Raw genomic sequence first — 64400 nt, 5'->3', positions numbered from 1 at the left:
TGGTTTAAACCAGTACATACCTTGGTTTAAATGCGGTTCCAGGTTGTCTTTAAGTACTGCAATTTTCGGCAAACACTTAAAGGGTAGAATAGCTTTCTGGATTGTTCCCAAAGCCACAGTGAGATAAAAGGCAGTTTTATTCACCTTGATAGGCGGTCAGGCGTACCTGTCACTGAAGCAGGTTAAACCAGTTCCGGCAGCCGGGGATCAGCCCAGAGATGCTTACACAACATTCTGGAAAGGGGCGGCCACCTGATTTTTATGGTTTCTAAAGCCTTGCCTGTCAGGTGGGAATCCTGTAACCAGAGCTTAGGAGCGGCCAGGCTTCAGGAGTCAAAGGAAAAATAAACATGGTGCTGTTTACAGAGGGATTGGCTGCCCTTGTTTTGGTTTTTTGGTATCACATGCTTTCCATTTCCAGGTCTAAAAACCCGCCAGGCGGAGGCACCGTCACCAACAGCCATGTTAGCATTCCACAGGCTGGACCCAGGTGCCAGGATTCAGAACAAAAGAGAAACCTTTTGAAATGTCACTTCGTTTCTCAGGGAGTCTCTTACTGTTACCCGGTCACCTAAGGTGCCTTCCCCTCTCAACCACAAGTCAGCCCGTGTCATACATCAGAACACTTTAAAATAGCCCTTTGATTCCAAATCTGTCACCAAGCTCCAGGAAAGACGATATCAAATCTAGAAATTCGCGTGTGCAATAATCTCCTTTATGCAATAATCCAAACTCAGAAACACAGACATATGCTTTATCTCATCATCTAAAACCAAAACTCCAAGCGTGCCATTAATACACACAGGCAGCTTCTCGGGTGGAAACCGAATCTATAACTAACAGAATTTGTGCCGCCCTCTTCACAAAATATACCTTATTTCGTCCTGGGTACACATCTCTGAAGTTACCATTAGCTCATGTATTTTACATGTGGGAGACTGCAAGATCTGACCAAGGACACGGAACTAGTAAGGGGCAGGACCAGGATTTACAAGCAGGTCTATTCCAATCTCAGACTCTTAGTCGAAAGAGAATTGTGGCACATCTTCCATTATTTGTTTGTTTGTTTGTTAATCCTCACCCAAGGATATTTTTTCCCTCGATTTTTAGAGAGAGTGGAAGGGGAGAGGCAGAGAGAGAAACATTGATGAGAGAGACACACATCGATTGGTTGCCTTCCACACCGGGGATTGAGCTTGTAACCAATGTATGTGGCCTTGATGGGAATTGAACCCAGAATCCTTCAGTCCGCAGGCTGATGCTCTATCCCCTGAGCCAAACAAGCTAGGGTTCCATTTATTAAAGATAGGAATATTAGAACATAAGCAAGTTTACAGCATTTTGAAATGACAAAAGTTAAATCTATTGCATTACATGGTGGTAGAATAAAACCTTTTAAGCTTAAGGATTTTTCTCAAAGAATTCTTTATATGGATTCTGAAGCAGGCAAAAACTTATTGAATAAAATGATGCTGATTAATAATGCAGTTTTCTGGGATGATGGGCACATGATGCAGTCTGCAGATAATGTTTTATTGAGTTGTACACATGAAACCTATATGGTTTGGCCAGCCAATGTAAACCCAATAAATTCAATGAAAAAATAATGCAATTTGCTTAGATAAATGCATTTTTGTCATATACATATTTGATCCATGGGCCAAGAGGCTGAATGAGTCATACCCTCCACAATCCAAGAGAAATCTAGACATTAAAAATATGCTTCTATAATAAATAAGAAAAATGTTGAGAGCTCAAGTCAAAGGCAGTCAAGCATTTAGTTTACAAAGCACTTACTTTCCTTCCCTTGTATGCAAAGAATTTACAATCTAAGAGGCAAAGGTAGAAATGTGCAGAAGTAGGACATATGATCAAAGATCAGGAAGGACCTTATTCCTTAGAAAATATATTTTTAAAAATACAATTTTTATTGATTTTAGAGAGAAAGGGCAGGGAATAGATAGAAGTATCAATGATGGGAATCATTCATCACCTGCCTCCTGCACACCCCCAACTGGGGATTGAGCTCACAACCCAGGTATGTGCCCTGACCAGGAATTGAACCCTGACCTCTTGGTTCATAGGTCGATGCTCAACCACCAAGCCACACCGGCTGGACAGAAAATATTTGATACCATTTTCAGATTTTCTGATACCTTTTGGAGAATCTGGCATACAGTGAGTACCTAATAAATGTGTTGAATTCAATCAGGGATTTATAACCATCACACCAACTATTATCTATTCAGGAGTTGGGATTTTATAAAGGAAATGAAAACTAGCTAAAGCAAATTCATATATCTGCCATGAGTGAGAAATGAGAGGCTATGGTTTACAATTACGTAGAACAGAACCAAGAGCCCAGCAGTAAGCAAGACATTTATCTCTGTAGACAAAATAATTATTACAAATCCAGGTTGAAAAGTTCCTGCACAATATTAGGAAGAAAGACTCTCAGGCTTCACTTTAGAAAATATTTACAGGTGGGTGTTATTATGATCTCAGTCTTCCATTAGGAATATGACTCAGAAGGTGGCTGGACTGCAGTATTGGCTAAGGCAGAGGCTGACCTTGGCTATGTTAGAGACATTGAATGCGTATGTAGCTGCTTACGTTTTTTACTTTGGGTGGTGTTATGGACTGAAATGTGTCCTCCTCAAAATTCATGCTGGCCCTAACCAGTTTGGCTCAGTGAATAGAGCATCGGCCTGCGGACTCAAGGGTCCCAGGTTCGATTCTGGTCAAGGGCATGTACCTTGGTTGCGGGCATATCCCCAGTAGAGTGTGTGCAGGAGGCGGCTGAAGGATGTTTCTCTTGCATCGATGTTTTGAACTCTCTATCCCTCTCCCTTCCTCTCTGTACAAATTCAATAAAATATATTTTAAAAAAAAATTCATGTTGAAGGCCTAACTGCCAATGTGACTATTTTTGGAGATAGGGCCCTTAAAGAAGTAATTAAGGTTAAATGAGGTTATATTGGTGGGTCCTAATTCTTTAGGGCTGGAGACACCGGGGATGTGTGCGCGCAAAGAAAAGGCCATATGAGGACACAATGAGGAGCTTTCTGTAGTCCAAGGAGGCAGGTCAAACAACCTTGCTGGCACTTTGACCTTGGACTCCAAGTCTTCAGATGCAGAAAACGAATTTCTGTTGGTTAAGCCACTCAGTCTGTGGTACTTTGTTATGGCAGCCCCAGCAAACTAATAAAGCTGGCAAACAAAACATTCATGTAAATGTGTTCTCATATAAAGGCTTATTCTTTTTTAAAAAATTTATTTATACTGATTTCAGAGAGGAAGGGAGAGGGAGAGAGAGAAACATCAATGAGAGAGAATCATTGATGAGCTGCCTCCTGCATTCCTCCCTCCCACCCCCCCAATTGGGGAATGAACCCACAACTTGGGCATGTGGCCTCGACCAGTATGGAACCTGGGACCCTTCAGTCCAGGCTGACGCTCAATCCACTGAGCCAAACTGGCTAGGGCAAGGCTTATCTTATATAATAAAAGCCTAATATGCAAATTGTCCCCTCAGGAGGTCGTTGGACCAGGAGTTCAACCAAGAGACTGGAAATTTGACTGCTCGCTATGTGTGCTGACCACCAGGTGGCAGTGACCAGTGGTGGGTGGGGGGCTGCAACCTCTTGCCGGCTACATGGGGGCAGGAGTGATGGGGACAGAGGTGCGGTGAGAATGCGGGGTGTCTGCCAAACTCGCTCTCATTCCCCTTGTTACCTCCCCCAGGATACCAAGGTTTATGCGCTGGGGTATCTGCCAAACTCGCTCATTCCCCTTGTTACCTCCCCCAGGATACCAAGGCTTATGCGCTGGGGAAGCCCCACGTTCAGGTGCTGGACGCCCGCGAGGAACCCACCCCACACCCGCACAGCATCTTTTGTCTTCCAAGTGAGCCAGGCTGCAGCCACTGGGACTGCAGGGGCAGGTCAGGCTCCCTTTGGGTTTGCTCAGTAGCCAGTCTGCGAGGCCAGCTGGGAGACAGCACACTACCTGCCTGGCTTCCATGTGGTGCTACTGGGCAGCCCAGAGGCCCATGCTGCACCCAGGCCTATGGTGTCCAGCTGCACTCACTGCATCTCTGCATGGGGACTCGGGTGCCACGATTCAGGGGGAGGGGGGCGTGTGGGGGCTTGGGGGTCCAAGTGCTGCCCAAGGCCCAGAGGTCAGCTGGGATCTGCCTTCCCATGCCTGACGCTTGTGCTTTGATTGACAGCCAGGCCTAGGGACCACACTCGTGCACGAAATTCGTGCACTGGGCCTCTAGTTCTTTTAATGATTGAAACATGGAAAATGACAGAGTTTGAAAAACACCGACCACTGTGGGCATCTCATCCGTATTTACTGCAATTTTCTCAATACTCATAGTTTGGTGTAAGAATCTTGCATATCTTTGATTGAATCTGATGTTTTATTGCTGCTATAAATGGTATCTTTAAAAATTTTTTTTCTAACCAATGTTGCTGGTATATAAGCTTTACAAAATTCACTTATTAATTCTAAGAGTTATCAGATTATTTTGAACTTTCTACATGTGTAATTATGTCATCTGTAAATAATGACATTTTTTATTTCTTACTTTCTGACCCTCATACCTTTTACCTCTTCCCTGCCCTTACTGCACTGGGTGGCTCTACAGAATACTGAACAGGAGCAATGAAAGCAGGCCTCCTTGTCATGTTACTGCTAGTTTATTTCTGAAACATATTTTTAACTCTAAAATTTCCTGAGCTTTAGCTCTTGTTTTATTTCTCCCTGTTGCTTGCCTATCTCATTTTTGAACTTTCCCAATTTTGATGTCATGTTGTTCTTAGGTTCTATCATTTCTGAATATCCTTTAGCATTTTAAAAAACATTATTTTCCTCTGCTTTGTAAATGTTTCTGGGCTATCTTCATTTTCTGTGGGTGTGTTAAACAGATTATCCTGTGTGTGTTTTTTAAGAGCGTATTAGTCATGTTTAAGTGACATGGTTTTATCTATATTTTTCAAAGATTCCTGTGTAGGAGGTAAGGTGAGCCAGGCATTTCCGTTCTGTGGTTCTAGGGTTCTCTCTCCTGTAAGTTACTTAACAGTATTATATAATACGGTTTTCTGTGTTCTCTTTGGTATTTTCTGACTTGTTTTATTTGGTCCTGTTCTATTCAGTGTCTGAACCTTCTCACCTTTACCCCCAGCGTCCTTCCCTTGTCAATGTGTATGCTATAGCCACGTTTCCCCTGGTGTAGGCCTATGTGCACTCACAGCGCTACTTCCTGAGAACCCTGAAGACCCAGGTTGCCCTAGCACCCTCATACCTTTCTGCAGCTCCTTTTACTAGGATATAGTAATTTATTGCTGGACAGCCTTTCCCAATTGTGATTGTGATTTTTGGATCTACAGGCTGAGCTTGCCACCACTACTGTGGATTCCTCCTTTGGGGCTGAGTACATGTTGCCAAATTCTGGGTCCTTTGGCTCTTACAAACATCACAAGTTCTCCCTTACTTTTTCTCTGCTTGCTCCTCAAAGCTCTTGTTCCCACATGATCCTGTTGCTATTGATGGTTTTAGTCAGGTTCTAGGATTCACAGGGACAGTCCAGCACCTAATTTTAGTGAAGATGGGGCCACGGAGTTGTTTTTTCTTTTGCTATAGGATAGCTGCATGGGGATTTGGGAGATTAAAAGAAGACCCACTGCTGCTGTCATCATGCCTCCTATAACTGATTTTTTATTTTTAAATGATTTATATTTTTCTATTTACCTTATAATGCCCAGGACAGGACAGACAATTATGCTTTAGTAATGACTAAATTCAAGTTTTGTGACTAAATAATACATTTATTTCTTGTTCATGTCAGTCCAATGAAGTCAGCAGGCTCTCCTCTCTAAGCAGTGCCTCATGAGGTCCCCGCTGTTTCCATTTTGCAAACTGTGTGTTTACAGCCAAGCAGGAAGCTGGGAGACTGTTCAGTCATGACCACTGATTGATGGCAGTGAGTTTTACTGCCGCATCTAAAGTCACACATCACTTGTCCCCAAAGCTCTGTGACTGGTCAGAACACAGTCACATGGCCCCAAACTAACTGCATCGTAGGCTTGAAAACAGAGGACACTGAGAGTCTTCGCCACCACTCTGCACAGGCGCCCCAGCACCTCTGGGAGAGAAGGTAGACTGTAAAACAAGATGCTGCCTGTCCCTTCACATATCGTAAAGGACTTGCAACGTAATCTGATCAAGTAGCATGTCACCAGCATTTTAAAATGAAGTTTTAATTCCACTAGTATAGTTTTTTAAATGTTTAAAAATAAATTGTGAATCAAATTGTTTTCAAGTCTGTAAAACACCATGTTTCCACAGTCTTCAATTGCTGACAAATTTGGGGGAGAATAAGGCAGCATATAATTTAATAAAAATTAAAATGTCTCCAATTATAAAGGTTCCAGTTAAATATACCTTTTAGAATTACAAAGAATTAACTATACCACTATGATCTAAAGCAAGAAAATGGTGGTTTGTCATCATTTACAAACATAAATGTGTTCACAAACTTTCTAAATATTCAATATATACACCCGGAGAAATCTCGCCTTAAGACAATGATGGTTTTTATTCCCTTTAGTCTACCATTTGACACTATAACATACTCACTGAAAAAATTAACACAACATTTAAATAACAATTAAGTTCATGAAAATTTACAAAATATAACCAATGTACTCTGACTTATAATCACATCTTAAATATTTCAACTTAACTTTTCTGGCCTGATCAGACCTTTAAAAAATATTTACACACTGTTTTAATTTTAGGATATAAAACTGTAGCAATTTACTAAAGTTTTCATTATAAAAATTAATATCGCAATTCTCAAAATACTGAAAACAACCATGTTATGAAAGCAGTACCTACATCATAACAACTTAGTTCTTTTAGAACACATCTTCAAAGGCACATTTCAATGAGTAGTATTTATCTAAAGATAGTAGCTTGGGCTTTAAGCTTCCAGTTTTCCATCACCTCAACCTTTCGATGATGAAGGGTGGGTGGAGGTAGGAGAACATTTCTACTTGGACAGCAGTACTCTCAACTCATCATGGCCACGACCACAAACCACCCAGTTTAGTCCAAGAGGTGGTGTTATTTGTTTGGAGCCTGAAGAAGAGAATGAAACTTCTGCTTCTTTGGAACTACATCTTCACATTGGGTTCATCTTAATTTAAATCACTTGGTGAGTTATAAGTGCTACAAATTCCCATGATGTCAGACATATTGATATGTAAAATCAAATATAAATGATTTTGTGATTACCTCTGTTATGGTCCACTTTAATTAGGGCTGATATTCTAAATTTGACTGTAATTATGACATTGAGATTGTCAAGTCCCTTAAAACACTACTGTTATTTTAAAATATATATTTTTTATTGATTTCAGAGAGGCAGGGAGAGTAAGAAAAAGACAGAAACATCAATGGTGAAAGAGAATCACTGATTGGCTGCCTCCTGCATGCTGCCCACTGGGGATCAAGACTGTAATCCGGGGCATGTGCCCTGACAGGGAATCGAACCTTGTCCGCCTGGTTCATAGGTCAATGTTCAATTACTAAGCCACACACACTGGGCATGCTACTATTATTTTTTAATAGTTTATGTCCTAGGTCCCTAAAATACAATCTGACATGCAATTTGAGGTATGGTTTAATTTTCAGTGAAGTTTAATACTAACCAAAGTACTAAATTAAAAGAGACTAGTATTTTGGGGTAGCACTAATTTATTATGTAATTGATCTGATGCAAAGAACAAAAACGAATTTTTAATGCTACTTTGGAATTTCAAAAACATTATGAATCTACTATAATTTTATATAACTTCCCTCAAGTCTCAGTTGAGTGTTTCCATTTTTTAAAGGTGATATCTTTAGATCTTTTTCTCACTATAGTTATATAATTGAGCAAAAATATTCTTAAGTACAAAAAAGAAAATGGTCATCTATTACTTAACCAAGATATACTTTTCTGGTCCCTCACATTGGTCACTTTAGGGGCACTTATTCAAATTCTAAAATAGCAGCTTTTTAATTAAGGCAGCATTGCTTTATTCTTACCTGTTTTTCTATTAATGAATCGATTAGAGTTCAGAAGACCAGTTTTACACTCAGAAGGCCTTTATAATGTAAGAAGAGTTAACACGAACATTCTTCTCCATGTTTAAAAAGTATATAAAAAGTTATTTTATTCAAAGTCAACAAGTACCTTATTTTTCTATTTGGAATTCTAAAGTAATTAGTCATTTCAGAATGTGTAAACCATGAAATTACCTTTTAAACTAACATCAACAACCAAGTACAAGTTTTCCTACAAAAATACTACATAGAAGATATGGCACTTTTTCCCTGAAATAAGAATTTAATATTTGGACAAAAAACTGTAAACTTTTGATTACATTCAAAACATAACCTTTTAAAGACTTGTATTACTTGAGGCTTTGGCAAATGAAGCATTTTAACAACACAATGATGCCAACAGTTTGTTCTCTTATATGTGCTACCAGGAGGTAAAAAAAGGCTTCCTGCAGTGGAAGCTCTGGGTGAAGGAACTGTTGAGCTGGGAAACCCGACCCTTCGTTCTCCCTGGACTGTGTTCCACAAGCACACAAGGCATCTGTACCAGCTGGACAGGACTCTTCCCTTCCCTCAAAGCCTGGGCCAGGTTTAAGATCTGTGAAAAGGAGACATTTTCACCAGTTCAAAAAAGATAAAAACCCTTCAGTTCACTGACATTAGTTTAACCATTTATTCATAATTATAATTTTTATTTCATCTGTTTACGCTCAATAGATTATGATGAGGATAACTGCCTTAAATATATATTGTATGGACGTATATACATACACACATATATAAATATACACAAGTGCACAAATTTAAAATTAAATAACTTTTGCCAACTGGTACCTTTAAAATATTCTAGAATGTCCAAGAAAAATGAAATCAGAGACTGAATAAACATATTCTTGGCATAGAACCTAAACAAATACTGGTCTAAATAGTCTGGTTTTAAAACTAAATACTTGCCTTATCCATTCATTCAACAAATACATTTACTGTAAGCAAACTACATGGTAGACTCTGTTCTAGTATTGGGATACAACACTAAAAAAGCAAACCAAATCCCTGCCTTCATGGAGCTCTATTTTAGCAGAAGGAATCGATAAACATTATTAATAAGTAAATTACACCATGTACTAGAAGACAAAAGCACCATGAAAAAGCAAGATGCATGGCCAGTGGGCAAGTGGGTTACAGAATTGGAGAAGGCAGCCATTTAAAATAAAGATTTAAGAGCTAACTCTTAAGTAGGAAACATAAACTAGGAAAAAGAAGAAGTTTATACATGTTTTCAAGCAAAAATAGAAGCATGGAAAAAGGAGCGCTTTTTTATTTTTAATTGTTTTTTTCGTTAATCCTCACCCAAGGATATTCTTCCATTGATTTTTAGGGAGAGTGGAAGTGAGAGGGAAAGGTAGAGAGATTGAGACCAGGGCCCAGGCCAGGGAGGAGCCTGAAACCAAGGTATGTACCCTTGACTAGAATCGAACTCTGGACCCTTTGGTCCACCGGCCAACGCTCTATCCACTGAGCCAAACCGGCTAGGGCGAGGGCTTTCTCTTGGAAAGCTCACGTTTTATGGAAAGTACACTAGCACTGGAAGTAGGGTTGAAATAAATAAATACCTTTTCAAGTTAGTGATTGACGAGAGAAACATTATTTTGTTGTTCCACTTTTTTTTTTCTCTTATATTTTCTGAGGTCTAGTGTTCCATATTGGCACAGGGAAAAAATAAACATTTTGCCCTACTGCTATTTAATGTAAAATTCAAAACACAGTTTATCTTTAACTTTCCTAAACATTACTAGCCCAGATTTTAAAAGAAATTTCTTCATTCTAGTTTTGAGTTCCATTCCACATCTTTTTTTAAAAAAATATATTTTATTGATTTTTTAGAGAGAGGAAGGGAGAGAGATAGAGAGTTAGAAACATCAATGAGAGAGAAACATTGATCAGCTGCCTCCTGCACACCCCCTACTGGGGATGTGCCTGCAACCAAGGTACATGCCCTTGGCCGGAGTTGAACCTGGGACCCTTCAGTCCGCAGGCCGACGCTCTATCCACTGAGCCATACCGGTCAGGGCCCATTCCACATCTTTATGTGAAGAATTAGAGCATGTCACTGATTATGTGTATAAAACTAAAGAGTTAGTATATAACGAGGGCAAAAGACTTGGTTGTACAAAGCACAAATCATAAAGTTAATTGGCAAAACTGAAAAGAGGGATTTAAGGGATAATTACAAGTGATAGAAATAACACAAGTAATTTGACTCAATTAAGGAAATAGCTAAATGATGATTCTGTTGTTTGGAACATAGGTTAGTGTTATTTGTTTTTGTTAAGTCTCTGTTTCATTAAGCACTGATTTACTTTAGAATATAAAAATACTACCTGATTTTTCACACCAGATTTAAAAAAATACAGTTAAAACTAGAGAGCTACATAATGATGTACACGGTCAGGTGCCCTGCTCTTTCTGGTTTCAAAGAAGTCAAAATCAAATCAAAAAAATTAAATTAAATTAAAACATATAAAGGCATTATTTTATTTTTTATTTCCCCATATCTCTTTTTTTAATATATATATATTTTTTTATTTCAGAGAGGAAGGGAAAGGGAGAGATAGAAACACCAATGATGAGAGAGAATCATTGATCAGCTGCCTCCTGCACGCTCCCCACTGGGGAATCAAGCCCACAACCCAGCATGTGCCCTGGCCGGGAAATAAACCTTGACCTCTTGGTTCATAGGTCAACTGAAGCTCAATCACTGAACCACACCAGCCAGGCTCTTGCCCCCTATCTTGATCCTGTGATTTTTCTATTTTATTATACACATCTGTATAATACTAGAACTCCTTTGTGAATGAGATAGGATATTAATAAATAAAAATCAGATAGAGACTGGTATATCTTTTAATAGACCACATTCAGTAATGGAATATCTCTATATCTTTTCAGATAAGTATTTTAAAATTTAAATTCCTCATGTACCAACTTTAATCAACACTTAAAAAGCTTACAAAATTAATTACAGCTTTTATTTTTTAAAATTATTCCTACGATAAAGATATATATATTTAAGGATATAACAATGCCAGAAGATGGAGCATACCGATAAATTAATTTGTTTCCAGCAAAAAAGGTCAAATTCAGGCATAATTATTAATGCTTGAAAATTTAGCTCAAAAATAGTTGGGATGGTAACACTGCAATATAATTACAGCCACTGATCATCTAAGCCCTTCATTCATGCCTGAATTACGGGAAACATCCCTGTGAGGCTCCAGACCAGGGGTGGGCAAACTTTTTGACTTGAGGGCCACAATGGGTTCTTAAACTGGACCGGAGGGCCGGAACAAAAACATGGATGGAGTGTTTGTGTGAACTAATATAAATTCAAAGTAAACATCATTACCTAAAAGGGTACGGTCTTTTTTTTTTTTTAGTTTTACTCATTTCAAATGGGCCGGATCCGGCCCGCGGGCCGTAGTTTGTCCACGGCTGCTCCAGACTCTTCATCCACTGAGTAAACCGCACCCCACTGTCCAGCCTAACTTACAGCAGTTCTTTCTTTTAAATGTTATTACTGATTTTACAGAGAGGGAGATGGAGAGGGAGGAAGAGGGGGAGGGGGAGGGGAAGGGAGGAGGGAGGAGGGGGGAAAGGGGGAGGGAGGAGGGGGAGAGGGGAGGGGGAGGGAGGAGGGGGAGAGGGGAGGGGGAGGGAAGAGGGGGAGGGGGAGGGGGAGGGAGGAGGGGGGAAAGGGGAGGGGGAGGGAGGAGGGGGAGAGGGAGAGGGAGGAAGAGGGGGAGGGAGGAGGAGAGGGAGACATCGATGTGAGAGTGATACATAAATCAGTTGCCTCTGGTAAGCATGCTGCCTTGGGCCCGAAACCTGGCATGAACCCTGACCAGGAATCAAACCAGCTCAACCAACTGGTGAGTAAATGATTATCTAATTTAATTATATTGATTCCTTTAATTTTACTTTTTAAAATATATTTGTATTGATTTCAGAGAGGAAGGGAGAGGGAGAGATGGAAACATTAATGATGAGAGAGACTCTTCATCAGCTGTCTCCTGCACGCCCCCTACTGGGGATTGAGCCTGGAACCTGGCATGTGCCCTTGACCAGAATCAAACCTGGGACCCTTCAATACACGGCCAATGCTCTAACCACTGGGATAACCCAGCTAGGGCTAATTATATTTATTTGTTAAAGTTATATAACAGTCAGTGCAAAATCTAGACTCGTCTTTTTGCCCCAGGGGTGCAGCAAACAGCCACCTTAAATGTATATTTTAGGAAGAAAAAGTTAATTTAACAAGTCACCAAAAGACTGTTTACAGTGTAATTTATTTTCATTTCTTACAGTGTAATTTATTTTCATTTCAAGTCTTCCTTTTGGAATCTAAATACTACTAACAGAGTAGAAGACCCGTTGTAATCTGTCGGTCAGCCCAGCCTGCAGGTCCACAGCAGCCGACCTAATATCTTGTATTTCTTCTTAGAGGAGGTGAGGCGGGGTGAGAGGACTGAGTTACAATTAGTACTTTTATGCCCCAATCAGTGCTCAACCTTGGTGACATGATTATTTACTGACTGCTCTTGCAAAGGCCAAACAGACAAATAATCAAATAATCAAAAGGCACGAGTGCTCTAAGAAGGTGGAATTGGGAGGGAAAGATAACAATCAGAAAAAAAAAAAAAGATAACTATCAGGAAAATACTGATAGTTACCAAAATAAAGACAAAGAATTCACAGTAGGGTTCTGGGTAACTAAACAAAATACAATAAAGTCAGTGATATCTAATTTACAAGACAATAGAGGAAAGATACTATTGAAATCAACTTCATTTCTAATCATCTGAGCTATTTTGGTTCAGCAAAAACAGTATCTGGGTCACAATGGAGAAAAAAGTTGATTAGTATTTCAAAGAGGAATTTTTTTCTTAGCAAGCTTGTGAAAAAGTGACCTACCTGGCCCCTCATCACAGACATCTGACTTTCAAAAGTGGCTTTGTTAAATCTTTTGTCAGTCTATCACAGAAAAGAAAAAAAAATCATTATAATTACAAAATTCAAGATCTTTGAATCAAATATTTGAAAACAAATGAACTCTTTCAACTTGGCTCCTAAGGTCATTAGAAAGTTTTTACCTGAGGTATTTTTGTATACCCCTAGAATGATAAGAATAGTTTATTTATACTCTAACTTGTTCCAGGAAGGATTTAAAATGACACGCTAGCCCAGCAGTTCTCAACCTGTGGGTCGTGACCCCTTTGGAACACACATATATAATTACATATTGTTTTTATGATTAATCACTATGCTTTAATTATGTTCAATTTGTAACAATGAAATTGGGGGTCACCACAACATGAGGAACTATATTAAAGGGTCGCGGCATTAGGAAGGTTGAGAACCACTGCCAATGAGTTTAGGTTTTTTTGAAAGAAGTAGATTATTACAGGTCACCAAACATTTGTTATAATTTTTAGAGTCATTACTTAAATATTCAACTTTTGAAGAAAATAACTTCTCAAGTTTTAAGTTTCACTTCAAAGAATACTCACAGTTAAGTGTAACTTCACAAATTTATGCTCCTGTAGAGTAAGAGTAAAACTGCTAATTTCTTTCTGTTATGTCAAGTTCTACTGCAAGAAGTGATACCAAAAACAGTAAACTGCAAATTAACTCTACCGAGAAAACCTCTTCTATTTTAAGATTTCATTTTCTGTAATAATTAAAACTAAAAATTTATTTACCTTAAAAAGTTCATAGAGATCTTCACATAAATCTTGCACAAAATTCATGTCAGAAATATTTGGTAGAATCAAGTTTCTTGTTTCTTCAGAAAAAGGAACTTTTGCTTGAGGAAGCCAAGCCCAGTGAAATGGATCTAACAGAAAAAAAGGTTTCTAATCAGAGGGGGAAAGGGTGTATTTTGACCCACATTTATCCTAGTTCTTTTGTTTTGTTTTTTTATTTTGTATATCCTGGTTCTTTTCCTACAATTCCCAGGTTCTCAAAAAACAAACAAAACAAAAAACAGACTGGAGAGAGAAGTTGTCAGAGAACAATTATCCTTTGCTATCTGGATTACTCAGATTCCAAGTTTGGATTTTCAATTCAGACAACAAAACACAAGGTTTTACCTGAAGTAGTTAGGTTCTGGGTTTTAAAGAGTAAGAGTTTTGATATGAGTCTATTTCAAACAGCCCTATTTAAATACATATATTTGAATCTCTGGTTCCTAAGTTTGGAAATTAAGAGATAGCTATAATCTGTTTAGAGCTCTAGATCAAAAACTTGTTGGCTGAGGTCTCCCTGCCCTTCCAGCCACAAATCATCAGGAATTGGCCACACACACACACACACACACCCACCACCACCAAAACACACGATCTTCTAAAATTTTAAATCATCAGTAGGTAAATAGGTGAGTAGCTTTAAGGGATAAAAGACCCACCATTCCCAGATAACTGTAGTTCTCTTCCAAGAGGATCATTATCTCCACAGCCAGGACTAAAAGATTTGTAAAGCAGTAAGAGTGCATATTCAGTTTCCTGCGTATCTCCCTGAAGTTATATCCAATTTCCTTTTTATCATTCCCTAATAAATTACATCAAAAGAAAAGCCTTTATTCTAACTCCTGACTCTACTTCCAACCCGTACCCCACAATTTTACTATCACTCTCTCCCAGCAGTGATCACATGGGAGCCTCTCCAAAGGTCCATTTGCAGTCCTCATCTACTTAGTGTCTCTATCACATAGCACTGTTTTCGATCATCTCCTGATCTCCTAATGTGCCTTTGGAGATACCACTCTCAAAGTTTACCTTCTGTCTTTTAAGTCACTTCTCTCCTAGGATGGCTTTTCTTCTTCAATGTCACCACTCCCTCAGATTCTATCCTTACTCCTTTTTTCTCGTTCATTTACAGAACATTCATGAAACACTGAGTACTTACGTACTTTGAATTATCCTAGTGATGGTTTGTTCACCATGATTTCCCTGGGTAATAGCAAACAACACCATGGCTCCCACTACCAAGGTGACAGTTTAAAAACTATATCCTCAATACTATTTCTTCTTTCAAGTTCAAAGCCCCTCAATCCCCAACTGTGTGTGTTTGATAAAATTTCCCACATGTATTGTAGGTAACTTTAACTTAACACTTTTAAAGTGCAGTATGCATACAAATTCCAAATCATTAGAGAAAAATAAATGAAACGAAGACATATCAGGTCAGTTCAATAAAAATAGGAAAAAAAATAATTGGAATTTAAGATAAAAAAAATAAGATGGCAGTAAAAGTTCAAAGTATCAATAGTTTATTGAGATAAGCTACAGAATTAAGTGTACCTATTACAAGAATCTCACGCTAGGTTAAAAAATATCTGGCTAAGTGATGTTTATGAGTCATATACTTAAAACAAAATGATGAAAGTTAAAAATAGAAGTATAGAATAATACCAGGTAAATGCTAATAAAAAGAAATAAAGTATACCAGTGTTATAACAGACAAAAAATCCTTAAGAGGAATAAAGCAGGATATATTTCACACTGATAAAAGAACAAACCACAGGCAAAATAAAGTGCTGGGCCATTAGGAATGTGAAATACAAAGCAAAACCTGTATAGAAATGTAAGAAATTGACAAAATCACAATCACAATGAACTTTAACTTTCTCTCCAAAATTAACATATCAAATAGTCAAAAAATAAGTCAAGAATATGATTTAACTAACAACTAAAAAGCTTTAATTGTGCCCAAACACATTCTTTTCAAATACAGTCCTTCAAATTGGCCATATATTAGATTACATAGAAATTATTAACAAGTTTCAAAAAGTAGATTTCACACAGACACATTCACAGATCAAAAAGTAAGAAAACTTGAAAATAACAATGGACAGTTTTTTTAAAAAATCAACTGATCTAGAAAGTTTACAACGAAACAAAATACTTCTAAATTACTCCCGTCAAAAAGAAAATCTGGCCCTAGCCGGTTTGGCTCAGTGGATAAACCATAGGCCTGAGGAATGAAGGGTCCTGGGTTTGATTTCAGTCAAGGGCACATGCCTGGGTTGTGGGCTCCATCCCCAGTGTGGAGAGTGAAGAAGGCAGCCAATCAATGATTCTCTCTCATCATTGATGTTTCTCTCTCTCTCTCGCCCCCTTCCTCTCTTAAAAAAAAAAAAAAAAGTGTAAAAAAATGTAAAGAAAATCTGAAAGTATGAATCTATAAAGCAGAATAATAGAGCATGCCCAATCTATGGCTTAGTCAAAATGATACCTAAAGAAAAACATATAGGAAAACAATATAGGATAAATACAGAAGAAAATAATAATGGAAAACAAATTATCAACAAAAAAGCAAAAGCAAATAAACTGAAAATTTGATCAATATTTTATAATAGACAAATCTTTGGTAACTCTAATGAAGAAAAAAAGGCTACTAATGAACAGTAGAAATTTAAGAGAGGCATAGTCATAGATACAGAGATTACTTTTAAAATTTATTACACATATTTTAAACATATACAAAGATAGAAAAAAACTAGTACTATGAGCTCCCATATTCTGAATAATCTAATTCAATTATTCCCAAATTTTTATAAAATTGGTTTCATCTATCCTCAAGTATTTTAAGGCAAATTCCAGACAACAATTCACCGCTAAATACTTAGTAAAACAGAGAAATTTTCTTATTTATAAAAAAATTATATAAAAAACCTTATACCCATAAATCTCAACTCAAGATATGTACAATTTTAAGCAAAATAAAAATGTCCAAAACTGGCTTAAGAAGACACAGAAACCGGACTTTTGAGACATAGAAACCAAACCAGTAGAGACTGGTAAGACAGTTAAAGCACCAGTCACTAAAAAAAGGGGGAGGGAGCTAAGACTTAAATTGTTTTATCAGTGAATGTTCCCCAAAACATTAAAATAAAGCTCTACCAAAGTATTAAACAGATAATTACCATGTTATTTATATACTAGAGGCCCGGTGCATGGATTCGTGCACTGGTAGGGCCCCTCGGCTTGGCCTGCAGGGATCGGGCCGAAACCGGCTCTCCGACATCCCCGAGGGGTCCTGGATTGCAAGAAGGCAGTTCTCTGGTGACGCACCCCAGAATCGGGCTCCCTCCTCTCTGGTTCTGGGTACATCACCAGAGAGCCGCAGGTGCCAAGTCACCTGGTGGTCAGTGCGTGTCATAGCTACCAGTCGGATGGTCAGACAGTCGCTTAGGCTTTTATACATATAGATAATATATATATTTATCATATATATATTTAAATTTGGAAAACTATCAAAGTTACTTTACAATGCTAACACAAGCCAAAAAATCAAAACCAGACACAGTTAACTAAAGATAAGCAAATATGCATGGTAAGTCCCATGTAGCACACATCTCTGCATCTAGTGCCTAAAATAGAGTCCTAATGAATGATACGTCACCTGGTTTTTATTCTGCCAGTTTAATGATCATAAATTTTGTTCCCTTCCTTTTCTGGAAAAAGGGTAATTAGAGAACCTACAGAAGGTTCTAAATACTCACATGCTCTCCACTCATCAGGATGTTTAAAAGGAAATGCTAGACCATTATCAATTGCAGCTACTTTAATAAGCGATTCTTTCTCATCAACCCATTCTGCTTCCTAAAATGAAGAAAAATGGTCTGTTGATAAAAAAATGTATATAAACATTTTCAACAGATAAAGTATTTATAGTAATTATTGAGGTTTAAATACACTTTATCTGAAGAGTCTATATAAAAAATAAGTCCCCAGAAAGTTCAAATTCACCATTAAAAGGCAGAGGCTGTCTTAAAAATCAGTAAGAATTTCAAATCACTAGTAAAAAGAAATTTTATATTACAAATTTAGGTAGTAATGGTCTGTTTTTCCCCCCTCTTTAGGGAAGAGGGCTTGGAATTATTAAGACATAAAGTATTACTCTGGCCCTAGCTGGTTTGGCTCAGTGGATAGAGCATCGGCCTGTGAAATCAAAGGTCCCGGGTTTGATTCTGGTCAAGGGCACTAGCCCAAGTTGCAGGCTCCATCCCCAGTAGGGGGCGCGTGCAGGAGGCAGCTGATCAATGATTCTCTTTCATCATTGATGTTTCTATCTTTCGCTCCCTCTACCTTCCTCTCTGAAATCAGTAAAAATATATATTTTTAAAAAAGATGTATTTTTCTGGATAATTATTGCTCAATACATTGCTTAAATGTATGAAAGTTACAAAATATGGACATTTTAAACAACTCAACAAGTTACCTTATTAAAATCTAGTCTTTTGTAGGGGTCCATAGAAATAATTCATTTAAAATACAAAACACTTCTAAACAGAACTGCCCAAAGACTATAGCTAAGTATAATAAGGTCTATTAGAAGGAACCTCAAGAAACTCTTGATTACAGAACCTAGACCATTCCTAACTTCTATATTCCTCTATAGCAGAAACAAAGGCCTCAGGAGCAAGAAGGTTTATGTGTTAAAGAGTACTTCCTATTATTTAAAGATAGACAGTTGCCATTATCAAGTGGCCTAGGTAAAATAATAAACGGCAAATCTGATAATTTTAAAATTAAAAGTAGATGAGTGAGAAAAATGCCGTGGTACATTAACACAATGGAATACTACCTGGCTGTGAAAAAGGAAGGACATCTTACCTTTTGCAAGAGCAGGGATGGACCTGGAGACTATTATGCTAAGTGAAATACGCCAGTCATCATATGATTTTACTTATATGTAGAATATGAACAAAATAAACTAACAAACAAAAAGAAATGAACTTACTAGGAATATATCCCAAGAAAACAGAAACACCTATCAGAAAGGATATATGCACCCCTATGTTCATAGCAGCACAATTTACCATAGCTAAGATCTGGAAACAGCCTAAGTGCCCATCAATAGATGAATGGATTAGAAAACTGTGGTACATCTACACAGTGGAATACTATGCTGCTGTAAAAAAGAAGGAATTCTTACCATTTGCAACAGCATGGATGGAACTGGAGAGCATTATGCGAAGTGAAATAAGCCAGTCAATGAAAGAAAAATACCACATGATCTCATTGATTTATGGATAATTAAGACCATTATAAACTGATGAACAAAAATAGATACAGAGGCAGAGCAACATCGAATAGACTGTCAAACTACAGCGGGAAGTCTGGGGAGGGCTGGCGGTGGCGGGGAAGGAGGGGGCGGTGTAACAGATCAACTGAAGGACTTGTATGCATGCATATAAGCATAACCAATGGACACAAGACACTGGGGAGTAGGGGAGGCCAGGGGAAGGTCAAGGGGAGAAAAAAAAAAGGAGACATATGTAATACTCTTTGTAATACTTTAAGCAATAAAAAAAATAAATTAAAAAAAAAACGCGAACTTATAGCTAGAGGACAAACTGACAGCTATCAAGAGGGAGGAGGGGTTGGGAGGCTGGGTATAAAAGGTGAAGGGATTAAGCAAAAAAAACAAACAAAAACAAAAAACCAACCAACCAAACAAACAAACAAAATAACCTCATAGACACAGACACCAGTATGATGATTACCAGAGGGAAAGGGAGTTAGCAGTAGGTGAAGAGGGTAAAGGGAGAATAAATGGTGATGAAGGATTCTTGAAGTGGGGTGTTAAACACACAATACAATATACAGATGATTTATTATAGAATTGCACACCTGAAACCTATATAATTATATTAAGCAATGTCACCCCAATAAATTAAATAAATATTTTTTTAAATTTAAAAGTATTAGAGTAAAGGTTTGTGTGATACATGTCAGGTTTATTTCCTTTAGTTTATATCAAATATCTCACTGAAAATGCACAAAATACTTAAAAGCAAAATAATGAAGTCTTCAGTAAAATCTAATTGCTCAAGATATACCAATATAAATATGTATATTTAAGTCTGTATTTTAAACCCATTTCTGCTATAACTGGCATTTATTTTTATTTCTATCATTTTTTCTGCTTACAACTCTATTGAGGTATAATTCACACAGAATATAAACTTCACATATTAAGTGTACAATTTGATAAGCACTGATAGATGTTACACCTTCACCCAAAAGTTTCTTGTGTCCCTTTGCAGTCCCTCCCTCCCTCTACCCACCCCCAGGCAATCACAGTCTGCTTTCTGCCATAGGAATTTAGTTTGCTCTCTTTGGAGTTTTACATACATCAGACAGTATGTTCCCTTTGTGTGCAGCTTCTTTCTTTTTTTTAAAATTTATTTTAAATTCTTCACTGTTTTTTAATTTTTTTTGTTATTTTTATTGATTTCAGAGAGGAAGGAATGGAGAGGGAGAGAGAAATAGAAACAGAGAGAATCATTGATCGGCTGCCTCCTGCACGTCCCCTACCGGGGATCGAGCCCGCAACCCAAGCATGTACCCTTGACTGGAGTCGAACCCGGGACCTTTCAGTCTGCAGGCTGACACTCTATCCACTGAACCAAACCGGCTAGGGCTGTGTGCAGCTTCTTTCACTGCTTTTTTCACTCAGCAGGATTTTGAGATTCATCCACATTACTGCCTATATTGAGTTTGTTCTTTTTATTGCTAAGTACTATGACTATGAAGTTTTAAATTTCTTTGATAAACACTAAAAAAAATAGAAACTTTCTAGAGTGATGCCATGGCTTTAAGTGATGAGAACACAGATTATAAGTATTAGAGGAATTATTATTATTATTATTTTTTTAAATATATTTTATTGATTTTCCACAGAGAGGAAGGGAGAGAGAGACAGAGAGCTAGAAACATCGATGAGAGAGAAACATCGACCAGCTGCCCCCTGCACACCTCCCACTGGGGATGTGCCCACAACCCAGGTACATGCCCTTGACCGGAACCGAACCCGGGACCCCTCAGTCCGCAAGCCGACGCTCTATCCACTGAGCCAAACCGGCCTCGGCAGGAATTATTTTTTTAACTAGTTGGAATTTTCTCAAATGTATAGACTGCTTTAAACCAGTAAAACTATTCTGAAAATATCTCTTATCCAAATATTTAAAATTATATAAATATTTAAAACTTTTGTCAAAGTCGACAAAAATTTATCTAAATTCTATTCTTCTGATGGTGTTATGGATCTATGCAGTCCATTATGTGTACACTAAACCTAGATTCTTATATAAGTAGTATATTTTTTTAAGTTCAATGTATATGATGCACAGGTAAAGCACACATATTCCATAGTACTATATGTCCTAATACCGATTCATAAGACTCAGAGAAAGAAGTGAATTAGTAATATATAAACATGACCCAAAATACCAGAAGCCTTTATTACATAAAAGCAAAATAAAACTGGTCCTACAAAAAATTCTCAAGCTCTATAATAAGTATGGTACCAATCTGGTATCATTCTATTCTAATGCAGCATAAAAAAATAAAGTTGCATGGAGATATTTAAAAAGAATAGAATTTAAAAAATACAAGTGTAAACAAGGGAAAAAAAGAAAAAAGGCCCTAACCAGTTAGGCTCAGCGGATAGAGCGTCGGCCTACGGACTCAAGGGTCCTGGGTTCGATTCCAGTCAAGGGCATGTACCTTGGTTTCGGGCACATACCCAGTGGGGAGTGTGCAGGAGGCAGCTGATCGATGGTTTTCTTTCATCGATGTTTCTAACTCTCTATCCCTCTCCCTTCTTCTCTGTAAAAAATCAATAAAATATATTAAAAAATACATTTTTTAAAAAAAGAAAAAAGATGAAGAAAAATAAAACACAGAAAAAGGAGATAAAAAACAAGGATCTGAGTGAAGGAAATGAGAAAATTATGAAGAATAACTTCAAGGAATCTTTTACAGAAATTGATTGTGTGTGTGTGTGTACACATATATAGGTATGTATTCTTTTTAAGTTTCCTTACCTTAATTTCCTTTCCATTTTTCTTCTTTTCATATTTGATTAACCAATTATCATTTCCCCTGTCTTTCAAAACAGCAAAAATAAAACAAAACAAAACAAATATCTGTTACTTTTTTTTTAATGGGTATCAAAGCTTAACATCAAGGGGAAAAATATAGTCAGTCACTTCTTGATTTCAACTGTCATTAGTTATCTGTGACATATATTTATATATTAAAACTCTAATTTAACACAACAAAAATGTTACAAATTAAAAAATGTTAGCTAACATTTATGTGCATTTACTCTGTGCCAGATATTTTGCTAGTGCTTAACATGCATATATATTTTATTGACTTCAGAGAGGAAGGGAGCGGGAGAGAGAGATAGAAACATCAATGATGATAGAGAATCGACTGGCTGCCTCCTGCACACCCCCTACTGGGGATTAAGCCTGAAATGCAGGCTTGTGCCCTGACAAGGAATTGAACTATGACCTCTTGGTTCATACGCTCAACCACTGAGCCACACAGGTTGGGCAACATATATTAATTCATTTAATTCTCATAACGACTCTATGAGGTAGATACAATGATGGTCAAAGCTATTAAGTCAAGGTTATTAAAATCAGGGATAATTTTTCTCTGCCTTAGAAAGAAAAAGCATCTAACCCCATTACCAGGAGTATGGTAATACTCTCACCTAATGTTTATACACGCGTATTCTAGACTCTACACTAATTTTAACTTTAACCTAAAACCATATTAATTAAGATTTTAAATCTAGAAAAGTACATATTATTTTTTGAGAAATCAATATAAATGAGTGACTATTTGAACCTGTGGTTCTCAAACTTCAGAGTGCAGCAGAATTACCTGGAGGACTTGTTAAAATACAAACTTCTGGCCCCGACATGCAGTTTCTGTGCCAGCAGGTCTGGGGTGGGCTACTAGAAGATGCACGTGTAACAAGTCCCCACATAACACTGACCTTGTAGGCCAAGGACCACATTTGGAAACCACTGTGTTACATTACCTATATCACTGCTCCCTTCCAGTGCATAAAAAATTAAGAGTTTAATGTATTTATAGGCTATACTAAGTTATCTACAGTCAAAATAAGCATCTAAAATAATTTATACAATCAAGTATTAATTATTCATATTATGCAGACAGCATTTCTGATAACTGGCTTTGTCCAGCTGCCAAGAAACACCACACTATGGATAGAAACTGATCATGATCACCAGGACAGGAGCCTGTTTTGAATCAGGATCTCCAATTCTGCCAAACGGGTCAGGACCGACTGCATCTCTCTTTTCGAAGGCAGATAAAGAAAAAGTGGCCTCAAGACTTATGCATCAAAACCTTATGTCTTTGATTTGGATAACAGGAGTTGAATACAGTTGGAAAGCTAACAAGATTTGACTGAACAAACGAGAGAACTTTAATACCTGTATTTCTGATGATGTAATCCAAAATCACTAATCTTTCAAATTGCGACTGAAATTGTTTTCTAGTATTCTCAGGCAAAGGGTCAGCTTCAAATTTCCTAAGCCAAAATTCAGCCTCCTTGTAACCTTCAACAAATAACTGAAAGGAACCAATCTATAATTTTAAGAACTATAGTTAGAAAAGAAAGTACAAGAACGAAGGGATTATTTTTTAAATTTCTCAGCAGTATCATAAAATATATAAACACAACAAGAAAAATAGAAGAGTTAACACTAATTTAGATAAGCCATATTTATCAAGAACACTATTTTTACACACTAATGCTAAATAATCACATAAAGAATACATAGCACATAAAAAATGTTCAAGGAGCATAGCAGCTATTTTAGGATAAAAAGCATTTCTACCACTAAAATTATTGTTGTTAACATTAAAGGAAATACAAATTTAAATAGCACACAACAGCCCAGCCTGTGTGTGGCTTAGTGGTTGAGCATCGACCCATGCACCAGGAGGTCACTAGTTCAATCCCCTGTCAGGGCACATGTCCAGGTTGCAGGCTTGATCCCAGTGGGGGCATGAGGAAGGCAGCCAATTGATGTTTCTCTCACATTGATGTTTCTATCTTTCTCTCTCCCTTTCCTTCCTCTCTCAGAAATCAACAAAAACATATTTAATAAATAAATAAATAAACAGCACACAACACACAGATAAGGGGTGACCTAGTTGGCCTCATAAATACAAACAAATCACCACAAAGAAAATCTATTTTTTACCCTTTCTTAACAATTTATGGTCTTCTTGTTGGCATGAAATTTTAATGATTTCCTAAAGGTTTTCTCAAAAGCACTGATAATTAAGTCCTAGTAGTCATAAATATGTAAATAATATTCTTTTTTAGTCACATTTATTTCAGCATATCCAAGGAGTAACAGGCTTTGTAAAAATTTTCCAACTCCTTGCTTACTTGGAGTACAATTTTAAAAATAAGTTAGACTGACCATAAATTTTTATTCGAATTCTTTTATCTAGATCAGCGGTTCTCAACCTGTGGGTCGCGAACCCTTTGGGGGTTGAACGACCCTTTCACAGGGGTCGCCTAAGACCATCGGAAAACACATATCTAATTACATATTGTTTTTGTGATTAATCACTATGCTTTAATTATATTCAATTTGTAACAATGAAATTGGGGGTCACCACAACATGAAGAACTGTATTAAAGGGTCGCGGCATTAGGAAGGTTGAGAACCACTGATCTAGATAAATGCACAGCTGTTAACAACAAAACTGCAGGTCAAACAAACAAAAAAAAACCCCCCTAGATCTTTTTCTAATATACCTTTCTCATTAACCCTTCCCACCCTTGCTTAGCTAGCTGCTAATCATCCCTTAGTTTTATTTAAAAGTGTTAAGAAAAACCAAAAGCTAATATGTAGTGAGTAAACATAGTTACTACCATTTACTTTTGTATGTGCTAGGACTATACCAAGTACTTGACAGAAATCTCTTCGTTTTATCCTCACAACCCTAAGAAGTAGGTTCGATCATTCCCCCATTTTATAGAAACTGGGGCTAGGAGAGTAAGGAACTAGCCTCAGGTCTCAGAGCTAACTGATAGAGAGGCTGGCAGTGAAATCTAAGTTTGACTCTGGATCTGTGCTCTAGCCATTATTTTATAAAGCTATAGATGCAACCTCCTCTTGCAAACATTCGCTAATCCTCCAAAATGGGTTACATATCCCTCCTCTATTCTGAGTTCCCGGCACTTACTATTTTGCATTGAGACTGCTTCTTTACTATAAAGCTCTTTGAAGATGAAAAAATTGTTTTCTTTACTATTCTATCCGCAGCCCACAGCACAATACCTAGCACATGGAGCTCAGGTAATAGGTGCTGAATTGGCCCCCAAATAAAGCTTATCACAGTAACTTACCTTAGGAGGGAGTCCTATTCGGTGAAATTTTCTACCTACTTTTGGCACTTTCTCTAAAGCATACTTTTTGCCTCTAGCTTTTGCACGGTCAATTGTACTGTAGTTAAATGTCTCACTGCCAAGCCAAACCACCTAGAAACATATGGTTTAGAAAAATAGTTATTAGAATTTGCATAATAGTATTTATATTCATATACATTATGAAACTCACTTGAATACTATAAATTAGCCAATTTTAATCCTATACGAAATGCCTCAGAGAATCTAAAATAGAAAGGCTAAGGGATTTTGCAGTCAATTAAATGGCACATCTTTCTCTCTGAGAGAAGCAGCCTAAAATTAGCCAGTGGGAGAAAGAAGTAAGTCTTGAAATGTACAATTAGGAATGAATATTTTGAGGAAGTTTCCAAGAAAAAAGTCTTTTGAGCACATTAATTATCTCTACCTTTAACAGAATTTCTAGATCCCTGATCTTTACCTGCTTTTTAAAAACTAGTTCTTTTTCCTCTTTTGTTAGCATCACCTCAGCTCATGTGTGCAAGAGACATTCATTCCCTTGAGCACTTAGTGGCTCTACACTAGAATCGATTTGTTAGTCCCTCATGACTCTGAATTACCAAAAAAGGGAGTTCAATTTTAGGCTCTGTCACTAGAAATATGTTCAGAGAAACAAAGTCCATGCTTAAAAACAAATTCTCCTTTACCCTTGTTTTTGGTACAATGCCCAGATGAAGCTTTTCATCCACTAGGGAGGCAGCAGCTTCAGAAAGGTATCCCTGGTTAGGAACCAAGCAGCTTCTGCCAAAGCAGCAAGGGCAGCAGACCTTATGAATATATTTGGTCCATTTTGGATTCAGTTGACTATAAGGCTCTTCCGATTTGGGTTTAAACACACCAATAGTTTTCTATAGGGGAAAAAAGTAGAAAATTTTATTAGACTTCTAATATAGAGATAATAATCCATAAAGTTCATTCTGATAAATCTTCCCAACACAGACTTGGACATAAAACCCTTAGATATTAAGGGATTTAGTTCCAATCACATTTTTACATTCATTCTCATTCAACAGTCTAAAATCAATAATCCTTGGGGCTAGTGGTTTTCAAATTGTGCTCTTGAGAAACCCTGGGGAAGGTGAGAGGGGAGGGGAGGCCAGGGCTCCAAGACCTCATGACATTTAACCAGATAGACTTCCATGCCTCCTGTTTTATATTGCTGGCCTTCCAACTTATTAAGAGTCCACTGATTTTAAAATGTCTGGAAACTACTGATCTAGATCAAACAGTTACTTAAAAAAAAATTGCTCATGGATATCTAATAGTTTATCTTTACTACTGGTCTGATAAAATATATTCATATTAAATTTAGGGGCTGAATTATCCTTAGATAAGAAGTAAAAATCTTACTATAATTTTAAGTATGTAATTGCTTTATAATGCAAAAAGTCTAAACCACTAGTAAGAAAGTCAACAAGAACAAATTGAGGAATCAAACTTGGAATAAAGATTGAGATTGACATTACCTATATACTTAAAGCTCAAAAAAGACTTTATTTTAAATATAACTTCGATCTTTGCAAAAAAACATCTGGATGAAATTATAATCTCTATTCCTTCTAAAAAAAATGAACTGCTGGCTATGCATCATTCAGAAAGTTTTTATAAATGATAACTTCGGTACTGGAAAAATTCTAGACTAAGTGGAACGAAGTCCCATATCAGCTTCTCTTTTCTGCCCTAGAATTATACTTTGATTCATTTCACTTTCTAATGCCTTCAAACTTCAAACTTCCCAGGCTCCTTCTCTGGTTGTAATGTGAGGAAAAAATATTCCTAGCATAAAATAAATCTTTGAAAAAAATCAAGCAACTTGGAAATGCCATTAAACAGATTTTGAAAGTTTAAACTTCTACTTTGCTTGGCTAATAGGGTTATAGACTACTGTAAGGTAAGGACTTATGATACTCAATAAATCTACAGCTGAAAGTGAGTAGATTTCAATCATTTCAATAAATGACTGAAACCAAATGTTAAAACAATAGAGGAAAAAAAAATCACACACCCAAAACCTGATCTTTACTTCTAAAAAGAAGGTGCAATCAGATTTATTAAGAAAATATCTTCAGAAACTCACAATCACTTCACATTTAAATTAGTGTTTTCCAAAATTTATGTTATATGTAGTAAGTTTGTGAAATTCTCACCCTCTTAGGATCCTTCACAAAGTAACTTCCACTTGAACCTTGAGAGATTCTTTCTGGAAGAACTCCAAATTCTATTGCTTGCTCTGCTTTCCATACAGTATCAGCAAACCCTGGATCATCCAAGAATGAATTCAACTCTGAAGAACCAACATTTACTGCATTGAGAAAAATCAATGTTAATATAGCACATGAAGAAGAAGAAAGAGCAGCTAAGAAAATGCTCATGATATGAACCTGTAATATTGGATCAGGCTAATAGCATCAGGACACGAAAGTATAAAAATATAATTATTATATAGGCTGCTTTGATCATCCCTTTTCCCCTCTCTACCCCCACTTCTCTTTAAGCTTCAGGTAATGACACATGGAACACAAGATCCCTATTGGATTAATCACAGTACTATGCACAATACTCTGAACTCCTCTCTTCAGTGATTTTGTTTTCCATTCTACCTAAGTCCCAACTGCAAGGTCACACCTTAGATTTGTTATTACCTATAATCTCTCCATACTTAAAATTTCAAGCACCTTATATCTTCCTAATTCACTCTCTCTGGTACCCTGAGCCCCCAAATTCGTCCACCCCACTGAGACCTACAAAGCAGTGATCTAGCATGTTGCTACTGATTTTCACCTCCTTTATGCCCTTATTTCCCTCCTTGGTCAGCTTAAATTAGGGTCAATCATCATATAATCACTCTCTTTCTCTTTGCTCTCATCAGGTCACCTGGAAAACCCCCAATCCTGGTTAAACCCAACTGTCAGCTCACCAAGCCTAGGTTCAGACAGCTGAACTTGACAAGAGAAACACACAAACACAATGCCTGGTCTCACTTGAAATCCATCACCACAAACTTCAGGTGGGTATCATGCTGCTTAGGAAACCCTAATTCCCAAAGTTACTATATCAGAAGATTGGCCTTTCAGAGGTAATTCGGTTTAGATTAGGTCATGAGGATAGGGCCTCCATAAAGAGATTAGTGCACAGAGCTCTCTCTCTTCTTTTCCCTCTGCCATGTGAGGATACAATGAGAAGGTGACCATCTGCAAGCGAGGGAGAGAGCCCTCACCAGAATATGACTCTGCTGGCTCCCTTATCTTGGACTTCCCAGACTCCAGAACTGAGAGGAGTAAATGTCTGTTGGTTAAGCCACCCAGTTTATGCTATTTTGTTATAGCTGTTGGTTAAGCCACCCAGTTTATGCTATTTTGTTATAGCAGCCTGAACTAAGGCAACTCCCCTGGTCCATAGACTCTCCCACTGTTCTGAACATACTCTCTCCTCTCCTCAAATTCCCAACACCTCCTCTCTCAGCAGTTGACCTAGCTTCCCATTTCACTAAGAGAAGCAATCAGAAAAATTATCATTAGCCCTCAGCACCACGTATACCCACCCACGTCCTATCCATTCATCTACCACTACAGTGAACTGTCCAAGCTCTAAGATCAACTCTTCCACTTTGTGTACTAGACCCTACCTTAGGGACTACTCCAGAACATTTCTTCAGTAATTCATCCCTGCATCAAAATTTCCCTCTCTACTGGATCATTTCTCTCACCCCCCACATCCAATTCATCAGCAAGTTGCGTGGCTCTGCCTTAAATAAATATCCAGAATCCAACCACCTCTCACCATTTCCATTTCCACCACGTGAATCAAGTCATTATCAACTCTCACCTATGTTATTACAAGTCTCCTAACTGGTCTTCCTTTCACCCATGCCCTTTCCATATTCAACAGAGAAGCTATAGCAATCCTTTTAAAATAAATCAGATCATATCACTCCTTTGTACAAAACAGCACAACGGTTTCTTGTCTCACTTGAAGAAAAAGTACGAGTCCTTATAATGATCCCCAAGATGCTATCCAATCTCCCTTAACCTCCACTTTAATTTCTTATCACTTAATGTATAATTTACTTATTTGTGAGCTCCAAGAAGACAAGAATTTTTCACCGCCAATGTCCAGCACTTTTAAAGTTCCTGGAACATAACAGCCACTAAATAAACACTTACAGAACGAATTTATTGCAATTATATGCATCCAAGATTATAAAAATTCAAAACAAACTTTTCTTAATTTAAAATTTGCCTTAATTCAGACAGAAATAATACTGTTATTTACTAATTTTTAAATGTTTGCGCTAAGAAAAATACTACAAAAAGGTCTACTCTAAGGGGTATAAGTCGTCTGTGCTCGCTTCGGCGGCACATATACTAAAATTGGAACAATGCAGATTAGCATGGCCCCTGCACAAGGATGACTCAAAAATTTGTGAAGCGTTCCATATTTTTAAAAAAGTCATCTAAGTATTTTAGTCATGGCTATACAATTGATATGCTAATTCCAAATAATTGTTATCTACCCCATGAAAATCCCTAAGAAGGAAGGAACTTTGTCTTTATTGTTCACTATGTATCCCTGAAGAGATGATACTTAATACTGAATGGAATAAATGTATTATTTAGGTGCCAGAGTAATCATTATTAGGTTCACAAGTTTGGTGACCTGAACCCTGCCTCAGTGCTATTCATCCTTTAGTTCTCATTTGAGATGCAACTTCCTCAGCTAAGTCTTCCCATGACCCTAACATCTAGGGCATAGCTTAATGGAACCCTCAGCTTGCCCCATCCAAGCACTTACTTCATCTATTAAAACTATTTGTTTTAATTGACCAATTCCTCCATTAGGCTACAAAGCTACAGGGGACAAGGCTGATGACCAGATATCCATTTGATTTCCCAAGGCCTCCATTTCTACTCGTACCCAGTAGGCACTCAAACATTTCATGAATGCTGAATCTCAGCAATAAATGGAAAATAAAGAATAGATTTATTCTTATTACTGGAATAATCTCCAACACACAACTGCTTACTACCTTTCAAAAAAAGCTCAGTTATGGAGAATTGTTCAGACACATAGAACTTCTACTTTTCTGATAACTTTTTCTAAATTAAGCCAAATTATCAGCGTCTTGAATCTAGATTCAGAAATACTGATAGCACCACCCCTTAGAATTACTTCTACTGAAATGGGCTTGAGGGAAGTTATAAGGAATAGTATAAAATCAATCACTTTTATTACAAAGGTATTATTCAACATATAGTCTCTTCTCCAAGAGAATACATGATAGATTATAATTTGTCACTTCCATTTTTGTTCAAACAATCTTTGTTTAACTTGTATGGGCTCAGTGATTATACTTCTCTCAAGTTGGCTGCTTGGTAATCTGAAAATCAAATTTGTGGGCTGCCTGCATCAAATACCTGATGTGCATTTTGTGTACTTATCCAGCCTTCATTTTATGTAATTTATTATCCTTATTTCCCATTCTCATCTTTTCTCCTTACTTTTATTTATTTTTTATTAAATTTATTGGGGCAACATTGGTTAATAAGATCATATAGGTTTCAAGTGTACACTTCTATAATACATAAAAATGTATCCTTACTTTTAAATGATTTTATTTTGTTCCTACATTTATAAGCCACCATGAATCATTTAATAGCTTATAAACACACATTTCCTTTTACTTTAGTAGCTCTTTGTGAATTCTACCACTGTTCTCTTAATTGTTAGGCTCTCTAACAAAACTGATATGTGCTCCTCGTTTGTGTTAACTGGGACCTTGGAGAAGTCACTTCATCTGTCTCTGCTTCCTTAAAATGAGAATAAAAAATAGTACTCACTTCCTAGGGTCGGTTATGAGTAATATATGATGTATATAGAACTACTAGAGGCTCAGTGCATGAAATTCGTGCGCAGGTACGGTCCCTAGGCCTGGCCTGCGATCAGGGCCATCTTCCCCGGCTGTCCACAGCCAGCCCTGCCCTTCGCTGCCACCCACCCAGTTCCCGTTTGCCATCAGGTGATCGGAGCCTGCCAGCCAGGGGTAGGAACTGAGAGGTTGGCCATTTCCTCCCACCTGGTGGCCCTGCCCCTGCTGCGGGTTGCCCTCTGTGTGTGGGGCGACTGATGGAGTGGGGGCCTCAGTCTGGTGCCACCCGTGTTCCCCGCCACCCACCCCCAGTTCCCTGTTCGCCATTGGGCGATCAGAGCCTGCCAGCTGAGGAAGGGGACCAAGAGGTGGTCAGTGCGCCTCATAGTGACTGGTAGTTTGTTCTGCCATTAGGGTCAATTTGCATATTACCCTATTATATGGGGTACCCTGCATTTACTGTTATGAAGGTATTAGTTATTACCACCTTTATTACTCTCCAATTCACTGATTAAAATGACAATTAGAACAAGGAATGCCACTAATCCTTCTACTTTGACACTGATCCAACAACACTGGTTTATGCTGGTTCTAGACTTTGTCAAATGCCTTGTTAAAGATGAGACATATGACATCCTTCACTAAAGTACACAAATTACATAAACAGGATAGTCATAAATTATGCTACTATTAATCTACAGGCAAGAATTTATTGAAACTAGAGAGGTGGCTTCGTGGAAAATGGATGGAAAGGACAAAGGAAGTTAATGTACTCACTGAAAAATAACTAAACTTAAAAATCTAGTTAAATTACTCCATCATAAATTTTTTAGAAGATTGGTTTAAAATTTGTCAAATAACTTTCACAATTCCAAACTACTTTTAAATGCATTAAAATAAGACCTCTATAATAAACAACCAAAAGTAACAACTATTTTATAACACTTGGGGATGCACAGCAAAATGGAAAAAAATATGCAGGACCTGAAGAACTAGGCTCAGGCCTGGCTTTACCACTTCCCGGATACTTAACTGTGGCTGACCTCTGAGGTTCTATAACTACTAGTCAGTACAGTTTTATTCATCTTCAATCCTCATGACAGGGACGGGGGTGAATAACTAACTTGCAGTGCTGTAGTGAGATTTAATGAAGTATACACAAAAAGATCTTAAACCATAAACTGTGATAGAAATTATTACCATTTAAAAAGTAAAAAGGGGGATAAACGTACTCAGAATACTAGTACGTTTATCCCCCTTTTTACTTTTCCTAGCCTTAATATTATTTAGAAAACCTCACTTTCACAGAATAAATGCACTTTTAAGGTTTTAGGTTCTTAAAATATAGCTACACAGGTAACTTTGGTGTAGAAAAAGGCAAGCTAAACACACGGGTCTTAAGTTACTTCACAGACTGGATTCTACGTAATATATACCCAAACTACCAGTGTAGCTAGGTGAACATGGGTCCATTTGTGATGTGGTTCCAACTTCATGTTTGTTCTGTTAAATGTTGTACTGTCAATACATCCATTAGCTAACGTTATGATGATAGCTGACCCGCACCTCCGAACCAGTTTGCTAAAGCTTTATGGTTAGTGTAACCCTTGAATTGGAAAGGCTGCTTCCCTTAGGCCTCTCTGATTTATTTAACAGCGGTTCTCAACCTGTGGGTCGCGACCCCTTTGGAGGTCGAACGACCCTTTCACAGGGGTTGCCTAAGACCATCGGAAAACACATATATAATTACATACTGTTTTTGTGATTAATCACTATGCTTTAATTATGTTCAATTTGTAACAATGAAATTGGGAGTCACCACAACATGAGGAACTGTATTAAAGGGTCGCGGCATTAGGAAGGTTGAGAACCACTGCTCTAGAATATGTTGACTCTTAAGTTCAACTGCAATTTAAATAACCTATTCTCGTGGTCGGCAAACTGCGGCTCGCGAGCCACAGGCGGCTCTTTGGCCCCTTGAGTGTGGCTCTTCCTAAGCCTTAGGAGTACCCTAATTAAGTTCATAACAATGTACCTACCTATATAGTTTAAGTTTAAAAAATTTGGCTCTCAAAAGAAATTTCAGTCGTTGTACTGTTGATATTTGGCTCTGCTGACTCATGAGTTTGCCGACCACTGACCTATTCTATCTAAAATTCTTCATAACGTAGAAGGCCCACTAATGTAGTAGCAGCAGCAGAGGTAAAATCTAACGATTCCGGAAAAACAGCAGCATTAATGAAAACTATTTTCATTGTTTTAAGCTCTCCTGTATGGAGCGATACTCTGGGCGTAGTGCACACACCGTCTCACGTAAACCATCCTAACCACTAACACACAGGTGTTAACACAATTTTACAAGCCAGCTTGTCTCATCTTTAGCTAGGACTCTTACCAGTCTTCTCTCGACATGCCCCAAAACTTGCTTTATGAATGAATATCCGCGCCTGCAGTAGTGTCCCTACATTTCACTAACTTTCAACCTCATTTCAGTTACCTGCTTTTCCACCTGCGGCTATTAGTCCGTTTAATAATGAAAATGTTTTCTTCTTCTTCTTCAGGTAAATAGAAAATGACGCAAAAAAAAAAACGGCAGGAGAGAGAGTAGGTACAGAAAATCAACGGCCTCTGCCCCCTCTGGCCAACGTCACAATAACATTCAACAGCAAAAGCTTTCGAAACGCGTTCCAGGGGCAACGGGGCATCCTTTACCGCACCATCTTGCAAGTTCCCAACTCGGGGAACTTTCCTGATGGTTCAGGGTTCTTAACCCAAAACTCAAGTCCAAACTTTGAGCCAATAACTTAGGTCACTTTACAGTGTTTGTCGAGCTTCCTTCAGTGTCTGATTCTAAACGTTTAGGCTCACTCTCCAGGGAGGGCTCGGGGATCGGAGTTGGGGACAACCACAGCCCTTCCAGCGGTTCTCAACCTGTGGGTCGCGACCCTTTGGTGGTCCAACGACCCTTTCAGAGGGGTCGCCTGAGACCATCCTGCATAGCAGATATTTACATGACGATTCATAACAGCAGCAACATTACAGTGATGAAGTAGCAACGAAAATAATTTCATGGTTGGGTCACAACATGAGAAACTGTATTTAAAGGGCCAGGAGGTTGAGAACCACTGCTAGGCGAAGCCGCCCACAGCCCCTGGGAAAGGGGCAGCGCGCGCGGGAGCAGGAGAGGCCAGGAAGGCGTCCAGGTCCGAGCAGCGGCCGGTCCCCGGCCTGGGTCCCGGGCGGGATGCCCAGCCACCTGCCTTGCCTCCCAGACAAGTGCTAGTGTGACGCGGAGAACAGAGCCGGGGGCAGAAGGGGGGCCGGAGCGGCGACCGGCGGCCTGGGAGGGTCGCGGGGAGAACGGGAGAGCCGAGTCCCACCTGAACCCAGGGAGCGGCCGAAGTCCGGGTGGGTGGGCGAGCTCCTCGGGAGCCCCACGTCCAGGGAGGAACAGCGGGGCGAGTCGTTGGGTCCGAACAGCACGTCCTCGTCGATGGTCCTGAGAGAGGCCGCGCCCTCCTTCCCGGCAGCCTCGACCATCCTCACGGCGGTCCCCGGGGCGCTCTTCCGCGGCTGGGCCCAGGCGATCCGCGGCAGCAGCGGCTCGCGCTCCTCGTCCTCGCCGTCCAGGAGAGCGCCGCCCGCGGCCGCCAACTGCCCGGGCTCGGGGCACTCAGCCATGGCCCCCCTCTGTGCTTCCTGCGCCGAGACCCGCTCAGAGAGGCGGGGTGTCGGGGTCTGGCCTCGGCATCCCGGGGACCCGGGAGCAGCTGGGTCGGACTGAAGCCACCTCACTACCTTGCGGCGGGGCAGGTTCCCGCCCATGGGTGGTCCCGCCCCGCCCCGCCCCGCCGCGCCGCGCCGCGCGCCTACGCCTGCCGCGTAAGAGCCAGGGCGTCGGTGGGCGGGGCGCGGGCGTTTGTGGGCGGGGCGCTGGCGTCGGTGGGCGGGGCGAGGGCATTGGTGGGCGGGGCGCGGCACGCGGCTAGAAACCTCCCCTGCCTTGAGCCTTGGGGAAAACGGGTGGGGAAGGCTGAGGTTGCCCTTCGTGGAGCTCCTGGGGCTGAGTTCAGTTACTGCCTTGAATACCCTCTCCGTTCCATGTCGGCCTTTTTCCTCTGTAGATTTCTCCCACAGCGTTTGCCACAGTCCACCTGTGCCTTTCCTCACATGACTGTTAACATTTAGCCCTTAGAAGTCCACGAAAGGAAGGACCTTATCTTTTGTTCAGATATTGGTAGTTGACATTTCCTTTTCTTTTTTCTGACTAATCTAGCTAAAAGTTTATCACACTTTTTAATCTTAAAAAAAAAACCTACCTCTTGTACCATTGATTTTCTGTTTTCTAGTGCCTCAATTTTTGCTCTTTATTAATTTATATCATCCCATTAATTGGTCAACCAAGGATTTGGGCAGAGTGTATGTATAAATTTTGGAACGCTCTCCCTTTGTTCCTCCCTCTTTTTCGGGATTTTTTGCCTCAATTTCTAGCTGCTGCAGAAGCCCCAACTTCATCCTTTAATTCGTTAAGCCATTAAGACGGTGGCTTTTTGATTGAGTTCCAGCTGCCTTTTACAGTGCAAACTGAGTAATACTCTCAGATGGAAAGATGTATGAGCATAAATTATACTCATTATATTTCAATTCTTCGAAGAGTGGCCATCTCTTCAATTATTGCCAGCTGGCTTTTGATTACTTTCTAGTGCCTTCAAGTATAAGTATGCATCACTTACCGATGGGGATATGCTCTGACAAATGCATCAATTAGGCAATTTTATTTATTTTTATTTTTTAATATATTTTTATTGATTTCAGAAAGAAAGGGAGAGGGGGAGAAAGAGATAGAAACACCAATGATGAGAGAGAATCATTGATCAGCTGCCTCCTGCACATCCCCCTCTGCGGATCAAGCCTGCAACCTGAGCATGTGCCCTTGGCCAGAATCGAACCTGGGACCCTTCAGTCCACAGGCTGACGCTCTATCCACTGAGCCAAACCAGCTAAGGCTCATTAGGCAATTTTATTGTTGTGCAAACATCATAGAGTACACTTACACAAACCTAGATGGTATAGCCTACTATACACCTAGGTTAAATGACATCCTATTACAACAAGGCTATACACCTGTACAGCATGTTACTGTATTGAATACTGTAGGCAACTATAACACATTGCACTACAATGTTATAACAGCTATGACATCACTAGGTGATAGCATTTTCAGCTCCGTTATAATCTTACTAGAAGCCTGGTGCATGGATTTGTGCACCGTTAGGGTCCCTCAGCCTGGCCTGCTGAGATCAGGTGGAAACCGGCTCTCTGACATCCACTGAAGGGTCCTGGATTGCGAGATGTGGTGATGGTGATGCACCCCAGAATCAGGCTTTCTCTTCTCTGGTTCCCGGTTCATCACCTGAGAACTGCAGCTGCCAAGTCACCGAAGCTCGGCAGCTCCTGTGTTGAGCGTCTGCCCCCTGATGGTCAGTGTGTGTCATAGCTACCAGTCGGATGGTCGTATGGTCAGACAGTCGCTTAAGCTTTTATATATATACAGTAGGTCCTCAGAGATCAGTTTCTATGGCGCAACATAATGCGATTTTCGCCGTAAGTTGGAGCCCACCTACATAAGCACCTACATCACTCACATGGAGCACATACACAGCAGTAATGAAGTGAAAAAGTAAAAAAAAATTGAAAGAAAGATAATTCCTGACCTTTACTTGTGGTAAGTAAATAATAAAAAACATAAAGCACATATGTACATATGTTGAAATGATGGAACTTTTTTTTAAAATAAATATTGTAAATGGGAGATGGCGATGTAACTACAAAATGACATACATTGAGTCCAACAGAACCTGAGGACTGCCTGTAGATGGGACCACTACATGGTCCCATGGTCATATATTTGGTCCATCATTGACCAAAACAATGTTATGTGGTACATGACTGGAACTATTCTTACATTTTGTCCAAAGTTTATAATTTTATCCATAAAAAGGTTAGTCCAATATAACCTTCTATGACATATTTTATTGATGCATTTTTGCTGAGATGAATGGTGCTATATTTTTATCAGTAGTTCAAATGTTAGCAGAGGAATATTAGTTATTGCTAGATAAGACAAGATTCATCATTAGTTTTATTCATAGTTTGTTTTTATAGACATAAACACTGAGAAAATCTGTCCAAATAAATAGGTAAATGTGAAAAACATTTTGTAACTGCAATGTCACTCAAAGTTTTAATCTCCTTCCAAGATAAATGCTAAATATCACATAGTCTTCTATCACTAAAGATTTTTTATGACTTATCATCAGGAACCTCATTTATGTCCTCCTTTGTTTGAGTTATTCACTTTCTCAATATCTGGGAAGTATACCAAAAGGCTTTTTAAAGACATCAAATTATTAATAACTAGAGGCCCGGTGCACAAAAATTTGTGCACTTGGGGGTAAGGGGTCCCTCAGCCCAGCCTGTGCCCTTTCGCAGTCTGGGACCCCTCGGGGGTGACCACTTGCTAGCTTAGGCCTGCTCCCTGGGGGATTGGGCCTAAGATGACAACCAGACATCCCTCTGGCAGCCCGGCAGCCCTCGGGGGATGTCCACTTGCCAGCAGGAAGCAGACCTAAGCTGCAGTAAGACATCCCTAGCGCTGCTGAGGAGGCAGGAGAGGTTCCCACCACCACTGCTGTACTGGCAGCCATCAGCCTGGCTTGTGGCTGAGCAGAGCTCCCCCCTGTGAGAGCACACTGACCACCAGAGGGCAGCTCCTGCATTGAGCATCTGCCCCCTGGTAGTCAATGTGTGTCATAGTGACCAGTCATTCCCAGTCTTTCTGCTGTTAGGGTCAGTTTGCATATTACTCTTTTATTATATAGGATAGAGGCCTGGTGCACGGGTGGGGGCTGGCTGGTTTGCCCTGAGGGTGTCCCAGATCAGGGTGGGGGTCTCGCTTGGGTGCCTGGCCAGCCTGGGTGAGGGGCTGATGGCTGTTTGCAGCTGGTCACACCCCCTTCAGTGTGTGGGTCCCCACTGGGGTGCCTAGCCAGTCTGGGTGAGGGGCTGAGGTCCGTTTTCAGTCTGGCAGGCGACTGAAGCTCCCAGCCTCTTTTTTCTCTCTCTCTTTTTATTCTGGGTTTTATTTACCTTCTATAGCTGTCACTGGAGCTGAAAGCCGGCTCCAGCTCTGAGGCCATGGCTGGCTGAAAGCAGGTATCTGGGTTTGTTTAGCTTCTATAATTGAAACTCTGTTGCCATCACTGGGGCTCTAAGCTCTGAGCCCGCTGCCAGCTGAAAGCAGGTATCTGGGGTTTGTTTAGCTTCTATAATTGCAACATTGTTGTATCCGGAGCTCAGAGCTGGGCCGCGGCAGGTGGGGAACCTTGGCTTCCTCCATCACTGGAGCAAGCAACCCTCATGTTCACTTCAGCTGTGTGGCAGCCGGCTGCCATCTTTGTTGGCAGTTAATTTGCATATCCTGCTGATTAGCCAATGGGAAGCGTAGCGGTGGTATGGTTAATTACCATGTTTGTCTATTATTAGATAGGATTATACTATAACTCTTTCATTTCAAGGGATCTTATTTTTTAACTCAGGGTTGAGAAAATAAAGATATTAACATTTCCACAAACCTTTTGCTAATACAATATTACTTATTAAAATTATTTATTTTATCATGAGCTTTAAGTATATACTTTTAAAACCTTGGAACTACAGATTTGATTCAATCATTGTATGTATAACTTAAAAATTAATTGGCAAAGCCAGGCTTTGTTATCAAATCAACCGGCCAAAACAGATTTTTTAAAATTCACACAAACATGTTAAAATATAACCCTATGTCAACGTCTCGGTTTTGAATTGTAAGGTTGTTGCCTTGAGTATTTCTCACAGATATTTAATTTGTTCCTATGGAATATTCCTTAGGAATGTATTCTTTGATAGTAACCAGGGTTTAGAAAAGGCAAAATCTTTACATGAAACTTGTCATCACTCTCACAACCTCGCTCTACAATACCTACTACTGTGTATTCAGAACATCCTAACACAGGCCGAAAAGCACCATATCCAGTATCACCATCACTTTTAAAATAATGCTCCTTTAATAAGAAAAGACATGAAGCATTGCTGCTACCTTATGGGCCTCTGTAGAGGAGGCTTTGCCAACTGTATTTCAGATCCAGTCTTTGCTGGGGCCTCAGGTTTTTGGCACCATGGAGCAGGAGCCACTGGAAGATTCAGGATAGGCATTCCAACACCAACTAGTGTACTACAATTTAATTCTGGCACTAACCACCCAGAGTTAGCACATATCCCACAAGTTAAGGGGTCCATCCTCCATAAGACTGCCACCCCCATTTATGACCAACTGGCTACGAATTTGGGGGCCCTCTGGTTCTCAAAATTGCTAGAACAACTTAGAGAAATCAGCAAAGATCTCAAGGTTCTTAACCTCATGGAGAGATCATGATGGAATGGAACTTACAGACCAGTGATGGCGAACCTTTTGAGCTCGGCGTGTCAGCATTTTGAAAAACCTAACTTAACTCTGGTGCCGTGTCACATATAGAAATTTTTTGATATTTGCAACCATAATAAAACAAAGATTTATATTTTTGATATTTATTTGATATATTTAAATGCCATTTAACAAAGAAAAATTAACCAAAAAAATGAGTTCGCGTGTCACCTCTGATGCGCGTGTCATAGGTTTGCCATCACTGTTAGACAGTACAGCATGCTGAGAACTATATGGAGAAGTACAGGCTGCTATTTAACGTTAACTGATTATAGATGTTAACCACATCTCCGAAATACTTCATAGTAACACCTAGATTAGTGTTTGATCAAATAACTGGGAATACAACCTAATCAAGTAGACACATAAAATTACCATCACATGGACCATTCTTTTCTTTCCCTGCCTGGCCATTTCATGCCCTTCCTTCATCTGGAGAGGGACTCATTGTCCCCAGCAAGGTTTCTGTGAGGGTCGCCTTCACCAACCAGGTTTGGTGTCCCTCCTCATTAACCCCAAATGAATTCTCTAAATGTAGCAGTAACATTATACAATTTTGTAATCATCTATTTACCTCCTAACCAACTAGAACATAAGCCTGAAGAGCAAAAACTGTGCTTACTTCACTGTTATGCCCGCCAGCCAGCACTCGACTTGCTGCATAGCAGGCACTCAATTAATGGTTACCAAGTGAACACATCTGGTCCAACTCTACTTCCTGGTTGAAGTTATAGATTTAGAGATAACGAGCTCCTTACTTAAGATTACCATGCAGATTGGTAGCAGGGCTGGATTAGAAGCCATGGCTCCTGCCTATGACCTCGGGCTCCTCTCCACTTTGCTGCTCCCATTTGTGCTGGAAGGTTAAGATCCACCAGATGTGGTGAGGTTGAGTTTTCAAATTGTGTGTATTCAGCTCTTTTCTATTACCAAGAGAGGCAGACTCGGGTTTCTGCAATAGGGTTTTGTGTTTTTTAAGTAGACACAGGATGATAGGAAACTCATGTACAGGAACTGCCCTCCTGCAGAGCCTGGGGGACACTGACCAGGAACGAGGTTCCCACCTTACCTCTCAGCAGCCAGTGACGCCAGGTTTCTTGCCATCCTGCTGACTCAGCTCTGCTCCATTCTTTTCTGCTCCTCTTTTCCTGCTGCTACCTACCACCGACTGGTCTGTTCCTGCTTTCCTGACTGCTTAAGAGTAACGTGTACTCATACCTTCCCTTTGGAAGTTTTCAGTGTCTCTTTCTGCCACCAAACGGGCTCTCTTTGTATTTTCCAAATCTACTTTCTGACCAAGGCACTCTGGTTGGCTTCTTTTGTTACTATTTTTTCCTGTTTGGATACAGCTTTTCATGCCTGGTTTGTTTTGTTTTTAAATAGATTTTATTTTTTAGAGAAGTTTTAAGTTCATAGCAACATTGATTAGAAGGTACAGAGATTTCTTATATACCACCTGTCCCTGCACATGCATGCCTCCCCACTATCAACATCCCACATCCAGGTGGTACATTTATCATAATCCCTGAACTTACATTGACTCGTCATTTTCACCTTAAGTCCATAGTTTACGCTAGGTTCACTCTTGGTGTTATACGTTCAATGGGCTTGGACAAATGTATAATGATATGTATCCATCATGTGGTATCATACAGAGTATTTTCACTGCCCTAAAAATTCTCTGTGCTCTATCTGTTCATCCCTTCTTCTTCCCTAATTCCTGGCAGCCACTGCTTCTTTTACTGACTGCATAGTTTTGCCTTTTCCAGAATGTCATATAGTAGGAATCACACAGTATGTACCCTTTTCCAACTTCATGCCTGGTTTTCATGCCTTCACAGGTTAGCCCCTGAACTGGCTGTTTTTAGGTCCAATCAGCTGTGACGGCGGGGCCAAGAGGCAGACAGATCACACGGAGGAAGCATTTGTTTTCTCTTCTGGTGACTGAGAGTGAGGCAGGTACCATCATTGATCTGTCTACATGCAGGAAAAAGATGGCCAGAGTTTTTGGATAACAGTCCAAAGTGTTATCGAATGGCAAGACATAGTAGTATTTTAAAGAGGCTCAGTCAGGCTCCTTCATTTCTGGCATATGGTAGCTCTAGGTTTTCCTCTTCAGGTTTAAAGGGCGGAAGTAAAACATTCTGGGGGCAGTGTGAAGAAAATGGGGGGGAAATTAATAATGGGAAGAAGTAAAATAACCCTGAGATTATAACACTCTTTGACTGGGACAACAGCAAGTGAATTTAAATGAAGCTAGATCTCAAAGTGATTTCTATGAAAACAGACAACTAAGTTTTATTTTTCTTCCTTCTCTCTTTTAAAAAGAGGCTTTAATGAAATCTGGTAGAGTAGAAGAAAATAACTCAATGTTCTGAAAATAAATTTCCCAGAGGAAGCTATTACGGCAGCCCTCTTGTTTCCTGTCATACTCTGAATCAGTTACAAGGACAAACTCTATTTGTTTGGGTACATTAATTTTGCTCAATGGCCTTTCTGTAAAATGAGCATCAAATTGATGGGACCGGACCTCAGCAAAGAAGAAGTTCCAATTTTCTCTGGATGGATTGTTCTGGACGTGCAGTGGGAAATTATTATTAATAGCGATCCATGTTTACTATCCAGTGAGCACAAGAGGAAGATGGAGTTTAGAAATGTAGCTGTATCCAAGTAAGCACCGAGCATCATAGGACAAATTACTAGGGAGTGATGACCCCGATCTTTGGTCCCTCTGTCTATTTGGGCCACATTTGCTGTGCTGAATCAGGTTTTCCCTGACTGTGCCTTGATTCAGGAACTTCAGGGAAGAGGTAGATTTTTTAATCTGATCTCGTCGTTTGAGTTGTCTTCTTGCAGGTACTACAGGGTGCGTATGCCCTGGATGTATCCATGTGTTTATTTCAGTCATTCAACTGGGCACATGGAGAGGGTCTGAATAGACATATTCCCTTCCCTCATGGAGTTAGTATTCTAGTGATTAAATCTGGTTTCCAGGTCTTCCTGATTCTGACTCAACCTTCAAAGGTCAAACAGAAGCAATATGATGGCTCTAGATTTTCCTTTTCAGGTTAAGGAGCTGGGGGGTAACGTAAGCTGGAAGGGGATGTGAAGAAGGAAATAGAGGCAAAACAACCTCATCTCCTGGGGCTTAATCAGCACCCAGCTAGTCCCTGTGATCAGTCGGGTATGGAGAGTTGCTATAATGCTTATTTTTCATAAATGTATATGCCTTTGTCATTGCGTTCTGTGTACTAAGCTAATTCCTGAGTCATTTCTCTTTCTCTTCTGTAGAAATAAATGAAGACCAATCAAATGAGAACGGGCAAGGTGTTTTTATTTAGAGCTTGCTATGGTAAGGGAGTCAACCACCATCACTTGTGCTTTGGCAGAGACTCAAAGGAGAGGAGTCGAAAAGTTTTAGAGGGAAACAAAGGGAAATCTTTGGATGTGCTCTGATTGGAGGCTGATGGCCTGGGGAAGCTGGAGGTAGGCTAACTAGAAGTGGGTCATCTTATGTGATTGGTTAGGGGAGCATATTGGGTTCTGTCTGGTTGGTCCTAAGTATGAAGTGGGGACAAAAGTTAGGGAAGCTTAGTTATTCATCAAGTCCTGGCTGTTTGGGGTCAATTGTTACTGAGATTATTGTTTAGCTTCCTGGGTTGGTTGATTGAGATAATAGGTTGGTTTCCCAGGCTGGTTGCTGCAAATTTGGGGTTAGAGTTTTATTTTTGTAAGTGGTCTAGCAATTGCCTGTTTGTGTATACAATCTCTCACTTCTTATTTTACCTATGTTGCTTCATCTATTTTAACTTTTAAATTCTTTATCTTAATCATATCTATTAAAAGCTATCAATTCTGAAAAACCCATGGTACATTTTCAAAAAATGTTTAACAACAAAAATAACACATTTTTATTGACAAAAAAGTGTTAAAGTAGAGCTAAGCAAAAAGAAAAGTAATAAACTCCCACCAACCACATACCAACTGACAAATTGTTGTGTGTTCTTTCTATGCATACATATCAATGTAATCCTATAACACTTTGTACATTCACAGCTCTCTTACAAATAGTTGTTGGTATGTGTTTTCCCATAGAGGAGATAGAGAGTATTTCTTATACAACCCTTACCCCACCGACACCACATAGCGCGTGCGTTGAACATGGTAGCATATTCAATAAGTATAAATTAAATATTTTACATTGAAGTATATAAAGCTGCCTTTCTTCTAAGTCAAAAGTAACCAAATAATGGCATTTTCATGTGGTTAAACCCAGTGGATGGATAGATGGACAGATAGACAATGAATGGATGAATTGTAATGACTTTCACCATTGTCAGTTCTAATCCACATAACTAACGATTAAAGCTTCAAAATTATGGATGAATGTGTCATAGTCTCTTGAAACTGATGGGGAAAATTCTGACTTCTGCTCTCAACTTAGTTATTTCTTCCATTTGTTTATGACTGTTATTTAGCCAATTACCAAATGGCAATGTCAACCCTCTTCATCCATATGTGCATTCAACATTTTTATAGGACTGCAATCTCCCTGTCATGAGTAGATGGATCATTTTCACTTTTCAATTATTTGAGCTTCAGTTTAGGACTTTGGTTAATGGTTTTTGCAAGACATTGATTAGAGAGATCTTTTTCTTTCCTGATTAAAAGCATGTATGATCTCGTCTCTCCAGCTCTCCTTTATTTGTCTCTAGTAATTTTGGATCTAAGTATATGACTATGGTAATCTGTCATATACTATATTATATGAATTCTTCAGGAAGCAAAATGATTTTGCTTTTTTATAATCATTTCAGAAGGTTGTCATTAGTCAGACTAAGGATTTTGGAAGTATAAATCTTAAGTAAAATGAATTGTTTCAATAGAACCCTATAATAGCAAATCACTGCTGTCAACTCCTCTTCAATATCCCTCCTATTATACTATCTGTGTGCCATATCTATAGAAGGTTTTCTCACACAGTATCTATCTCTAAGGCTGTCATCCTTAGGGCTTGATCTTTAAAAACTACAACCAGTTGGTAGTTTAGTATGGTGGGTAGGAGTACAAGGTTGGCTCTTCTGAGTTGTCTTTCTCTTACGAGTTCTGTTACCTTGGGCATGTATTTTCTCCTTGGAGTCTCAGTAACCTCTTCTGTAAAATGGTGCTATAGACTGAATTTTTGTTTCTCCCCCCTACCCTCAAATTCATATGTTAAATCCTAACCATTAATGTGACGGTATTAGGAAGTGGGGCTTTTGGGGGCTGATTAGGGGCCAAGGGTGGAGTCCTCATGAATGGGATTAGTGCCCTTATAAATGAGATCCCAGAGAGATCATTATCCCTTCTGTCCTGTGAGGTTACACGGAGAAGACTTTTGTCTATGAACCAGAAAGTGGGCCTTTGGCAGACATTGGATTTGCAGGCGCCTTGATCTTGAACTTCCCATCCTCCAGAACTGTGAGAAATAAGTGCCTGTTGTTTATAAGCCATTCAGGCTGCAGTATTTTATTATAGCAGCCTGAAAGGACTTAGACAAATGGTGGTAATGTTATCTTGGAGGATATAGTCATTCATTCTTTCATTAAATATCTACTTATGTGTCCAGGCCTGTCCTTGGCAGTATTATTGGGTAACACAATTTCATGCATAATACAGACACAAAATATGTTCACTTTGCTTTCTAGGTTCTGAAGGTACAATGGGAAAAAAGGCAGGCAAGATAATTTTTAAATCTTTTGTCCTAGTGCAGTATCATTGGTGACTCAAAGATATAAGCCAATTCTCGTAATGAGATCTTTATAGTTGAAGAACAGAGTACTCGAGTTCAAGTTTGCTGTTATTTGGTCTTGGGAAACTAATAAACTCTTCCCTCTCAATTCTCGCCTGGGAAAAATGTAAATAATGATTTCTGCCTACTTACCTCCCAGAAGTGTCTAGGTGGTTATACCTCTTAGCAGTGTACATACAGTTCAACGAGATCATCAAATGAGATTATCTTCATGAGTACCCTGTGTAAACTGTAAATATAGGAGTGGTGATTAAAATTCTTACTTAAGCCCAGCCAGTGTGGCTCAGTTGTTGAGTATTGACCCATGAACCAGGAGTCACGTTCGATTTTGGCCAGGGCAACATGCCTGAGTTGTGGGCTTGATCCCCAGTAGGGGGCATGCAGGATGCAGCCAAACAGTGATTCTCATCATTGATGTTTCTATCTTTCTCTAAAATCAATAAAAAGACATATTTTTTTAAAAAAAAATTCTTACTTAAAAACACCACACCAAAAACTCGGGTTGGTTTGAGGAAAACAGGGTTTTTTTTCTGATTTTTGGTTAGAGAGTTAAACTTTCAAGAGGAGTTTTGGAACTTTTGCCTACATGTGACATAGAGAATTCATCCATAGCATCATTCAAAGGCTTCACTCTATCCTCTGGTTATTACCGTTAACTGGGAAATATCTTAAAACTACTCCTGCCTGGGCCTTGCCCCAAGCAATTGAATTCTGATCTCTGGGGGTGGGAGAGTATGAGAAACTTCCCCAGGTGATTCTAATGTGTAGCCTGAACTGAGAAGCACAACCCCAAGAAATACTTTTCTAATCTAACATCTGCGGGTTTGCCAGAAAAACTCTCAAGCATTTACACTTGTTCTGAGTGGGTGGGTGGTGTTTGCTTAGCTTCCCTCCTACCTTCCAAAGGTGGCAGCCAAGGCAAAACTTGAGCCCTTGGGTGGCTGGATAGAGGATCTGCCCTCTGCCCTGACAAATGGCATTGCCAGCATCCACTGTTTCACAACAGTAACGCAAACACTTTTATAACGAAAGCACTTCACGGGTTACAGTGCGCTTTCAAATGTATCATCTCATTGAAGTTAAGTTTTTTCAGATATAAAGACATGGAAGCATGGGACCGACTGACAAACCTCGATGTGAGGTTGTGGGGACGAGAAGAGGTAAACCAAAGAATTTATATACTTATATGCATAGCCCATGGACAAGGGGAATAGGGTAGTGAAGACCTGGGGGAGGGGGTAGAGGCTTGGAAGAAGAGGGTAATTGGGAGGAGGAGGGGACATATCTGTAATACTATCAACAATAAAAAATATATATATATATAAAAAACATGTGCTTCCCAGCCATCATGGCTCAGTGGTTGAGCATTGACCTATGAACCAGGAGGGCACGGTTCAATTCTTGGTCAGGGCACATGCCTGAGTTGCAGGCTTAATCCTCAGTTAGGGGGTGTGCAGGAAGCAGCTGATCAATGATTCTCATCATTGATGTTTCTATCTCTCGCTCCCTCTCCCTTCCTCTCTGAAATCAATAGAAATATATTAAGCCCTTGCCAGTTTGGCTCAGTGGATAGAGCTTTGGCCCGTGGACTGAAGGGTCCCGGGTTAGATTCTGGTCAAGGGCATGTACCTTGGTAAGGGTGGGTGCAGGAAGCAACCTATTGATGTGTCTCTCTCACATCAATATTTCTCTCTGTCTCTCCCGCTCCCTCCCACTCTCTCTAAAAATCAATGGAAAAATATCCTCGGGCATGCTGAGGGCAGGGCAGTGAGCTATGAGCAGTGATGGGCGGGGCAGCCAGCTGAGGCAAGTGGAAGGGAAATCTTGCATTCCTCAAGTTTATTCTCAATTCTTAGATATAAACTTTTCTCTGTTACTATGTAAGGCATATAGTGGCTTCTTTGTCATTGGAACTTTAAAAGGGAGAAGAATATATGGGTGCGCTAAGATTCTTTAGTTTTAATATCAGAAATTGAGCTTACTTCTTAGCCAAAAAAGGAATATTGATTGGCTCATATAACTGAAAAGTCTAGGCCTTACTTGACCTCAGGTCTGGCTGGATCCAGGTGCTCGAATGTTGTCAAAGGATTGGTTTACATGTCTTGTGTCGCCTCTGCTTTTCTTTATGGTGGCTCCTTTTTCAGATAGGCTGGTCTCTAGTGGTGAAAGGATAGCTGCCAACATTAGTCTTCTCAGGAAACCCAGCAGAAAATAAAATACATTCTTTCCTCACTACTTCCAGGAAAAGGTGTCCACTCTGGAGGATGAGGGGCAAGGACAAGGCTGACACTGAGCCAGATAGCGGCCGGACAGGCGGGACAGCAGTTTATAGTTGCCATTAGATTGGCAGCGCCTATGCTGTACCTGCTGTTAAACTTTTTTGAAGTAAGGAGAAGTGGCAACGAGTTATTCCTATGGTACTTTTTTATAGCCTTTATTTCATTTCATTCATCTTCATCTTTATTTTTCCTTCATCTCCTTCTTTGCTCCACCAAAGTCTTAAGAGGTAGGTGGGCAAGATTTGATCCTGCAGTGATATAGTTGTAGTGGTGGTGATTGTGTGTTTGGGGAGTGCAGCCTGGTTATTCCAGTCCCTATTTTCTACCACAAATCCCTTTGTTCAAGAAGAAACTGGGCAAAACTTCAGCTTCACTTGGACAAGAGCCTAATGTCTCATTCACCATAATATATAAAGTAGAAAAAAATAAAGCTGAAAAATTGTATATGTTATGATTTCTAATTTTTAATATTAAAAAGCATACAAGTATTTGCATAGAGAAAACATTTTGCTGGACATACAAGTGGCTATTCCTGGGTGGTGTGTTTTATTTTATTTATTTTATTATTATTTTAAAAAACATTTTTATTGATTTCAGAGAGGAAGGGGGAGGGAGAGAGAGATAGAAACATCAATGATGAGAGAGAATCATTGATTGGCTGTCTCTTGCACGTAACACACTGGGGATCGAGCCTGCAACCCAGGCATGTGCCCTGACCAGGAATCAAACCATCATTTCCTGGTCATGGGTCGACCCTCAACCACTGAGCTACACTGGCTGGGCCATTTATTATTATTATTATTATTATTATTATTATTATTATTTTGTTTTGTTTTTAGTTTTTTTCTTTATTTGGTATTTTTCTTTATTTTTTATTTTTGGTGGTGTGTTTTAGGAGGTGATTCTTATTTTCTTCTTTATATTTCACCACTGTCTGATTTTTTTCTTTTTCAATAAGCACATATTACTTTTATAAACAAAAGAAATAAAACTATTTTTTAAAAAATATGTCAATGTGACAGGGTCTGATAAATATCATTGGTCTAAACAAGTAGACTTTGAAGCCTGGCAGGTCAATGACACGTGGAAAAGCACACAGCGCAAGGGTGATTCCAGATTGCAGGCAGAGGGCATTTACTTCCTGTGGGAGCACACTGACTCATGATATATCCCTCACTAGATGCTGGTGGTCAAGTAAAAGCGATGTCAGAAACTGGTCTGCTAAATGGAGGACTGCTATAGGCTGAACCACATCTTCCTAAAATTCATATGTTGAAGTCCTAATACCAAGCACCTCAGAATGAGACTGTGTTTGGAGATAGGCTCTTTAAAGAAGTGATTAAGACGAGGCTGTGATGGTGGGTTCTACCCCAACCTGATTGATGGCCTTAGAAGAGAAAATTAGACACACACAGAGACACTCAGGATGTGCAAGTACAGAGAAAAAATCATGTGAGGATGGTGAGAAGGCTGCCATCTGCAAGCCAAGGAGAGAGGCCTCAGAAAAAACTAAACCCATTGATACCTTGATCTTGAACTTCCAACTTCCAGAACTTCAAGAAAATAAATAAGTTTCTGTTGTTTAAGCTGCCCAGTCTGTGGTATTTTGTTAAGACAGCCTAGCAAGCTAATTCACAATTTTAAGTTTTTGCATGTTGAAATGTGTAAATATTTCAGCTCAAATATTTTCACAGATGCTGCCCTTTTGGCCTTAATTCAGAGTACCTTTCTTCAACATATATTTCATAAGAAAAACCTCATCAAATAAGTTGTCTCTACTTATGATTCTGTATAATTATAGGCCTCCTAAATTTCATTTCATTTCAGTACTGAACATAAATTTATCTAATTAAAAATAGGTGCTTCAAAAAATGAGTCAACCTGCAAGTTGAGATATTCCAAAATGTAATTACAGAATTTCAATATTTATATTGTATACCATTTGAGGGCTAATTGTTTAATTTGTTTGGTATCTCCTGTGCTTATGAAAGGATAAATTTCAAGTCTTTCTGTTTGCAAATCTTGTTTTGAATAACTGCATTTTAGCATTTTATTTGATTAATACTTTGATTCAAAATTTCATAAGCACATGGAAAGATATCCACCTTTACAGGTCATCAGAGCAATGTCAATTCAAATTACAATGAGATATCACTATACATTAGAATGGATAAAGTAAAAATGACTGACAACACCAAGTGTAGACAAGGATATTGTACAACTGGAACTCTCAGACTTTGCTGGTGGGAATACAGTCACTTTGGCAAACAGTATGGCATTACCTTACAAAGTTAAAGAGATTCATTACCATACAAGCCTGAAATTCTATTTCTGGATATCTACACCAAAGAAATGAAATATATGTCCAGGTTTCTCTGGACATTTACATGTATGGTTGTAAAAGCATCTATATATATAAAAGCCTAAGTGACCGTCCAACTGATCGACCATCTGACCAGTAGCTATGACACGTATTGACCACCAGGGGGCAGATGCTCAATACAGGAGCTGCTGAGCTGCTGTGACTTGGCAGCTGTGGTTCTTGGGTGATGCACCCGGAACCAGAGAGGAGGGAGCCTGATTACAGGGTACATCACTTGAGAACTGCCCTCTCACAATCTGGGACCCCTCAGGGGATGTTGGAGAGCAAGTTTCAGCCCAATCCCGGCAGGCCAGGCTGAGGGCCTCTAATCCTATCTAATAATAGACAAACATGGTAATTAACCATACCTCTGCTACCCTTCCCATTGGCTAATCAGGGTGATATGCAAATTAACTGCCAACCAAGATGGTGGCCGGCAGCCACACAACTGAAGTGAACATGAGTCTTGGCTGCCCTGGTGATGGAGGAAGCCGAGGTTCCCCACCTGCTGCAGCCAAGCTCTAAGCTACACTCTAAGCAACAATGTTTCAATTATAGAAGCTAAACGAACTCCAGATACCTGCTTTCAGCCAGCCAGCCTCGGAGCTGGAGCCGCAACAAAGTTTCAATTGCAGAAGGTAAATAAATCCCAGAATAAAAAAAAAAAGAAAAAAAGGTGAGACTGGGAGCTTCAGTTGTAGGCTTGGTCTTCCTGAAAACCAAGCCCTCAGTCCCTCATCCAGGCTGGCCAGGCACCCCAGTAGGGACCCCCACCATGAAGGGGGTGCGGGCAGCCTGAAAACAGCCCTCAGCCCCTCATCCAGTCTGACCAGGCACTCCAGTGGGGACCCCCACCCTGAAGTGGGTGCGGGCAGCCTAAAAAGAGCCATCGGCCCCTTACCCAGGCTGGCCAGGCACCCAAGCGGGACCCCTCCGATATGGGACACCCTTCAGGGCAAACCAGCCAGCCCCCACCCGTGCACCAGGCCTCTATCCTATATAGTAAAAGGGTAATATGCAAACTGACCCTAACAGCAGAAAGACTGGGAATGACTGGTCACTATGACACACACTGACCACCAGGGGGCAGATGCTCAGTGCAGGGGCTTACCTCTGGTAGTCTGTGAGCTCCCACAGGAGGTGCTCTGCTCAGCCACAAGCCAGGCTGATGGCTGCCAGTACAGGGGTGGGGGTGGGAGCCTCTCCTGCCTCCTCAGCAGTGCTAGGGATGTTTGACTGCAGCTTAGGTCTGCTTCCTGCTGGCAAGTGGACATCCCCCGAGGGCTGCCGGGCTGCCAGAGGAATGTCTGATTGCCATCTTAGGCCCAATCCCCTGGGGAGCAGGCCTCAGCCAGCAGATGGTCATCCCCTGAGGGGTCCCAGATTGGGAGAGGGCACAGGCCGGGATGAAGGCCCCCCCCCTCCCCCGAGTGCACAAATTTTTGTGCACTGGGCCTCCTGTTATTTATAATAGCCTCAAACTGGAAACAGCCCAAACCAGCAATAAAACTGGAAAGCTACTCAGCAATAAAAAGGAAAGAAATATGAATACAGACAACCATATAGATACATCTCAAAAATATTATGCTAAGTGAAAGAAGTTAAACACAAAGATTCTATACTAGATAGATAAGTCTATTTATATAAAACTAGAGGCCCAGGGCACAAAAATTCGTGCACTCAGGGGCTCCCTCAGCCTGGCCTGTGCCCTCTTGTAGTCCAGGACCCCTTGGTGCATGTCCACCTGCCGGCTTAGGCCCGCTCCCCGGGGGATTAGGCCTAAGCTGGCAGTCAAACATCCTTTGGGCAGCCCAGGAGACCTTGGGGGATGTCTGACTGACGGCTTAGTGCTGTTGAGGAGGCAGGAGAGGCTTCTACCACTGCCACAGAGCTCGCAGCCCTTAGCCTGGCTTGTGGCTGAGCGGAGCTCCCCCTGTGGGAGCACACTGACCACCAGGGGTCAGCACCTGCATTGAGCTTCTGCCCCCGGTGGTCAGTGCATATCATAGTGAATGGTCGTTCCCAGTCATTCTGCCATTAAGGTCAATTTGCATATTACCCTTTTATTATATAGGATTACATAATAGGCAAAACTATACTGATAAAAAGCAGACCGATGGTTGTCAGGGTGAAGGGAGATGATTGAATACAAATGGGTATGAGGAAACTTTTTAGGGTGCGAAAATTCATTTTAAACCTTGATTGTGGTGGTGGTTAAATGATTGTGCAAAATTACAAAAATTCACCAAACTGGACACTTAAAGTTAGTAAATATCACTTTGATGAACAAAAAGGATGCGGACAAAAACCCCAACTATTTTGAACAACATGCAATCCAAATTTGGAGGAGTTATTTACAAAGAGTTTGATAGGAAGGGTAGAACACATATTGATTTACAGAGCTCAAATTTCAGGGCTCAAATATCTGAAATATCAGATTGAAAACATTCCATTTCATTTTTAAAATGATAAAGCAGGCTGGGAGAACATGAGTAAGTTGTCCAAGGAAATAGCTAGTAAATGGTGAGGCTGGAATTCAAATTAGGTCTGAGTTCAGAGCTCACATCCCATCCACTCCATGCCTTTGACTTTTTAGTTGGAGCTGACATTAGTGTTACAGAATTTACCAGGTGACCGAAAAATACACAGGTGTACTTGAAGATACGGAAAAACCCATTTATTTCCAAATGTACTAGTACCGTGACTCAGGGGAGCCTGCTTCCAAATCCTGAGCAAACCAATAATGGGAGAAGCTTTTTCTTTATACCCTTTGGTTTCTTTGTCCTCCAAATATGGATCAGACTTCCGGACCTTTCTCAGGCTTTGCAAAAAGCCTTGTGCGTTGGGATGGGGTATGTGAGACCACACCTAAAGGCCTGGCCTGGTGCCAGCGCTGATAACCCCCTATGGAGGTTGTATATTGTTCATGACTTATGGCCTCTGTAAAATGTAAGTATTTAGGTAAATGGGTCTTGCAAGACCAGATAATTAAGGAAGGGGCAGTGACTTGATTATAGGCCAGTGGTTCTCAACCTTGGCTGCACATTAGAATCACCTGGGAATCTTTTTAAAATCCTGATTTCTGGGCCTCATCCTCTGGAAATTCTGTTTCTTTGTTATGGGGTGAGGCCACAACATTAGTAACAAAGAAACAGAATTTCCGGAGGATGAGGCCCAGAAATCAGGATTTTAAAAAGATTCCCAGGTGATTCTAATGTGCAGCCAAGGTTGAGAACCACTGTTATAGGCTAAGAAGAATGGGCATTAGGGATACTGATTAACTAGGTACAGAGTCAGGCTGCTAGCCCTCCCGGCCCCGCCCCCCCCAAAAGTCTTATTTTCCTCATCATTAGCATTTAGCATGGTCTTTTGGGGCCATTTGAACTTGTTGTCATTAGCATGTAATGATAAATCTCATTAAAATACACACACACACACACACACACACAGTTTGATTTGAGAGGAAGGGAAAGGGAGAGAGAGAGATACAAACATCAATGATGATCCTCAATGATAATCTCCTACTGGGGATCAAGCCCACAACCTGGGCATGTGCCCCTATGAGGAATCTAACTGGGACCTCCTGGCTCCTGGGTCAATGCTCAACCCCTGAGACACACCAGCTGGGCTAGATCTCATTTTTAAGCTGTTTCAAATGCTTCCTATCACATCCTCTACCACAATCACAGTTCTCCTCAGTGGTCAGTGAATGAGTTTCATGTGCCCTCCTCCATGCCTTACTCTCCTCCATTTGATTACCCTCTAACACTCTCCCCTGCTGTCCATAGGTGGTTCACATCTAGGAAAGACATTCTAGAGCAGGGGTGGGCAAACTTTTTGACTCGAGGGCCACAATGGGTTCTTAAACTGGACTGGAGGGCCGGAACAAAAGCATGGATGGAGTGTTTGTGTGAACTAATATAAATTCAAAGTAAACATCATTACATAAAAGGGTACGGTCTTTTTTTTTTTTAGTTTTATTCATTTCAAACAGGCCGGATCCGGCCCACGGGCCGTAGTTTGCCCACGGCTGTTCTAGAGAGTATCTAGAAACCTGTGTATTGGGGGGCATTTTGAACCTACTGATATTTAGTACACAGGAGTCAGGGATGCTAAATATTATATTACTAGAGGCCCGGTGCACAAAAATTTGTGCACTGGTTGGGGGTGGTGCCTCAGCCCGGCCTGTGCCCTCTCCCAGTCTGGGACCCCTCGGGGGATGACCACCTGCTGGCTTAGGCCTGCCCCCGGGGGATTGGGTCTAAGCTGGCAATCAACTCAAATCATCTCTGTGAGGCTTTCTCTGCTCAACGTGGGCCAAGTCACCTCTCTGCAATGACACAGGCTGTCGCTACCTCTGCTGTTCCTACAAAGCTTTTAGTCCTACGTTCTCTGTTTTTCTTCTCTTCTCAGGAGAAAAGCCTGTCTGCCGAAGCACCCTGGGGGCACTGTGGCTTCAGGAAGCCAGTCTGCCATTCGGTTGTACCCAGCAGTTCAGGAGCACTGTGCTTGGCTTTTCCGGTCAGACACAAAATGATTTTAAAAGGCTGCTGTGGCAGTGCTGTAGGACTTTCTGTAGGGACTGTAGCTAGACAAACAGGGGGCCTTTCTACAGAACGAGTGTAAATATGTATGCTCTAGATCCCTGGGAGAGCCTGGGGTGGGGTGGGGGCCCTCGGTGGTGTCTGACCTTTGCCTGGGACTCCCACAGCTTCAGAGAAGGCTCTCCTGAAACCTCCGGCTGGCACTTAATTCTGCACAGGTAGCCACGGTGATTCATGTACCAGGCCATTAATCCAGTAAGAAGCCGCTAAATGGGCAGACGAACAAAAACAGGAGGCCCTTCTGAGAGCCGTAAATTATCTCTCATAACAGCTTTATATACTTGAAAGTGAAGGGTATCCAGACACCGTAGAAAGTACCTGGGACCTCAGTTTCTAATAGAAACCTCGGAAATTTGATTCAACCACTAACAAATTGAAGGCTTATTTTGTACAAGTGGCTGGGCTGGCACAGACATGAATAAAAAGGTAGTCCTTAATCTGTCAGGAGTTCAAGAACTCAGGAGAGTGATTCTTGAATACTGTTTTTCCCTCCTCCCGCCCCTATATCTAGTGCTGAAGTACTAGCCCCTTAACACCCTGCCCAGACTTTTCCTCTTCTTCACCCCTATGGCTGGATGATGGCTGCAGCAGCCTCTTATAACTTGGTTTCCCTGCTACTCCTGCCCCATTCGAAGCCAGAACCCACACATCAGCATATGAACATTTCCAAAAAACAATCTAATCATATCACTCAGTAACTGATGCAAACCCTTGTAATGGGTTTGTTTTAAAAATGAAATCTGAACCCCTTACCAAGGCCCTTCACCATCGCAACCCTGATGCAGCTCCAGCCTTTCTGTAATAGAATCCCCCAATCCAGACCCTCTGGCAGTTCCTCAGACCTCTATGCCCTAACTTCTACCACCTTGCACCGGTATCCAGACCTCCCGTCCAGATAACCAAGCTTTTAAGATTCAGTTCTGCTTCCATCTCCTCCTCCTCCTGCCCCTGGGTGAGGGGTGCCTCTGTTTGTGCCCCCTTTACCACCATGCTTTCTCACTCATCATATGTGTCATATCTGACTCCTTATTTGTCTCTGTCAGTCAACTTTGATTTTCTCAACTAAACCACAAGAACTACACCTGAATTCATCGTTGCCTCCTTAGCACTTAGCAGTGTGCCTGGCAACTGGTAGGTACCCCATAAATGCTTACTGAATGTATTTGGCTGAGTGCCTATGCAAGGTCATGATAAGTAAGACAAGAATGACTCATTCCAAGATGCTGTAAAGCATGTTTATCTCCATGTGGTCCCTGCTTTGTTTCTAATATTGCACTTGGAAAAGTTATTGTGGAAAATTGAATACCTCATTGTTCCTGAATGGTGTACGGGAGTAGAAAAGAGACAATATTTGTTATATTTGGGGAAATCAAAATACAAGTCTCCAATAGAATTCTGCCTCACAAATGATATCAACATTCATGCTCAAGATGATATATGCATAGAAGATGTACAGTTTAGTAGGCTGAACATTTTGATTAATTAGTTGAGTTGGAAACTTCATGATTTTGTTAAACTGCCTTGTGTAGGGCTCAGTTTTGTTTACTTGGACTGTGTATTAGTTTCCTAAGGTTAGCATAACAAATGACACAAACTTGTTGGCATGAAACAACAAAAATGTATTCTCTTACAGTTCTGGAAATCTGAAGTCCAAAATCAACATGTTGGCAAGCATGCTCCCTCCAGAGTCTCTGGGGGAAAAATCCTCTTTGCCTGTCCAGCTTCTGGCAGCGATCCTTGGCAATGAGGCTACATCACTCCATCTCTGCCTGCATCTTCACATGGCTTTTCTCTGTCTTCTCTCTTCTGTCTCTTCTAGGGACTCTTGTCATTGGATGTATTACCTACGAAATCCAGGATGACCTCCTGTTGTGATACTTAACTTCATTACATATGCAAGATCACAGGTTCCAGAGATTAGGGCAGGCGTGGACGTATCTTTTTGGAAAGGGAAGTGGCAGTACAAGTCAACCCAATCCAAGCCGGAAATAGTAATTTTAAATGCATTTATAAAAGCCATTGGGATGACATTCTAGGGGGGTTATATAATTATTTCACCTAAATAAATATAAGTAACTATTTTGAAAGGCTTGAAAAGGGTCTTATTTTTTCAAACTAGAAGGGGCTGCAACTGGGTGAGCATTCAGTATTTATATCAAATGAGGACACCACCTATTGGTTGCTAAGATTCCCAACTGGCAGAGCTCTGTGGTAATAAACCTGAACGCAGAATAACTGTGGTGGCACAGATATTAAACCCAATTATGGGTACCTGTTAGCACATTTGAAAATGTAAAATGGCTATACAAATACATTGGACATGTTGAGTCCAGTAAGAACACTTGGAAAGTTTATTTTTCTCAAGGGGCAGAAACCATTTTTTCCCTTATTGCTAATGATATTTTATGTTCATTAAGGAAGAAGTAAGGAGAAGCAGATTAACTCTAGGAATCCTTAAGCATCAATTCTAGAGTCCACAACAAAATGAATGGAAAAAGTAGTGCATAGCCAAAACCGGTTTGGCTCAGTGGATAGAGCGTCGCCCTGCGGACTGAAGGGTCCCGGGTTCGATTCCGGTCAAGGGCATGTGCCTGGGTTGCGGGCACTTCCCCAGTGGGAGATGTGCAGGAGGCAGCTGGTCGATGTTTCTCTCTCATCGATGTTTCTAACTCTCTATCTCTCTCCTTTCCTCTCTGTAAAAAATCAATAAAATATATAAAAAAAAAAAGTAGTGCATAAATAGTATTATGATGCCAAGAAATCAGTCCGTTCATGTAGTCTAGTCATCTATGCAAAATGCTTGGTCTCAGGCAAAATGTAGTCTACTGCCTGTTTTTGTAAACAAAATTTTATCCAATCTAATAAAAGAGAAACATGCAAATTGACCGCACCTCCGCTACGTCCCAAGCCACGCCCACCAGCCAATCAGAGCGACTATATGCCAATTAACCCAACCAAGATGGCGGCCAGCAGCCACAGAGCTGGAGCAAGCAGGAGGCTTGATTGCCCAGGCGATGGAGGAAGCCAAGCTTCCCTCCTGCCCTGGCCGGTTGTAGCCTCCGCTCAAGGAAACAAAGCTTCAATTATAGAAGATAAATAAATCCCAGATATCTGCTTCCAGCCAGCCTCCACTGGGAGCTTGGGTGGCTGGGGGCCGTGGCCAACCTGCAAACAGCCATCAGCCCCTCACCCAGGCTGGCCAGGCACCCCAGCGGGACCCCCACCCTGATCTGGGACACCCTTCAGGGCAAACCAGCCAGCCCCCACCCATGCACTCTATACTAGTATAGGACTATATACTATATAATAAAAGTATAGGACTTTTATTATATAATACTAGTATAGGACTCTATACTATATAATAAAAGGATAATATGTAAATTGACCCTAACAGCAGAATCACTGGGAATGACTGGTCACTATGACACACACTGACCACCAGGGGCAGATGCTCAATGCACGAGCTGCCCCCTGGTAATCAGTACGCTCCCACAGGGGGAGCTCTGCTCAGCCACAAGCCAGACTGATGGCTGCCAGTACAGCGATGGTGGTGGGAGCCTCTCCTGCCTCCTCAGCAGCACTAAGGATGTCCAACTGCAGCTTAGGCCTGCTTCCTGCTGGCAAGTGGACATCCCCCAAGGGCTCCCAGGCTGACAGAGGGATGTCTGACTGCCAGCTTAGGCCCAATCCCCCTTCGGAGTGGGCCTAAGTAGGCAGGTGGACATCCCCCGAGGGATCCCAGACTGGGAGAGGGCACAGGCCAGGCTGAGGGACCCCCCCGAGTGCACAAATTTTTGTGAACTGGGCTTCTAGTCCTATATAATAAAAGCCTAATATGCAAATCAGCCGAGTGGTGGAACAACCAGTGGAACGACAGGTTGCTATGATGCACACTGACCACCAGGGGGCAGATGCTCAGTGCAGGAGCTTCCCCCAGCCCACAGGCCCAGGCAAGCCATGGTGGGTGCCAGTGGGGGACCCCAATTGCCCTGCTGCTCACCCCTCAGAGGGAGGCGACCAGTGGCAGCTGGGCAATTTGGGGACAGGGCTGGCCAATGGATTGGCAGGGCGATCAGGGCCGTGGGGCAGGGCAGTGGTTGGTGGCGGGGCTGGCAACCAGGCGGCACCAGGCTGGCTAAAGTGGGTGCTAGTGGGGGCCCCTGGTCACCCTGTTGGTCGCCCCACAGATCAGCCCTGATTGCCGGCCAGACCTAGAGACCCTACCCATGCACAAATTTCATGCACCGGGCCTTTAGTAGAAACATAATCATGCCCATTCACTTACATTTTATTTGTGGATGCTTTTGCCCTCCACTATAGAGCTGAATGTTCAGGACAGGACATCATGGTCCTTGAAGCCAAAAACATTTACTATCTGGCCCTTTACAGAAGAAGGTTTCCAACCTCTGATTCTACACAATAATATTTAATATTTTTTAACATGTACCATGTGCTAGATGCTATGTTGTTTTAAATGACTTTTCCATATAGTTTTATTTCATCCTCAAAGCTGCACTATATGAATTGGTTATTATTATTTTCATTTTACAGATGAGAAAATTGAGGCTTAAAGGACTAAGCAATTTGCCTTGGATTACAAAGCTGCTAAGTGACAGCAGTGGGACTTGAACTGCTGTGTGTTTTATTACTGAACTAGAGTTTTCATTCATCAAACTAAGTGCCAACTTTTGTGCTTCCTAATTACTTAAATTAGCACAGAGAACCAAAGAGAACATAGTATATATTGGCATATATTTGTTGTTGCTTTCTGAGAAATACAAAAATGCTTAAAACATTTTTTTTTTCATTGATTTCAGAGAAAGGAAGGGAGAGGGAGTGAGAGATAGAAACATCAATGATGAGAGAGAATCATTGATAGGCTGCCTCCTGCATGGGATGGGGCTTGCAACCCAGGCATGTGCCCTGACTGGTAATCAAACCGTGACCTCCTGGTTCATAGGTTGGTGTTCAACCACTGAGCCACACTGGCAGCAAAAAATGCTTTTTAAGTCTTATTAGAACAATATAAAAAATAAGCTATAGCATATTTTAGTTAGTATTTAATTAAGTTATCATATGCAAAGAGTCAATGAATTTGTCTGTGAAGTGAGCCCTCTGCTCTTGGTTATAAACATGACTAAAATGAAGATCTCATTCAAGCTTGACCAACAGATTTCAAGTAGCATTGTGGTTCTATTGGCAAGACCAATAGAATGCTTCAACCCATCTTATCTGAGGACCACTACTAAACTTTCCCTGCCTGACTCTCCTCCTTTCGGTTCCATGTTCAACAATGAAACTACTAGTTTTTCAGCGCTGGTGCACTGAACAATTGTGGAGGTTGGGGGTGCACCATTCACATTGTAGTCCACAGGAATGGCAGGCCTAGGGTTCTGCAGTACGCAGCCTGGGATGGTATAGGCAGGTGGCTCTGGAAAGAATGAACTAGTTTTGCCAACACCTGTAGTTTTAGTGAGAGTTACGTCACTCGTTGTAAAATAAATTGGCCTCCAGTTGCATGCATTGCTCTCTGTGAACCTGGATTCATGTGAGTCCACCACTGAGACTGGTCTATTTTCTCTGTGCTCACACCATCAGAGCTTCAAATTTGGCAGACCAAGAACCAGTCCCTGGAGTGTAATGTTGCCAAGGAAATAGATGCCACATGATGAGCGTCCGGGTAAAGAGCTATAGACTTCCTTGGCATTTCTACGGTTAAACCACATGCTTTCCCATTTGTGGGTGATGTCTTGCTGTGCTACTCAGAAGTGAAGGACTAACTCCCCAGCTGTTGGGTGTGCTGCTGGCAGCCAGCCCTCAGCTGTCTAAAGGGATTGCACCAGCGAGAGGGCTGCCTTGTCCCACTGCTCCAACTTTTAAGCTCTGAGAGTTTCAAAGGCTCAACCTGTTTTCAGAATTCCCAATGGAGTTGGCTGAGGCTCCTACTAAGGTTGCGCTACAGCTCCACTTGTCCCTCTGCCCAATCCTGCTTCCTCCCCTTCCTCACACAGAGGCTGACACACTGCCCGCATGCCAATCTCCATCTCAGGGTGTGATTTCTGGGAAACCCAACCTGTGATACCACTCAAACCATTAGGGACTGTCAATCCATAGAAATGACAATAAGGAACTCAATCTCCACTTATTCACCCAACAATTATTTCTTGAGCATGTTTTATGAACCAAGTACCTTCAGGCTCTAAGAATAGAGCAGTGAATAAGAAAAGTCTGTCTACTTGGAGAACTTTCTAGTGTGAAAGTCAGACAAAAACAATTTAATGTCAGGCAGAGATATGTAATTGAAGAAAAACAAAGCAGGGTAATGGGTTAGAATGTTGAGGTTGGGGGCTGCTTATAGGGAAGGCCTTCCTGAGGCAGTGACATTGATCAGAGACCCGAAAGAAGTCAGCAATGCAAGGATTTGGGCTCTAGCTGGCTTGGCTCAGTGGATAGAGTGTTGGCCTGTGGACTGAAGGGTCCTGGGTTTGATTCCAGTCAAGAGCACATGCCTGGAGTTTTGAGCTGGATCTCCAGTGGGGGGCATGCAGGGGGCAGCCAATCAGTGATTCTCTCTCATCATTGATGTTTCTATCTCTCTCTCCCTTCCTCTCTGAAATCAATAAAAATATGTTTTAAAAATCAATAAAAATAAAACAATGCAAAGATTTGGGAGAAGGGCATGCCCATTGGAGTCAACTGAAATGCAGAGGTCCTAGTTTAGGGAAAAGCATTGGGTTTTTGAGGATTATCAGGAAGGCCAGCCTGGTAGAGTGGAGTGAGCAAGGTGGCCAATAGTAGGAGGTGAGATCTGAGGCCCAGACAGGGGTCTTGTATTTGAGCACAATGGGAAGCATTAAAGGGTTTTGAGCAGGAGAACAACAAGATATGATTTATAATTTTAAAAGATCACTTTGACTGTATGGGGGAAAGAATGGAAGCAGGTGGACCAGTGAAGAGGCCACGCCACCACCTCAAACTGAACCTATTCAATGTTCTTTAGAAAAGAAGCTTAGAGTATTTCCTTTCTATTATCTTTTATATTATATTTTATTAATTTTAGCTTTTATTCATTACTTTATCCTTTTTTCTTTATTTTATTCTCTTTCTAGTTTCTTAAATTGACCACTTATTATGTTTTTAAATTTTTTAAATAATAAAAGCATTAAGTTTATACATTTCCACTTGAGTATAATGCTACCTGTATGCATAGGCTTAGGTATGAAATAGTTCCTTTTTTGTTGATTTCCATATAACTGTTTCAGTTTTGATTTCTCTCTTTGATCCAGGTTGTTCAATTTTGTTTTATTTTCAAAAGATCATTTTAAAATTGTCAATTATTTAAGATTTTTTGACATAATTTTGTTGTTGACATAATTTTATTAGCTTACAGTTAGAGAAATTGATCTATAGAGACACTATATTTCAGAAAGGTTGTCTTTCTGAACAAGTATATGAGCAATTTTTCTAAATAAGTAAAAAATTTTAAAAGCCTATAGAAAGTGGGCAAGAAAATAGCTTATTAGAGGTGCATAAATGTTATTTAATTTTTCTACGTTAGTTGAAAAATAAAGGTTGCTGGTTAAAGATAGAAAATTGAGCACATAATTCTACCCTCTTCTCTACAAAGACCTCACTAAAAACTACAATAAATGGCTTTTAAAACAATTGTTAATCCACAAGAAGAAAGAGAATAAGAAAAGAGAATAATAAATAAATAAATAAATAAATAAATAAATAAATAAATAAAATAAAAAAAAATAAAAAAAGAAGATAAGAGAAGACTGGAACCTAATTTTGTGAGCTAACATGTACAAAGATGAGTGGCAATTGATTGGGAGCCACTACCATAAGATAATGAAATTGTACACATCTTGAAGCCTACAGAAGTGAGATGGCCTTCCCTTGTATCCTTCATGGTCCCTAACAAAGGGATAGGCACATAACAGCTTATTAATAAATATTTTTAATCATAAAAATATAGGTTAAAAAGGGAAAAGTAAATACCAGAGGAATTCAAAAGCCAAGAACTTTCAGAAAACTAGGGACTAAAATAAAGGTGAAGTATTATGAATATACAGAAGCTTGACCACACTTACAAAAGTAGAGAATAGAAGAAATGAGCAATTAAAATCTATATATAAAAGGCTAATATGCTAAGTGTCTGACCTTCTGACCGATCTCTATGATATGCACTGACCACCACGGGGCAGACACTTAACACAGGAGCAGCCTTGACATGCACTGGCCATTTATAGAGAAACAGCACCATGGACCTGGTGCCCACAAAGCAACACTTGGCTTCCCCCAACACAGGCCCTGCCACTACCCGGAGCAACACCCCACCAAATCACAGCCGATGCTGCCAAGACCCCATGGCACAAAATGTGGCCCACAGCCCAGTGCAGCCTGGAAATGATCACTATGGGTGCTGGGTAACGATGTCATGTAGCAATGCCCGGCTTCCTCTCCCTAGCAACTAGCCTCCTTGCAGTTTCTTCATACTTTAATCAAATGTCTGTGAAGCATTTTCCCGTGCCTCATCTCATTTGATCCTCACAGAAGTCCTGGAATAGGTAGAGAGGAGACTTGGTGGAATCCTATTTTCTTTTCATTAGACAGAAAACAGAGATTTAGAAAGTTTAGAAACTTGACCCAACTGAAAAGAAGTAAGAAATGGTGGACCTTGAAAATGACTTCAGGTTTTCTCACTGTGCAGAATATAATAAACACCACTGTAGTTAAATATTTTACTTTTTGTTCTTCCTGCATGATCTATAATAATAATCTGCTTCGTGTTGATATTTACTGCTTATTGTTGACAATTACCTGAAAGAAAAGTTGAGGTGCTTCACTGGGATGGAAAAAGTTTAGCTAAATCAGAAAGCAGGTCTAATTAAGCAAGTTTATTCTATCCTATATAATAAAAGGGTAATATGCAAATAGACCGAATGACAGGACAACCAAACAACCAATCAAAGTGTAATATGCTAATGATATGCTAAGGCTGCTCAACCGCTAGCTATGACATGCACTGATCACCAGGGGGAAGATGCTCCGACCAGTAGGTTAACTTGCTGCTGGGGTCGGCCAATCGGGACTGAACAAGATGAGCCGGACACACCCTGGGTGTGTCTAGGGTTTATCATCTCTCTCTCAGTCCCGCCCCAGCTCGATTGTGCACCGGTGGAGTCCCTCAGGCTGGCCTGCACCCTCTTGCAATCTGAGACCCCTCAGGGGATGTTGGAGAGCCAGTTTCAGCCCAATCCCGCAGGCCACTCCCTTGGGAGGGCACCAGTCACAGGGCTCATGACTGGTGAGCGCTGCTGCGGCAGTGCAAGCCTCTCCAATCGGGATTGATTTAGTGTGAGCCCACAGCAGGCACAGTGGGGATGGGATGAGCGTGAGTGGCAGGTAGGAGCTACAGGCGGCATTGAACTGCAGGTTTCAGCCAGATCCCTGTAGGCCACCCAGGGGGACCCCACCCACGCACAAATTCATGTACTGGGCCTCTAGTATATATATAAAAGGCTAGTTGACTCGCAC

The 64400-nt window shown here is 40.5% G+C and overlaps 1 protein-coding gene and 1 non-coding gene across 16 annotated transcripts; one reads left to right on the top strand and one right to left on the bottom strand.

Moving 5' to 3' along the window:
• Window positions 1-5813: 5813 nt before the first annotated feature.
• On the bottom strand, window positions 5814-35124 carry PI4K2B (phosphatidylinositol 4-kinase type 2 beta). 15 transcript variants are annotated; one of them, XR_004971221.1, is made up of 12 exons: window positions 34681-35121; window positions 27582-27736; window positions 26082-26282; window positions 25378-25509; window positions 23441-23594; window positions 22010-22071; window positions 17678-17777; window positions 13875-14008; window positions 13683-13712; window positions 13087-13146; window positions 8101-8713; window positions 5814-6151 (listed from the first exon to the last, which is right to left on the bottom strand). XR_004971221.1 is itself a non-coding variant. In XM_036330355.1 (11 exons), the coding sequence occupies exons 1-11, from the start codon at window positions 34979-34981 to the stop codon at window positions 6050-6052; spliced, it is 1431 nt and encodes a 476-aa protein (XP_036186248.1). In that variant the 5' UTR covers window positions 34982-35122; the 3' UTR covers window positions 5814-6049. The 15 variants fall into 15 exon arrangements, 7 of the variants coding, with proteins under 7 accessions (XP_036186248.1, XP_036186256.1, XP_036186225.1 ...); XM_036330355.1 differs by lacking the exon at window positions 8101-8713 and having other exon boundaries at window positions 34681-35122; XM_036330332.1 differs by lacking the exon at window positions 5814-6151 and having other exon boundaries at window positions 6586-8713.
• LOC118661299 lies at window positions 29775-29876 on the top strand. Its single transcript, XR_004969265.1, has one exon. It is a non-coding gene; the product is annotated as a U6 spliceosomal RNA (small nuclear RNA).
• Window positions 35125-64400: the final 29276 nt, after the last annotated feature.

The sequence above is a fragment of the Myotis myotis genome, unplaced genomic scaffold (genome assembly GCF_014108235.1).
Source record: "Myotis myotis isolate mMyoMyo1 unplaced genomic scaffold, mMyoMyo1.p scaffold_m19_p_1, whole genome shotgun sequence".
NCBI lineage: Eukaryota > Metazoa > Chordata > Mammalia > Chiroptera > Vespertilionidae > Myotis > Myotis myotis.
The sequence above is the reverse complement of the archived record's forward strand: the minus strand, read 5'-3'. Positions and strand labels throughout refer to the sequence as shown.

Excerpts from the sequence above, each read along its gene's own strand:
- PI4K2B (XM_036330332.1), bottom strand. The coding sequence starts at position 34,981 with ATGGCTGAGTGCCCCGAGCCCGGGCAGTTGGCGGCCGCGGGCGGCGCT. Across the intron at positions 27,737-34,680 it reads CGGCCGCTCCCTGGGTTCAG|TAAATGTTGGTTCTTCAGAG; the intron begins GTGGGACTCGGC and ends TTCTCAATGCAG. Across the intron at positions 8,714-13,086 it reads TGTCTGTGATGAGGGGCCAG|ATCTTAAACCTGGCCCAGGC; the intron begins GTAGGTCACTTT and ends TCCTTTTCACAG.